At 42.2% G+C, this 71,219-nt stretch overlaps 2 protein-coding genes across 3 annotated transcripts in view; both read right to left on the bottom strand.

Moving 5' to 3' along the window:
• Positions 1-21,373: 21,373 nt before the first annotated feature.
• LOC132828753 (thioredoxin-like) lies at positions 21,374-46,866 on the bottom strand. Of its 2 annotated transcripts, XM_060845867.1 has the most exons (5): positions 46,800-46,866; positions 38,902-39,006; positions 35,907-35,966; positions 28,397-28,462; positions 21,374-21,468 (listed from the first exon to the last, which is right to left on the bottom strand). In XM_060845867.1, the coding sequence occupies exons 1-5, from the start codon at positions 46,821-46,823 to the stop codon at positions 21,376-21,378; spliced, it is 348 nt and encodes a 115-aa protein (XP_060701850.1). In that variant the 5' UTR covers positions 46,824-46,866; the 3' UTR covers positions 21,374-21,375. The 2 variants fall into 2 exon arrangements, with proteins under 2 accessions (XP_060701850.1, XP_060701851.1); XM_060845868.1 differs by lacking the exon at positions 35,907-35,966.
• A 6,478-nt stretch (positions 46,867-53,344) lies between these two features.
• Positions 53,345-71,219, bottom strand: part of svep1 (sushi, von Willebrand factor type A, EGF and pentraxin domain containing 1) — a 232,298-nt gene continuing 214,423 nt past the window's right edge. Inside the window, exons 46-48 of the mRNA XM_060841756.1 lie at positions 62,157-62,252; positions 60,594-60,687; positions 53,345-53,951 (exon numbers count right to left, since the gene is read on the bottom strand). Coding sequence (XP_060697739.1) covers positions 53,918-53,951; positions 60,594-60,687; positions 62,157-62,252 — 224 coding nt within the window. The 3' untranslated portion in view covers positions 53,345-53,917. The remainder of the gene's footprint in view (positions 53,952-60,593; positions 60,688-62,156; positions 62,253-71,219) is intronic.

Below are 71,219 nucleotides of genomic sequence, written 5' to 3'. Positions count from 1 at the left end.
TCAAACAGACTCACTAACATAGCCACATCTTTCCTCAGCACCTGCCTACGGAACCGACTGATCCCGCACGGACTCCGGACTATGTTCAGACCAACAAAATTTGGACCCAACTTTTTTCAACACACATCATCTATTGCATCCGCTGCACCCGATGTGGCCTCCTCTATATTGTGGAGATGGGCCGCCTACTTGCGGAACGCTTCAGGGAACACCTCTGGGACGCCCGGAGCAACCAACCCAACCACCCTGTGGCTCAACACTTTAACTCCCCCTCCCACTCCACCAAGGACATGCAGGTCCTTGGACTCCTCCATCGCCAGAACATAATAACACAATGGTTGGAGGAAGAGCACCTCATCTTCCGCCTAGGAACCCTCCAACCACAAGGGATGAACTCAGATTTCTCCAGTTTCCTCATTTCCCCTCCCCCCACCTTGTCTCAGTCGATTCCCTCGAACTCAGCACCGCCCTCTTAACCTGCAATCTTCTTCCTGACCTCTCCGTCCCCACCCCACTCCGGCCTCTCACCCTCACCTTGACCTCCTTCCACCTATCACATCTCCATCGCCCCTCCCCAAAGTTCCTCCTCCCTACCTTTTATCTTAGCCTGCTGGTCACACTTTCCTCATTCCTGATGAAGGGCTTATGCCCGAAACGTCGAATTTCCTGTTCCTTGGATGCTGCCTGACCTGCTGCGCTTTTCCAGCAACACATTTTCAGCTCTGATCTCCAGCATCTGCAGACCTCACTTTTTCCATCCTCAATCAGTATCCTGTTCCTGCCTTATCCCCATAACCCTTGATTCCACTATCCTTGAGAGCTCTACCAACTCTTTGTTGAAAGTATCCAGAGACTTGGCCTCCACAGTCTTCTGGGGCAGAGCATTCCATACATCCATCACTCTCTGGGTGAAGAAGTTTCTCCTCAACTCTGTTCTAAGTGGCCTACCCCTTATTTTTAAACAGTGTCCTCTGGTTCGGGACTCACCCATCAGCGGAATCATGCTTCCTGCCTCCAGAGTGTCCAATGGTTTCTTCCATTGTGTCTCCTCATTCATAAACCAGGAGATCTTGCACTAAACTTCACTAACTGTCTTGTTTTCTGCACTGATATTCCTCTGGGACAATGGAAATGCCAAACGGTATTGCAATCATCTTTAATTTTTGACTAGCATCCAGAATGTAGTTTGAGGGCTGATGCTTCCATCTAGCTTGACTTGCCAGTAACCATCCTTTGCATTTTAGGATGAAGACTTTTGCCTTTATAAGTTGTGGCAAAATTCCCTTGATAGCAGTAGTGAGATCTTTTCATGGTTTTATTTACATTTTTTTGGATCGACGAAGAGTCTCAATTTTTCTAGTTGATTAACAGCTACCATGTTGTTAATCCATCCTGGAAGCACTGTCACTTTCTTGATTACACTTTTTCTCTGGTTCTTTTATCTTTTCATTTCCAGATACTGAATTGGTTTTGAATTCCCATCTTCTTTGAGATGATACTCTCCTGGAAGATATTTTAACTTTAGGGTCTGTTTCCATGCTGTACATCTCTATGACTCTATAAGTATTTTCAAATAAGGTAGACATACAAAATATCTTTCCACTTTGGGAAATGCAACACGAGGTACAATTGAATATAAAGGAGCCACTAATCCAAGAAGAAATTCTAGAAGTATGTGTGAGAATTCGGAATTCTCTGCAATTGGGATTCACTAAAATGATTAGTATTTCAGGGTGATACTGAATAAGAATAAGAGCTTGGTCTTGCCAACATCAGCTTTGTGACTACAAATGTATTTCAGCACTCAGCTATTTTTCCACCAAAAGACAGACATCGTTTCTGGCTGTGCCATCTTTATCAAGTGCTGTGAGCCAGGGCAAGTGTTAGCAATCTGGCATTGGCCCCCACTCACAGCATCTAGGAAGAACTAGGACTATAGATGCTGGAGAGTCAGAGTCAAAATGTGTGGCACTGGAAAAATACAGAAAGTCAGACAGCATCCAGGAGCAAGAGAGTCAATGTTTTGGACATTGGGAATGTGATAAGCCCTGTTGAAGGGCTTACACCTGAAAAATCAACTCTCCTACTCCTCAGATGCTGCCTGACATGCTGTGCTTTTCCGGCACTACGCTTTTCAACCCCACTTGCAGTCACAAAGCCATGCTGTTCACAGCACGTGACTGATACTCCATTTCATTTATAACTCTATTCTCTCTCCCTGTTTAACTATCCGGCTATACAGTTTACTTGTCCATGGAGACATCCTGCTTAAACATCCTCCTTAACTCACCAGGGGCAACATGGTGGCTCAGTGGTTAGCACTGCTGCCTCAGAGCACCAGGGACCAGGGTCCGATTCCAGCCTCGGCTGACCATCTTATAGAGTTTGCACATTCTCCCCTTGTCTGGGTGGGTGTCCTCCGGGTGCTCCAGTTTCTTCCCACAGTCCAAAGATGAGCAGGTTAAGTGAATTGACCGTGCTAAACTGTCCATAATATTCAGGGATGTGTAGGTTAGAGGCATTAGTCAGGGGTAAATGTAGGGGTCTGGGTGGGTTACTCTTTGCAAGGTTGGTATGGACTTGTTAGGCCAAAGGGCCTGTTTCCACACTATCGAGATTCTATGATACTCTGTCCCCAGTGCCCATTTTAGCCCCGCAGCTTATCATTGTCCAATCGGGGAACATCACAAGGCAATACAAATATAAAAAACAGTTTCATTTGTAGCCATCGAAGGTGACCACAGATAAAATTAATAAAGGCTGCAGTTCACCAACACAAAGCAAATCAAATACCCTCACCATGACCAAAGATTAGTTCACAATTCTTGATTACCTGCTGCACCAGTTCACATCTGTTGGAACAGGGTATCAGTTAGGTCCAGAAGCGCTCAATGTAGTTGAGCTCTCCTATGCACAAGGGAAGTTTTTGCTTCCTCAATGTCCTTCAACAAAGAAGACTGTTCCCAGAGATTCAAGATGGCAGCAGTCTGAAAAGTCTGCAATGATGGGCTCTGCCATACCCCAGGCAAGGTAGGCTTCTACACACATACACACAAACACACACCACTCCATTAGCCACCCCTAAAATAAAGCAGGCAGAACACACAGAAACTTTTTCAATTTGGATTTGGAGGCTTTGAAGTCGAGATGAAGGAAAAAGGAAGGGAGAGGAGCATAGCAGGCAGGGCACGCCACTACTGTGTGAAAATGAGGACTCAGTAGTGAAGGGCTTTTGCCCAAAACATCGATTCTCCTGCTCCTCGGATGCTGCCTGACCTGCTTTGCTCTTCCAGTACCAGTCCCCGAATATGTCGGTTACGCCCGCAGCTGCTACCTCAACTCCCATGGTGGTGCCTCTGAGCTCGGTGGAGCAACAGCATCTACTCTTGGAGTTCGCGAAACTCCGTGAAAAAAGCGGAACAGCGCTGGAACCGATTCCTGCCAGGCTGAAAAAGCATGAGCAGGAGATTCAGTAGCTGGATCGACACGTGGATGCAGTTGAGCAAAGGACCACGGCATCGGAGACTGCAATGAAGAACTCTGAGGGGTGGATCTGAACCTTGGCCAGGTTCAGGCCTTACTGGAACAGGTTGACTACCTTGAAAGTCAAGATCGGAGAAAAAATTTGCATGTAGTGTGTCGTGCGTGAGGAAAACGAGAATCTGGCTGAATTCCTGGAGAAGTGGCTCCTGGAGTTGCTGGGGCTGGAGATCAAGTCGGGCTGGCTGAGCGTGGAGTGGGCCCACTGGATCGTGATTAGTAGATTAGACTTACAGTGGGGAAACAGGCCCTTCGGCCCAACAAGTCCACACCGACCCGCCGAAGCGCAACCCACCCATACCCCTACATTTACCCCTTACCTAACACTACGGGCAATTTAGCTTGGCCAATTCACCTGACCCGCACATCTTTGGACTGTGGGAGGAAACCGGAGCACCCGGAGGAAACCCACGCAGACACGGGGAGAACGTGCAAACTCCACACAGTCAGTCGCCTGAGTCGGGAATTGAACCCGGGTCTACAGGCGCTGTGAGGCAGCAGTGCTAACCACTGTGCCACCATGCCGCCCACAAATGATGTGCAGGTCTGGGTCGGATCAGCGCCCTGCCTGGTCGTAGTGTGACTCCAACACTATAAAGAAAAGCAGTTAATAATAGAAACAGCCAGAAGACTGAAAAGATTGAGTACGCACACACACAAACACAGAGACAGAAACACACGAATATGCACACACACATTGCGAGAGACACGTACACTAGCTTTTACAGATGGAATGTCTATGAGAAAGTGGAACAGTCGCGGGATGTCCCTCAGCTTGTTGTCAGGGAAGGGGAATCTGTTTAAAATCTCATGGCCATTTGTGCCATTAACAGACTCATACAACAGATCCATGTAATCACTGGATTTCTGTCTGTGAAATGGATTGATGATGATGGAGAGTAGAGGTAAAAACAATGACTGCAGATGCTGGAAACCAGATTCTGGATCAGTGGTGCTGGAAGAGCACAGCAGTTCGGGCAGCATCCAAAGTGCAGCGAAATCGACGTTTCGGGCAAAAGCCCTTCATCAGGAATAAAGGCAGTGAGCCTGAAGCGTGGAGAGATAAGCTCGAGGAGGGTGGGGTGGGGAGAAAGTAGCATAGAGTACAATGGTTGAGTGGGGGAGGGGATGAAGGTAATAGGTCAGGGAGGAGAGGGTGGAGTGGATAGGTGGAAAAGGAGCTAGGCAGGTTGGACAAGTCCGGACAAGTCGTGGGGACAGTGCTGAGAGGTCCAGGAAGGGGAGGGAAGTGTAAGAGATGGTCCAGGTAAATTTAAGGACAGGGTGGAATGTGTTGGTGAAGTTGATGAATTGCTCAACCTCCTTGCGGGAGCATGAGGTGGCGCAATGCAGTCATCAATGTAGCGGAGGAAGAGGTAGGGAGTGGTGCCGTGTAATTACGGAAGATCAACTGTTCTACGTAGCCAAGAGACAGGCATAGCTGGGGCCCATACGTGTGCCCATGGCTACACCTTTGGTCTGGAGGAAGTGGGAGGATTCAAAGGAGAAATTGTTAAGGGTGAGGACCAGTTCAGCCGAACGAATGAGCATGTCGGTGGAAGGGTACTGTTGGGGACATCTGGAGAGGAAAAAACGGAGGGCTTGGAGGCCCTGGTCATGGTGGATGGAGGTGTAGAGGGTTTGGATATCCATGGTGAAGATGAGGCGTTGGGGGCCGGGGAAACGGAAGTCTTGGAGAAAGTGGAGGGCGTGAGTGGTGTCTCGAACATATGTGGGGAATTCCTAGACTAGGGAGGATAGGACAGTGTTGAGGTAGGTAGAGATGAGTTCAGTGGGGCAGGAGCATGCTGAGACAATGGGTCGGCCAGGGTGGTCAGGCTTGTGGATCTTGGGAAGAAGGTAGAACCGGGCAGCGCGGGGTTCCCGGACTATGAGGTTGGAAGCTCTGGGTGGGAGATCTCCTGAGGTGATGAGGTTCTGTATGGTCTTGGAGATGATGGTTTGGTGATGTGGGGTGGGGTCATGGTTGAGGGGGCAGTAGGAAGAGGTGTCCTCGAGTTGGCGTTTGGCTTCAGCGGTGTAGAGGTCAGTGATGGAGAGTAGTTGTGTTCTCCATAATTAGGTAGAATGAACTTGCAGTGCAGCTTGATCAGCACCAGAGCCTCAAACATCAAAGTCTCCACCACTGATACTTGATAGCAGCAGTGTGTACCATAGACAAGATGCACTGTAGAAATTCCCCAACGATCCTTCAAGAGCAGCTTCCAGACCCACGGCACTATCATGTGGAACGCTGAGCACAGCAGATACACGGGAACACCACCAGTTGACAATTCCACAACAAGTCACTCACTACCCTGGCTTGGAAAAAAACATCTCCATTCCACAAGTGCCATTGTTTGGAAATCCTGGAACTCCCTCCCTTACATCATTGTGGATTTATCTGCACCAAATGAATGGCAGCAGTTCAAGATGGTAGCTCATTGTCACCTTCACCAGAGCAATTATATCTGAGTAATACGTGGTGACTCAGCCAGCGATGACCCAAACCTGTTAATGAATCATAAAATAAAGCTCACTATTGGGTAAGCGTGTGCTCCAATGCTGAGTATCTGAATAAATTGGGTCCATATTCCAGAAAATTGAAAGTCGATTTCATTGGATTGTAACAGATTCTGAAGAGGCTTGAGAGGGTAGATGCTGAGAAATTAATCCTGTGGGTTTGGGAATCTGAAACACAATAACAGTTTCAGGAGTTGCTGGAAAAGCTCAGCAGGTCAGGTAGTGTCTGTGAAGAGAAATCAGCGTTAATGTTACAGCATCCACAGTTCATTCGGTTTTGATTGACACACTGTCAGCGTAAGGGGCAGGTTATTTGGGACTGAGATGAGGAGACCGCTCCTCACTCTAAGGCCTCTGAGTCTTTAATATTCTCTCTCCCTGAGGATTGTGGATGCTTCCTCACTGAGAACATTTCAGATTGGAATAGACAGATTGCCGGTGTCTCAGGGAGTCACTGGATATGGGGAGTGGACAGGAAACCATGTTTGAAATCTAAAACCAGCTCTGGTTGGATTGACTGCCAGAACAGACTCAACATTTTAAACAGGCTGTGTAGTCTCCCCCTGCTCAAAATTCCTGAGATCTTAGATGTTTACTGAACCAATTCCCAATCCCTTTGGATTTGGTTCCATGAAACCATTTATCATTAAATATTTGCAGCCTCCACCTTATCATAGACCATTTCATTCTTTCTTCAGCGTTACCCCCATTCCAATTACTCAGAAATCATTACTTTTCTAACTTCCTTTCGCTTTGCTGAATCCCCCCAACCTCATAACACATGGGTTAACCTTTCTCTTCTCTCTATAGATGCTGCCTGACTTTATCAGATTTCTCAGCATGGCCTGTGATTATTTCAGAGGAAATGATATCTCCCTCTTCCTGTTTCTGTGAGAGGATACATTCCTCAATCCAACTCCTTGATATTCCATTTGTTCACAGAGAAAAAAGGTATCGCTCTGTCCAAATTCATAACATGCTCAGAAGGGCATCAATATATTGGGATGAGATTTTAAAAAAATTCTTAAACCAATTTTAATTCACGAGGAAATGGCATATTGCAATGGGATCTGTTCGGGGCAGGATTTCAATCCGCCCTCCCCCTGTTGTTATTGTGTATGATGCTCCTGACCCACCAATACACAGTTCCAACTGAATTCACAAACAACTACTCTCCGTCCACTTCATTCAGAATAAGGTCAATAACAGGATGGATTAAAACAAAATGCAAACTGTGATGAATGCTGCACGTAGGGAGCCATGTTACTGTAGAGTTTTTACAGCATTGAAATCAGGCTGTTTGGCCCATTATTCACACGCCAGTCTAAACGTCTGGACTTCCTCTCTAAACTTCTCCAATCATCCTGATCCATGTCTGATTGAGGTTTGCACATTCTCCCCGTGTCTGCGTGGGTTTCCTCCGGGTGCTCCGATTTCCTCCCACAGTCCAAAGATAATTCTATTCGTTTTAAAATAGTGAAGGAAAAGGATAGACAAGATCAAAAAGTTGAAGTTCTAGATTGGAGAAAGGCCATTTTTGACAGTATTAGGCAAGAACTTCCAAAAGCTAATTGGAGGCAGATGTTCGCAGGTAAAGGGAAGCCTTCAGAAATGAGATAACAAGAATCCAGAGAAAGTATATTCCTGTAAGGGTGAAAGGGAAGGCTGGTAGGTATAGGGAATGCTGGATGACTAAAGAAATTGAGGGTTTGGTTAAGAAAAAGAGGGAAGCATATGTCAGGCATAGACAGGATAGATCGAGTGAATCCTTAGAAGAGTATAAAGAAAGTAGGAGTATACTTAAGAGGGAAATCAGGAGGGCTAAACGGGGACATGAGATAGCATTGACAATTACAATTATGGAGAATCCAAAGGGTTTTTACAAATATATTAAGGACAAAAGGGTAACTAGGGAGAGAATAGGGCCCCTCAAAGATCAGCAAGGCAGCCTTTGTGTGGAGCCACAGAAAATGGAGGAAGATACAAAATGAGTATTTTGCATCAGTATTTACTGTGGAAAAGGATATGGAAGATATAGACTGTAGGGAAATAGATGGTGATATCTTGCAAAATGTCCAGATTACAGAGGAGGAAGTGCTGGGTGCCTTGACACGGTTAAAGGTGGATACATCCCCAGGACCTGATCAGGTGTACCTGAGAATTCTGTGGGAATCTAGAGAAGTGATTGCTGGGCCTTTTGTTGAGATATTTGTATCATCAATAGTCACAGGTAAGGCACCGGAAGACTGGAGGTTGGCTAACATGGTGCCACTGTTTAAGAAGGGTGGTAAAGACAAGCCAGGGAATATAGACCGGTGAACCTGATGTCGGTGGTGGACAAGTTGTTGGAGGGAATCCTGAGGGACAATATGTACATGTATTTGGAAAGGCAAAGACTGATTCTGGATAGTCAACATGGCTTTGTGCGTGGGAAATCATGTCTCACAAACTTGATTGAGTTTTTTGAAGAAGTAACAAAGGAGATTGATGAGGGCAGAGCAGTAGGTTTTATCTATATGGACTTCAGTAAGGCATTTGACAAGGTTCCCCATGGGAGACTGAATAGCAAGGTTAGATCTCATGGAATACAGGGAGAACTAGCCATTTGGATACAGAACTGGCTAAAATGTAGAAGACAGCGGGTGGTCGTGGAGGGTTGTTTTTCAGACTGGAGGCCTGTGACCAGTGGAGTGCCACAAGGATCGGTGCTGGGCCCTCTGCTTTTCGTCAATTACATAAATGATTTGGATGCGAGCATAAGAGGTACAGTTAGTAAGTTTGCAGATGACACCAAAATTGGAGGTGTAGTGGACAGCGAAGAGGGTTACCTCATATTACAACAGGATCTGGACCAGATGGGCCAATGGGCTGAGAAGTGGCAGGTGGAGTTTAATTCAGACAAATGCGAGGTGTTGCAGTTTGGGTAAGCAAATCTTAGCAGGACTTATACACTTAATGGTAAGGTCCTAGGGAGTGTTGCTGAACAAAGAGACATTGGAGTGCAGGTTCATAGCTCCTTGAAAGTGGAGTCGCAGGTAGATAGGATAGTGAAGAAGGCGTTTGGTATGCTTTCCTTTATTGATCAGAGTATTGAGTACAGGAGTTGGGAGGTCATGTTGCGGCTGTACAGGACATTGGCTAGGCAACTGTTGGAATATTGCGTGCAATTCTGGTCTCCTTCCTATCGGAAAGATGTTGTGAATCTTGAAAGGGTTCAGAAAAAATTTACAAGGATGTTGCCAGGGTTGGAGGATCTGAACTGCAGGGAGAGGCTGAACAGGCTGGGGCTGTTTTCCATGGAGCGTCAGAGGCTGAGGGGTGACCTTATAAAGGTTTACAAAATTATGAGAGGCATAGATAGGATAAATAGACAAAGTGTTTTCCCTGGGGTCAGGGAGTCCAGAACTAGAGGGCATAGGTTTAAGGTGAGAGAGGAAAGATATAAAAGAGACCTAAGGAGCAACATTTTCACGCAGAGGGTGGTACGTGTATGGAATGAGCTGCCAGAGGATGTGGTGGAGGCTGGTACAATTGCAACATTTAAGAGGCATTTGGATGGGTATATGAATAGGAAAGGATTGGAGGGATATGGGCCGGGTGCTGGCAGGTGGGACTAGATTGGGTTGGAATATCTGGCCAGCATGGACGGATTGGACCAAAGGGTCTATTTCCATGCCGTACATCTCTATGACTCTATGACTCTATTGCCCGTCGTGTTAGGTGCATTAGTCAGAGGGAAATTGGACTGAGTGGGTTACTCTTTGGATGGTCAGTGTGGACTTGTTGGGCCGAAGGGCCTGTTTCCACACTGCAGGGAATCTACTCTAATCAAACTTTCCTGGATGTATTTCCAGGAATATCCTCCCTCAGCACAGCTGTAACGCTATCCCTTATCAAAAACGCCACTCTCTGTCCTCTCTTGCCTCCCTTTCTATCCTTCCTGTAGCATTTGTATCCTGCCCATCCCTGATCCATGTTTCTGTAATTGTCATGATATCCCAGTCCCATGTTCCAAACCATGCCCGAGTTCATCTGCCTTCCCCGTTAGGCCCCTTGCAATGAAATAAATGCAGTTTAATTTATTAGTCCTACCTTGTCGCTGCCTGTCCTGACTGTTTGACTCGCTTTTGTTCTCAACTGTACCAGTTTCAGATTGATCTCTTTCCGTACTATCTCCCTGGGTCCCACCCCACTCCACCTTACTAGTTTAAATTCTCCCGAGCAGCTCTAGCAAATATCCCCTTCCATTCAGGTGCAATCCGTTCTTCTTGTATAGGTCACTTCTACTGCAAAAGAGATTCCAATGATTCAAAAATGCAAATCCTTCTCCCATACACCAGCTCCTCAGCCATGCATTCATCTGCTCTATCCTCCTATTCCTGCCCTCACTAGCTCGTAGCACCGGGAGTAATCCAGATATTATTGCTCTAGAGGATCTAATTTTTAAATTTCTGCCTAACTCTCTGTAATCTCCTTCAGAATATCAACCTTTTCCCTTCCTATGTCATTGGTTCCAATGTGGACAATGACCTCTTGCTGGCCCCTCTCCCCCGTGAGAACATTCTACAACCTCTTTGAGATATCCTTGATCCTGGCACCAGGGAAACAACACACCATTCTGATTTTTCACTGCCAACCACAGAAACGTCTTTATGTACCTCGGAATAGAGAATCGCCTAACACATTTGATCTCTTGGAACCCGATGTAGCCCTCACATTAGAGCCAGTCTCAATACCAGAAACTTGGCTGTTCGTGCTAGTTTCCCTGAGAATCCATCACCCCTACATTTTCCAAATCAGCATACTTGTTTGATTTGGGTATAGTCACAGAAGACTCCTGTACTAGCTACCTACCTTTCTTATCTTTCCTGGAGTTAACCCATCTATGTGACTGTATCTGAGACTTTCCCCCCTTCCTATAACTGCCATCCATCACATGAGCAAATTCCTCATTGCTTCTCACTGTCTCTCCAACTGATCCATTCAATCTGATAAGATTCACAACCAACAACATTTATTGCAGATATAATCCACAGTAACCCTTAAACACTCTTTAAACTCCCACATCTGACAAGAAGCACATATCACTGCAAAGGCCATTTTTGCTCCTTCACAATCTACAGACCCAGAAAATAACACCGTCTTAGTCCTCTCCAAAACACTGCCGCAGGTTAAATGAATAGTTATGGCTTATATTTTAAGTTTAATTAAGAGACATATCTCAAAAAACATATAATCAATACATCTACTCACTACTGCAGACTTTCTGTAGGCCACACTTAAAACAATTCACTAATCTCATTCTATGTTGTGAACTTCGCCCAAACAATTCCTCCAAGATCAGTTGTGAATTTCACTGTTTGTTCATTTTCCCAGACGCACTCTGATGTCCAGCGATACATGTATTCAAACAGTAAAGGCAGTAACTATGCAGCAACACTGTGGTGTCAGTTTCTCTCTCTCCCTCTCTCTCCTGCACTGACCTCACCATGTGCTTCCTTTGTCTGTTCTTCTCCTTTCTAAAACTGCTGTTGTTTTGACTTTTTTTCCCCAAAGCTCCAAAACAGTATAACAGCATATAAAACACTAATTGCTGCTGCTCCTGGAATTCGAGGAAATCACCTCTAGCACCTATGATACCTCAAAAAAGGAGCAGCTGTTACAGGCAGATTACCCGCTGGACCCCACCACCCTGTGGTCGAACACTTTAATTCCCTCTCCCACTCCCCCAAGGACATGCAGATCCAGGGCCACCTCCATTGCCAAACCCTTATCACCCCACTCCTGAAGGAAGAACACCTCATCTTCTGCCTTGGGACCCTCCAACCACATGGGATCAATGTGGATTTCACCAGTTTCCTCATCTCCTCCTCCCCACCTTATCCCAGATCCAACCTTCCAACTCGGCATTACCCTCTTGACCTCTCCTGTTTATTCATCTTCCTTCCCAATTATTGCTCTACCCTCCTCTCCAAACTATCATCTTCACCCTCACCTTCATCTATCTATCACACTGTCAGCTAGCTTTTCGTCAGCCCCACCCCCTCCCATTTATCTCTCAGCCCCTGGGCCCACAAGCTTCATTGTTGATGAAGGGCTTATACCCGAAACACTGATTCGCCTGCTCCTCGGATGCTGCCTGATTGGCTGTGCTTTTCCAGCATTACACTCTAGAACCTGATACCCATGACAAGCAACATAAGTAGCTGTTTGAACAAGCAGTAATTGAAGTAGTTACAGATGAAAAGGAGCTGAGGGGTTGCAGCTGGTGGCAAAACAAAGCTGATTGGTCTGTGGTTTCCTCTGACGAAATTGGTGAGGCCGCAGATATTTCCTTCCTTGTCCACCTCCCTCTCTCCCTCCCTCGCTCTCTTTCTCTTTCATTGGTTTAAAAAGAAATTCTGCCACCCCCCTCTCACTCTCCAGAAGCAGAGTACAATCTTCATTCACCCTCTTCACCTGATGAGGGTGGTTGATTTACTCTTGGCAAAGTCCTGGTGGAATGGTAAAAATATTCTTTACGAGGGCCAAAAAGACGCAATGTGGCAGCAGTGAGAGTCTGGATTAAAACCAAAGCATTTTACTAGTGTATTAGATTGATGTCAACATGAACTAATATTAGAGAGAGAGAAAAGCGTTCTGAAGATAAGTCACTGGACCTGAAACTTTTTAACTGTTTCCTGTCCACAGATGCTGCCAGACCTCCTGAGATTTTACAGCAATTTCTGTTCTTGCTGTCAGTTTATCCCAGCCACTATTCCACTATTATTTTGAAGTTTCAATTGGTTATTTTTGGAACAAGTTGTGGCCTTCCATGCTGCTTTGTCTGCGTTGAGTGCTATTTTGATTGTACAATCTAAACTGGGAATTTGGTGAATTGGTGTTTGTTGAAGTGAGGAGGAATGGCTCCTTGTTTTTTTTTAAAAATCATTTTCAGCCCCCTGTAGTTGTGTCATAAAGTTATACAGCACGGATCCTTCAGTTCAACTCATCCATGCCCACCAAGTTTCCCAAACTGAATTCGTCCCACTTGCCTGTGTTTGGCCCAATTCCATCTAAACCTTTCCTATTCATGTACTTATCCAAATGTCTTTTAAATGTTGTAACTGTACCTGCATCTACCAGTTTGGAGTATAACTTGCAGACAACCAATTCTGTCCTCTCGTGAGTCCTAGTGCTTTTATCATGACTTGCTGATTTGGGGTTAGCAATGATTATTAACACTACTGATTTTTCACTGATCTTTGCCAAGAGTGGCGGGATCAACCTTTGTCACCCTGCAGGCAATAATTAATTCATTAATTTGCCAAAATCAAACCTGTCTGTGCTACAGTCCTCAAGGATCTTACTTATTTGATAAGGGTAGTCATACTTCTGGTTTTTAATTACATATTTAATTGAATTGGTGTTGGCTTTGAGCAGTTATGTTGGATATCAGTGGATTTTCTGATGAACTTTGCAGGTTAAGTGAAGGGAACTGGAGAATGGCAGCTTGTATGATGATTCAGGACCAGTACAAATGAGTCAGTGGTTATTGGGAGGGGTACACGAAGTGGGGTCCAGTGCACAAAGATGTGAAAGGGAATGGCTGGTGTCAGGGTGTGATAGAGATGTGGGGATGTGTGACACTGTCAATCTAGGCATGTAAATGAGGAGCCTCAAGGATGGTCCTGTCCACATATGCATCCATCTCAGAGTGTTAGCTGACAGATATTCTAACACCGCTTTGGTTTCACTGACAAAATTTCAAATAATCCCCCTTCAGATCTCATTCACAATGATTTTGTACATTTTCCTTTACAATGACTCCCTTGTTGTACAAAGAATTTGTTGGAACTGGCTGTCTGGTCATTTGAACAAGGTATTGCTGACCTACTAGGGAAGCCCTTTCCTAGCAGGAGGGAAGGGGCAGAAATAAAAGAAGATTGGGTAGCACATCATTAAAACTAACAAATAAACTAAACATATACTCCATTTTACACAGTATACACATTACTTGAAACTACTTCCTGTACACTTAACTAAACATGGCATTGTGCAGTTATGACCAATAAAGTTAACAATTATCCTATATTCTCTGTCAATCCTAGCAATTCTACCTAGTACTTTTCCTAAAGGCATCTATAGAAACAATGAAAGAAATTAGAAGCAGCTCCAATATTATTCTCTTGATCCCTTCAGCCGAGGCTATATCTTCCTCCTTGAAAACACACAATTTTTTGGCTTCACCACTTTGTGGTAAAGGATTCCACAGGTTTAGTACTCTCTGGGTGAAGAAATGACTCCCATCTCCATCCTAAAATGTTTAACCATTATCCTTAAGCTATTGTGACATTGCTGCTCCTTTGACAAGGTTATGCTGTCCTTGGTATGTTTTTCAGGAGGTCGGAAAGACACAGACTCTGAAGTGTCTGGGGTTGATCTACTTGAGGAAGCTTTTAAATTTTAAAAAACACACTTGTACAATGAAAGGGGAGTGGCCAATTCTCCCAGCTCAGCTTTACTCTGGTTTGGTTTGATTTTAGCAGTCTGGCTGTTCACTGAAAGCAGTAAGTCAGTTTTGAAGTTGCTGGACCCATTGAAGCTGGTCCATGCTGAATCTCTCTCTGAGATCCCTCCTTTTAGACCCTGGTGTTCGAATTTACCTTTTTTGCCAAGGGTGTGGGGATTAGATTAGGTTAGATTCCCTACAGTGTGGAAAAAGGCCCTTTGGCCCAACAAGTCTACACCGACCCGCCGAACAGCAACCCACCCAGACCCATTCCCCTATATTTACCTCGACTAATGCACCTAACACTACGGGCAATTTAGAATGACCAATTCACCTAACCTGCACATCTTTGTGACTGTGGGAGGAAACTGGAGCACCCGGAGGAAACCCACGGAGACACAGGGAGAATGTGCAAACTCCACACAGACAGTTGCCCGAGGTGGGAATTGAACCCAGGTCCCTGGTGCTGTGAGGCAGCAGTGCTAACCACTGAGCCACCGTGCCAATTGTTGCAGGAATTTGGAATAACATCATTAAGTTGGGATAATTATGTTGGATTTTTGGATAGGTTGTTATTCTGTTCACTTTTGTTTGTGCTCCATTTGGTAATCTTGTAAAAATGTTATGTTTGTTTAGAACTAAGTGGTTGGGCCAGCTGCATCCCTCCTGGAATATTCACTCTACATCTGTTTCAAACAACTAGTAAAGTTTGGGTCCAGGATACTTTGTTGAAATGTTTTGAGGAGTTCTGGCATGGTCCATAACACTATCATTCCTGATTCTGGACACCAGAAATGTAACTCCTGTCCCTCAGAATCCCCTTCAACAACAAAGCCACCACTGATATAAGGCTCAGCAGTCTTTTGTAGCCTGGCTTTTCCTTTCCACATTTCTTAAGTAATGGCACCACATTAGCCAATCTCCAATCTTCCGACACCTCACCTGTGGCTATCGATGACACAAATATCAGCAAGAGGCTCAGCAATCATTTCCCTTCTTTCCTCAAAGTTCTGGGATACATGTGAACAGGTCCTAGGATTTATCCATCTTTTAAGATGCCCAGCACCACTTCCTCTGTAATATCGGCATTTTTCATGATGTCATTGTTTATTTCTCTGCACTGTCTAGCTTCCATATCCTTCTCCACAGTAAACACTGATACAAAATCCTTGTTTAGTATCTCACCCAACTCCTGCAGTTCCACACAGAAATGGCCTTGCTGATCTTAAGGGGCCCTGTTCTCTCCCTAGTTACTCTTTTGTCCTTAATGTATTTGTAGAATCTTTTTGGATTCTTCTTAACCCTATTTGCCAAACCTATCTCATGTCCCATTTTTGCCTCCTGTTTTCCCTCTTAATATACACCTATTGTCCTTATACTCTTTGAAGGATTCACTTGATCTCACCTGTATATACCTGCCATGTACCTCCTTTTTCTTGACTGGAATCTAAACTTCTCTAGTCATCCAACATAACTTACACCTACCTGCTGTTGAGGAAACTAACAGGATTAAAGGCAGAAACATCCCGAGGGCCTGATAATCTTTGTCTCTGAGTGTCTGAGAAATTTGCCCAATACGTTAGAGATCACAAAGCACAGTTCGAAGTGAAATTGACAAACAGTTTATTACCAGCAATATTGCTGGAAGAGAAACTGACTAGGCTGACACAGAACCGACAGTTTGTACAGTAGATCAGAATTTCTCTTCCCAGAGCTGAGGATGAGACTAGTTTTTATAAAAATGCTGTACGATAAGGCTGATTAAGAAAGGGGGGAAATACAATGTATCTGGAAATGGAGTAGTTACAAGGATGCTAATTGTAAAACAGTTATCGGATGAATGTCTTGTTTCTTCACACAATGCAACATCCTGACAGTATCAATGGTTTCATTCCTCTTCACAGGTAGGTGTTAATATCTCCCCTGAAGTGGTGAGGTGCTTCCATTGTCTTGTTCCGGGAGCAATGTCCATGCTGGTACCTCTCTGTCTGATCTTTTTGTGTGGCTTTGGTATCCCTGGGTTGTGAAACTGTTCTCGGGACTTTGGGATATCTGTGGTGCTCTGTCATTGTTAGTGAGCTTGAAGTGTATTATTGTCTGTGTGTGCTGTCTGGTTTGGCTTGACAGTCTGCTTGGGAATTCTGGGTGTATGTTTGGTACCGTTGACCAATTTTGCTTTTGTGGGCCTATCATGAGTTGGCAGGTGTCAGATCTTTTCCCACACTGAGTAATTAAGGAAGTTCCACTAACAATAGCAGAGATGCTCGTGGTCACCTTCCATAATTCTATGAACTCTGGAACAGTTCCTATGGTTTGGTGGATAGCTGATACAACTTCACTATTTAGGAAGGAAGGCAGAGACAAAGCAACAATTACAGACCGAATAACTTGACATTGGTACTAGGAAAAATGTTTGAGTTCATTATAAAAGATGTAACAGCAGAGCACTTGCAAGATATTGACAGTATCAGACAGTCTTAGCACAGATATACAAGCGGGGAGTTATGTTTGAGAAATCTGCTGGATGTTTTTGAGAACGTAACTAATGAACTGCATTTGGTGGAGCCAGTGGATGTGGTTTACTTGGACTTTCAAAAGACTTTTGACAAAGTTCACGTAAGAGATTAGCATGCAAAATTATACCACATGGGATTGGCAATTATGTATTGAAATGGTTTGGGACCGGTTTGGCAGATAGGAAACAAAGAGTAGGAATAAGTGGGTCTTTTTTCAGTGACAGGTAGTGATTATTAGGATATCTGTGCTCAGTGATTGGGGATCCAGATATTCACTAAATCGACGATTTAGATGAAGTACCTGCATGTCATATTTCCAAGTTTGCAGATGGGAGGGTATGTTGTGAGGAGGATACAGAGAATTCTCTGTGTGATTTGGAAAATCAAGTAAGTTGGCAAATGCATACTTCACCTGACGAAGGAACAGCTGTCCGAAAGCTTGTGGACTATAACCTGGTGTCACGTGACTCCTGACTATGTCCACCCCAGTCCAACACTGGCACCTCCACATCAGTGCAGTATAAAATAGATAACCATGATGTTATCCACTTTGGTAGCAGATTATTATCTAAATGTCAATTGATTGGGAAAGCAAGAATATCTGGGTGTGCTGGTACAGGACACAAGAAGGCAAATGGTGTGTTGGCCTTCAGTGAGAGAATGTCTTGTGAACTGTATGCAGGGCATTAGTGAGACCACATTTGGAATATTTTATTCAATTTTGATCTCCATACCTAAGGTGGATGTTCTGGCTATTGAGAAGGTGCTAAGAATGTTTCCCAGACTGATTCCTGCAATTGCAGGACTGAATTATGAGGAGAAACTAGATTGGTTGGGATTATATTCACTCGAGTTTAGAAAAATGAGGAAGGAACTCATAGAAGCCTATAAAATTCTAAGAAAATTAGACAGGATAGATACAGGAAGGGTGTTCTGGATGACCAAGGAATTCAGAACAAGGCACCACAGTCTAAGATACAGGGTACGCCTTTTAGGACAGAGATGAGAAGAGAATTCTTCAACAGGTAGTGAGCTTGTGTAATTCACTGCCACAGAAGGTGGTTGAGGCCAAAACATTGAATATTTTCAAGAAGGAGATAGATATATTTCTGAGGGTTAAAAGGATCAAATGATTTGTGTAGACAGCAAGAACAGAATATTGAGTTGGATGATCAGCCATGATCATACTGAATGGTGGAGCAGAGTTGAAGGGCCGAATAGCCTATTCCTATATTCTAGATTTCTTTCTCCACAGATACTGCCAGAACTGCTGAATTTCTTCTGCATTTTCTGTTTTTATTTCAGATTTCCAGCGGTTGCATTATGTTGCTTTTATTTGATAGGTTAAATATACTGTATCTATTGAGAAGTCCTTCAATCAGGAGCAGGAAAGTCTGGTACAAATGTACTCAATGTTTTAATAAAAAGCTAGATCTTTTGGAAATTGTGTATTAAATCACTATTGGTCCAATAATGAAACCAAGGATTCATCCCCAATACAAATTGCCAATAAAATGAAAAATAAAGTTTGAAATAGAAGTTCAAGAGACAGAAGAGAAGAAGGTGATCATCAGAATCAGAGAGGCTGTTGATTGTGGTAAATTGTGCAAGAAGCCCATGTGGTTGACTAAGAATTTGCCTGGATCTCAAATATCTTAATCATTAAACCACTGCTGTGTCACAACATTGGAAGTATTCATATCATCACTGGCACTGATGAGGAATTTCATCAAGCTTGATGCTAGAGATAGCTACTGAAACATGAAAGCTGATGAGGAATCTTTACTGTTGGCAATATTCATAGTACCTTTTGGGTGGTACAAATTCCTATATCTACCTTTTGGCCTTAAAGTGAGCCAGAATGTAAACAGGAAAGTAGACAATGCATACAGAGGATTAACAAGGATCAGTTGGGACAGGTAATTATATCTAGATTGGGATATGGTGAGGCTATGAAGAGAACCAGGAAAGCTGGGATCAAGTGAAAAAAAAATCATAAGATATAAGGGCAGAAATTAGGCCACTCAGTTCATTGAGTCTGCTCCCCCTTTCAATCATGGCTGATTCGTTTCTCACCCCATTTCCCACTTTCTCCCTGTAACCCTTAGGTTCTTGATTGTAAAGAGGACTACCTGTCTCCATCTTAAATATACTCAATGAACACAGGCATATGTACATTCAAAGTGACAGAATGCCAGTTGTTCAGACTGATGTGCAAGCTTGAAGGAGTTAAACCGAGTCCCAAGTAAACTACAGGCATCTCCAAAATGAAAGCTACCTTCCAAGAAAAAGTTGAGACATTTCCTTGGTTTGCAAATTCTTTTACGCATCACATGTGAGATCACACAGAAAATCTGTGAGAGTTAATAAAAAAAAGATGTTGAGTACTTGTAGTGAGTCAGATCAGAAGTGGGAAAAGGTCTCTTGCCCAAAGCTCTCTTTCTGTAACCTCTTCTCTCAGGCACTCCACCCTACTTTGGCTTCTGTGCCTCTTCATGGTACTTTGTTTACAAAAGGAAACAGGGATAATCCTGTATATTATAGGTTGGTTGGCCTTACATCTTTGGTAGAGCAATTATGGGAGAAGATTCTGAGGTTTACTTGCATGTGGAAAAGAATGGACTTTGTAGGGATAATCAGCATGGCGTTGTGCAGGGGAGGTTATGTCTCTCAAATTTAATTGAGTTTTTTGAGGATGTGACAAGGATGACTTGAAGATAGTGCATTAATTACAGAATGTTATTTACATGGACTTTACTAAAGAATTTGACAATGTCCCTCATTGGTCCAGAAGATTAAGTCACATGGGATCCACAGTGAGTTAATAAGTTGGATATAAAATTGGCTTGGTCAAAGAAGACAGGGTATATGGAGGGGTCTTTTTCTGACTGGAGGTCTGCCCAGTGGTCACAAGGACCTGTGCTGGGATATCTCTTGTGTGTAACATATAAATGATTTAAAAGAGAACATATGTGATCTGATCATAGGTTAGCAGTTGATTCCAAAATTGAAATCATGGACAGTGAAGGAATGTTGCCAAAGGATACAGCAGGATGTAAATCAGTTGGAATGTTGGGCAGAGAATGGCAGTTTAATCAAATGTATGATGATACATTTTCAGAGGTTGAACACAATAGGAATATATTACATTAAATAGCAGGACTCTTAGGAGCATTGATATGCAGAATGATCTTGGTCCATAGCAAATCCACAGCTCCCTGACAGTGGCAGCACAAGTGGATAAGGTGGTAAAGATTATACGATATGCTTGGCTTCATCACTTGGGGTATAGACTGTAAAGTTTGGCAAGTCATGTTGCAGCTGTTTAAACTTTTAGACATGCACATTTGAAGTTGTGTGCAGTCCTAGTTTCCACACTATAGGAAAGATATTGCAGCTTTGGAGAAGGTGCAAAAGAGGTTTACCAGGATTTTGCCTTGTTTGGAGAGTGTATTAGTTGTAAGGAGAAATTGATGAACTTGTTTTTGCTAGAATATGATGTCCAGAGGCGATCTGATAGAAGAATATAAAATTGAGAGGCATGAACAGGGTGGATAGCTAGAGACTTTTTTCCCAGAATAGAAATTTCAAATACCAAAGGATATAGAGGTCCTAGGGAGTGCTGCTGAACAAAGAGATCTTGGAGTGCAGGTTCGTAGCTCCTTGGTGTTGTGGTTAAATAGGATAGTGAAGAAGGCGTTTGGTATGCTTTCCTTTATTGGTCAGAATATTGGGTACAGGAGTTGCAGCTATACAGGTAATTGGTTAGGTCACTGTTGGAATATTGCATGCAATTCTGGTCTCCTTCCTATCAGAAAGATGTGAAACTTGAAAGGGTTTAGGAAAGTAATGAAAATCCTTTCGAGAAGGTACAGAAGAGATTTACCTGACTTCCTCCCTATGTAAATTCCTCCAGAAAACTGCGGACCTTTCAGAGATAAGAGTTTTTAATGCGGTTTATGTGTTAGCAGCAACACAAATTTTCTGGCAGTTTCCTACAGAATTAGATTTATATTTCTAAACTTGACTAAATATAATAAAGTAATATCTGGTCATATTTCAATTTACATAGTCATCTGCACAAATCTTGCTCCCCCCACACACGTGCATGCCTGCGCAAATACATACATCATTTTCTCAAGTAGGTATTCAGAAGCAGGTGATCAAAGCTGGAAGTGGCTACTTAACATTTTGGGTAATTATTTTACATTTCACATGAAAATAAATCTTTACCATTGTTTATTGTTTTATTGTACATAATTGAGAATTCCACACAACAGGATCAATTTTGTATTTTACTCCTATTTACTTGGTTTTAGAAACACACTGGACTTCGTAATGCACTTCAATATTTTTCTTCAGAATGTTTTTGACTTTGTTGTCGTCCTGTGTTGCTATCTGTAAAAATATTATAAAAAACTGGTTAAAACAAATGTTTTACGGATGAAATGTTACATACAGATCCATATGAATTGCCTCCTGCCTCTGTTCACTTTGCCCTAACACTATATCCTTCACTTCCTTTCCGACACATGTATTTACCTAACTTTAGTGATAACATTTAATGGGTGATTAATCATCTTATTATGGGCTTTAATACTGGTCTCATCCACAACTGGAAACATCTCCACTATGCAATCCTATCAAAATCTCTCTCAATCATTTGTTATCAGGACTCTTCTCAGTCTTCTCAATTCCAGTAAAAAAAAATCCAGTCAATTGCATTCCCCTGTTCTATCCCTGCAAGTTTAATTTTCTTCAATGACCCATCCAATTTTTATTTGAAATCATTTCCACCATCCTTTTGGCAGCAGGTTCAGTTCATTGCAGTTAGCTGCATTAAACTCTCTTCCTCACACCCTCCCTGCATGTCTTCCACAGAAGTGTAAATCTGAAAGCCCTGTAGTTCTTGTAGCATAAGCTAATGGAAGTGTTTATCCTTGTCTCTCTTATCCAAACCTGTCCAAGTTGTCCATACCTTTCAATAAATCCCACTTCAATCACCTTTGCTTCTAGTAGAATAATCTTAGTTTCTCCAACCTAGCTTGGAAGAATTCTGGTAAATCTCTTTTGCACCCTCTCAAAAGTGTTTTCACAATTTCCTAAAGTGTGGTGACCAGAAACTGGGCACAGTACACTTGTTGGGTCCTAATCAGAACATTATGAAATTTCAGCAATACTCCCATGCTTTTGTACCTGATACTTTGATTTATGAAGTTCAAGATCACACATGCTTTGCACTATAAATATATGTCTTGCCATCATCAAAACTTCCCCAGACATGGACATCTGTTTAATATCTTAGTCATTATGTCACTGGAGAAATAATCCAGATGCCCAAACGAATTCTGTAGAAACATAGATTCAAATCTCATACAAAACTGGTGGAATGTAAATTCAAATTAAATTTGAAAAATATGGATTGAAAGCTAGTTCTTTTGTCAATTGTCCTAAAATCCTGTCTGGTTCTCTAATGTCCTTCAGAAATGAAATCTACTAACTGCCTCACCTCTACTTGCCACTTGCCTGGATGCATGCAGCACCAATAACACTCAAGAGGCTTGACTGAAGCTAGAGCAAAACAGCCTGCTTGACTGACACCATATCTACAAACATCCATTCCCTCCACCACTGATGCATATTAGCAGCAGCAGCAGCAGCAGCAGCAATGTGTACTATCTCGAAGACAGACTGCAAAAATTCACCAGAGATCCTTAGACAGCACTTTCCACACCCATGAACACTCCCATCTAAAAGAATAAGGGCAGCAGATATATAGAAACATCACCTGCAAGTTATTCAAGCCACTCACCATCCTGACTTGGAAATATATTGCCATTCTTTCATTGTCACTACCTTAAAATCCTGGAATTCCCTCCCCAATAGCATTGTGGATCTACCTACAGCACACAGACCACAGTGGTTCAAGAAGGCAGCTCACTACGACATTCTCAAGCACAGCCAGGGACAGGCAATAAATGTTGGCCAGCCAGAAATGTTTATGTCCCTTCACCCATAAAACCTATATGTGACCCCAAACCAATAGCAGTGTGGTTAGCTCTTGATGGGCAACAAAAGCTGGCGTTGCGATACATCCATCATCACAGAAAAATAAATTAAACTTGAAATGCCAAGCATCTTTCTGTTTCTGCTCACTCTTTGGAACCAAACTTTTAAGTATGCATTTACCTCGCTCTTCGCACACATTTCTCAGCAATAAATTCCAACTGTTATTTGTCCTCCTATTCTGCTAGCCTGCTTCTGTCTTTTTGCAGACAATTAATTTCAGCACTTTTTTTTCCCATTTATTCAATCTTTCTTGGAAATTTAGAGCAGAGGGATAGAGGCTAGGGAAGTTGCATGCTTCTCTTGCAGGATGTGGGAAGTAAAGGTCACCACAAGTGTCCCTGCTGACTTCGCCTGTGAGAAGTGCACCCAACACCAGCTCCTCACAGACTGCGTTAGGAAACTGGAGCTGGAGCTGGATGAATTTCGGATCATCCGGGAAGCTGAGGGGGTGATGGGGAGGAGGTCACATCTAAGTTACAGGATAAAGGGAGCTGGATGGCTGTCAGGAGAGGGAAAGGGAATATGCAGACAGTGCAGGGATCCCCTGTTACTGTTACCCTCAATAAGTATACCTTTTTGAATGCTGTTGGGGGGGGTGGGGGGAAATGACCTACCAGGGCAAAGCCTCAGCAGCCAGGTTTCTGGCACTGAGCCTAGCTCTGTGCCTCACAATAAGAGGGGACAATAGGAAAGTGATAGGAGATTTAATCGTGAGAGGAACAGACCGGAGATTCTGTGATCGCCAGCAAGACTCCCAGATGGTATGTTGCCTCCTGGGAGCAAGGGTTAGGGATGTCTTCGGTTGAGGCTACAGGATACTTAAGGGGGAGGGAGAGCAGCCAGCAGTAGTAATATTCAGTGACGTAAGCAGTGAAAGCAAAGTGGACTTGAAAAGAGAATATAGGGAGTTAGGTTGGAGGCTAAAAGGCAGGACAAGCAGAGTAGTAATCTTAGGATTGCTACCGGTGCCACAGGGTAGTGAGGCTATGAATAGAGAGCGAGTGCAAGTGAGCTGATGTAGGAGGGTGGGCTTCAGATAGGTGGATCATTGGGATACCTTCTGGGGAAGGAGAGACCTGTACAAGAAGGACGGGTTGCACCTTAACTGAAACTATGAAGTTGTAGCCATTACGGAGACTTGGATATCACAGGGACAGGAATAGTTATTGGATGTTCCAGGGTTTCAATGTTTCAAAAGGAATCGGGAGTGGGATGGTAAAAGAGGTAGAGGTGTGGCATTGCTAATCAGGGGTCGTATCACAGCTGCAGAAAGGGAGATGATCGAGGAGGGTTTGTCTCCAGAGTCAGTATGGGTGGAAGTCAGAAACAGGAAAGGAGCAGTCACTTTACTGGGAGCTTTCTATAGCAGCAACCTCCCCCCCGCCCCGCAACAGAAATACGGAGGAGGAGATTGGGAGGCAGATTTTGGAAATGTGCAGAAGTAACAGGGTTGTTGTCATGGGACACTTCAACTTCCCTAATATCAATTGGAACCTACTTAGTTCAAATAGTTTGGATGGAGGAGTTATTGTGAAATGTGTCCATGAAGGGTTTCTGATGCAATATGTAGATACGTCAACTAGAAGGGAGGCACGTTGGATTTTGTGCTTGGCAATGATCCAGGTCAGGTGTCAGATCGGTCAGTGAGAGAGCATTTCGGTGATAGTGATTACAACTCCATGACCTTTACTGTACTCATGGAGAGGGATAGGAGCAGATGGTATGGGAAAGTATTTAATTGAGGGAGGGTGAATTAACAATGCTATTAGGCAGGAACTGGGGTGCTTCAACTGGGAACAGATTTTCTCATGAAAATGCACAACTGAAATATAGAGGCTGTTTAAGAAGTACCTGCTGATAGTGCTGGACAGGTTTGCCTCACTGAGGCAACGAAGGGATGGTAGGTTGAAACAACCTTGGGTGACAAGGGATCGGCTTTAGCCCGAAACGTCAAATCTCCTGCTCCTTGGATGCTGCCTGACCTGCTGCGCTTTAACCAGCAACACATTTTCAGCGCTGACAAGGGATGTGGAACATCTAGTCAAGAGGAAGAAGGAAGCTTACTTAAGGTTGAGGAGGCAAGGATCAGACAGGGTTTTAGAGGGTTACAAGATAGCCAGGAAGGAACTGAAGAATGGACTTGAGAGAGCTAGAAAGGGGCCTGGAAAAGCTTTAGTGGATAATATTAAGGAAAACTCTGAGGTGTTCTACACTTATGTGAGGAACAAGGGGATGGCCAGAGTGAGGGTAGGACTGGTCAGGGATAGTGAAGTGAACTTGTGCCTGGAGTCAGAAGCAGTAGGGGAAGTCCACAAAGAATACTTTGTTTCAGTATTCACTACTGAAAGGGATCTTGAAGGTTCTGAGGTCAAAGAGAAACATACTGATATGCTAGAACAGGTGGATGTTAGGAAGGAGGATATGCTGAAAAGTTTGAAAAACATAAGGATAGATAAATCCCTTGGGCTGGTTGAGATACACCCTAGGTTACTACAGGAAGTGAGGGAAGAGATTGCTGCGCATTGGCAATGATTTTTGCATCCTCACTGTCCACTGGAGTAGTATCAAATGATTGGAGGGTGGCAAATGTTACTCCCTTGTCCAAGAAAGGGAATAGGGATAATTCTGGAAATTACAGACCAGTCAGTCTTACGTCAGTGGTGGGCAAAATATTGGAGAGGATTCTAAGAGGCAGGATTTATGATTACTTGGAAAACCATAATTTGATTAGAGATAGTCAGCATGGCTTTGTGATGGGTAGGTCATGCCTCATAAACCTTATTGAATTCTTTGAGGACGTGACAAACCGCATTGATGAAGGTTGAGCAGTGGATGTTGTGTACATGTATTTTAGCAAGGTATTGATTAAGGTTCCACATGGTAGTCTACATTGAGGAAGTAAGAGGTGTAGGATATGGGGAAATATGGTTGTCTGAATACAGGATTGGTTGGCCATAGAAGACAGAAGGTGATAGTAGATGGGAAGTATTCAGCTTGGAGCTCGGTGACCAAGTTGTTCCACATAGATTAGTTCTGGGACCTCTACTCTGTGATTTTTATAAATGACTTGGATGGGGAAGTAGAAAGATGGGCTAGTAAGTAATGACTTGAAGGTTGATGGAGTTGTGGATAGGGTGGAGGGCTGTTAAAGGCAGAATTCTTGGCTGTGTGGAGGAACATAGGGATCTTGGGGTCCATGTCCATAGATCCCACAAAGTTGTCCCCTAAGCGGATAGGGTTGTTAAGAAGGCGTATGATGTGTTGGCTTTCATTAGCAAAGGGATTAAGTTTAAGAGCTGCGAAGTTATGCTGCAGCTCAAGAGAGCCCTGTTTAGACCAAATTTGGAATATTGTGTTCAGTTCTGGTTGCCTCATTATAGGAAAGATGTGGGAGCTTTAGAGACAGTGCAGTGCAGATTTACCAGGATGCTACCTGGACTGGAGGGCATGTGTTATGAAGAAAGGTTGAGGGAGCTAGGGCAAAGAAGGACAAGAAGTGACTAGGTAGACTTGTACAAGATTTTGAAAGGCATAGATAGATTGGAGAGCCAAGAGATGCTTTCCCATGTTGGAAATGTCTGTTACAAGGGGACATAATTTTAAGGTAATTGGAGGAAGGTTTTGGGGAGATGTCAGAGGTAGGTTCTTTACACAGAGTGGCAGGAATGTGGAATGCACTGTCAGCAGTTGTAGTACAGTCAGATACATTAGGGACATTTAATTGATTCTTGGATAGGCACATGGAAGGTAGTACAATAAAGGGTATGTAGTTTAGTCTGATCTTAGAGCAGGATAAAAGACCAGCTCAACATCAAGGGTTGAGAGGCCTTTATTGTGCTGTACTGTTCTATGTTCTACTGCTTGTCACCTCTAGTTTAGCATCATTGGCAAATAATGAAATCCATGGTCCCAGCGCTGAGCCTTCGGGAACGTTCACCGTTCTTCCATCATTCAGTCTGAACAAATACCATCTACCACAACTTGCTAGTTTTAGTTCTTAAGTCAATTTTAATAGAAAAGGATATTGATCCTCATACTCCATATGCCTTTTATGTGGAACCTTGTCAAACACCTTCTTTAAAATCTATACAGCCAGCATTCACAATATTTCTCTGCACCATCTAAAATTCTCAAAAAAATCAATTAGATTGGTAAAACACGATCTTCTGACACAACAATTCCCAGTTTTTGGCCCTAATTGTCTCCTTCAAACCATGGACATCCAATCACAAACCACTCTTTAAAAACACTTAAATTTTTAAATGTCTCTATTGAAACCCTTCTCAGACCTTTATCCCTAAGGAAACAGTGCTAACTGCTTTCATCTGTTTTCACAAACTGAGGTTCCTTATCCCTAGGACTATTCTTTTGATTCTATACTGCACTTTGTCCAATGCTGTCATATCCTTCCTAAAATGAGGCTACAGAACTGAGTATAAAAAACAGTCAAGGCTGAACCAGTGTTCTATGGAAGTTCAACATAACCTCTTGTTCTTGTACTCTGTGCCCCTATTATTAAAAGTATATATTGTGATATGTTTCATTGACTGCACAGTCATTTTATCTTGCCATCTTGGTTAGCAGAGTCACCATAGGAACCAGCTGTGACACAGTTGCTAGCATCCTGCCACTGGCATCAAAACGGTGCGGGTCAAGGAACTTGAGCATAAAACGTATGCTCGAGCCACTTCAGTGCTGAAGTGTAATGTATTTTAAATTGAAGCCTTCTCCGTCTACTGTGATCCTGAAGCTCAGCAATGGCTTCTGAAATGGCCTAGCCAGTTCATGAGCACTGAGAGATAGACAATAAATACTGGTTTTAAATGTGATGCCCCTGTTCCATGAAATGGTTTTGCTCTCCTCTTCACAATTAGGGTACTGTAAGGTTGTGATTAGCTTCCACATTTCTCCAGTGATATCCCAACCCCCACTTCCCAGTAAAAAAAGCCTCCATTTTGAGCAATGTCAAGTCTAATAGCACCAACCTATTCGACTGTAGTATTCTAAAACTTCCATGTATGATTAAAATAGTTTCAGACTCATTGGTTGTCTAAAATCAGGCTTCCTGCAATGAATCACTCTGGAAAGGTCTATGGATCAAAATATGGAGTAATAAGTATGTTCCCTTCAAGAATGGCATTTCCAGTTTGCAGTACAATTTTGGACAGAATCATGCATTTCCACGTGAAAGGAAAACAGTCAGTTAAGATTGAGAGGAAGCGTCATTAATGTACAAAACTAAAAAAACTTATTGTACTTGTTTCCCATCCTTGAACAGCAGAATGTGTGGTATCATGGTGATGTTAAATTTTTCAGGCAAACCCTGCAAAGAGAGGAAAAAAAGCAACAGAATCACTTTAGAAAGCTGGAACATCAAAATAGTATGTTGCAAGTTTAAGATCTGTCTTAGCACTGTTTTTCTACATATTAACATTAACACAACCATACTTTCTCTCCCTGTTATTTTAATATTAGATTAGATTCCCTCGTGTGGAAACAGGCCCTTTGGCCCAACAAGTCCACACAACCCTCTGAAGAGTAACCCACCCAGACCCATTCCCCTACATTTACCCCTAAATAATATACCTAACATTATGGGCAATTTAGCATGGTCAATTCACCTGAGTTGCACTTCTTTGGATTGTGGGAGAAAACTGGAGCACCCAGAGGAAACCCATGTCGACATGGGGAGAATGTGCAAACTCCACACAGCCAGTTGCCTGAAGCTGGAATTGAACCCAGATCTCTGGTGCTATGAGGCAGCAGTGCTAACCATTGAGCAACCGTGCCACCCTAAGGAATTGAATGCAACGTGAACAAATTGGATGTGAGAAAGGTCCCATGTCCTGGTATACTGACCCAATTTATCCCTCAACAGTGCCTTTAATGCTTTATCAGATTGTTCACCTCATTACTATTTGTGGAATCCTGCTGTACAAACATTGTCAACTACGTTTTCAAGCATAACAAAAATATATTTCAAAATGTAAACTATAAATAACTGAAATAAAAGCAAAATACTGTGGATGGTGGAACCCTACATAAAAACAAAATAAAGATGTAGAAACCCAACAAGTCAGACAAAGCATGTGGTGAGAGAAACAGAATTAACATTTGAAGTTCAGTACGAATTGTAGTCAGAACAAAAATAAAGTGTCATATTGAACTTGAAACATTAACTCTGTTTCTGGCTCCACAGATGCTGCTAGACATGCTGAGTTTTTCCAGCATGCTCTGTTTTTACTGCGGTAACTTTACTGCTGGAGGATGTACTAGGTTCAAGAATAAATTTATACAAGACCAACGTTTTTTAATGTCAACATTTCATGTGGAGAGTTTTAATTTTGCCTTTGTTCACATTTCACTTGTTTGCTGAATGAAAATAGAGAGTCTCAAGGTTTAGAAAGTTGTAACTAAGCTCTAGTTAACACGGACTTTAAAATGTTTATTTGTGACAAAAGTATGGCATCCAATATGTGCAACTGTATTTCAGATTTTTCAGTTGAATTTGAATGAAATCTAAACTCTCCATTTTTTTCTTGGTTCGTGGTGAACTGCTCTATTACCGAACTACTTCAGCACTACGAGATGGCCAGAACTAATTATTTGAAATTTCAGGAGATTACTTAAAAGCTACATATGGTCATGGTAATTTAAGGATGTAGAAATTCCCTTACAGATTATTTGCATTGTGATAAACACAGTAGGCTGGAAGAAGGAACCTTAATTGTTTCTCAGGTCTCACAAACGTGAGAGATTTTTTGCACTTGAGCTTCCACAAGGCAGAACAAAAAGAAAACATTAAAAAGTTCCCAGATATGTATGCCTACTACCCTGGCAGCTGTGATTTCCTGTAGCTTCTGAAGCACTTGTTTACCTGGTGCATTTGAGGCTCCAGGTGCCATGCAGGCAGGTTTGAGAGGAGATGAGGGCTATCCATTGAGACCTTGGTGCATTACACCAAAGCACAACCCCTCACTAATGCCTCATACAGGGCTACAAAGTAGCAGAAAGATGAAGATGCAGTTCCACTTTGTGGACTGGTCTGATGGGTAGCTCCCTGTGTACACTGGACAGATTGTCCTCCATCTTGGTGTGCTGTTCTTTGCACAATTGAAGCAGGTATGAGGTAATATACTGAATGTGGTGGAACTAGGAGAATGGGAATACAGTCTTTTTAAAAGAATATATATACATTTATTACTCTTTTACAAAAAAGAAAATAAAAAAGTTATAAAAGCACAAAGATACAGAAAAGTAGAAATAATACATTGTTATATTACTGTAATGTTAACAATAAACTACCTTATATTCTTTGGGATACAATTATCTCATACTTACTTAACCCAAGTTGAAATAAACTCAAAATTATGTGAAATAGTATTAAATTACAATCCAATAAAATTAAATTATATTACACTACTCTACTTGCAGCACCTCCACCGAAGCTCCTATCCAGGCAAGCAATAGGTATTATACCTGTATTTTTTAAGATTAGATTATTTACAATGTAGAAACAGGCCCTTCGGCCCAACAAGTCCACACTGACCCTCCGGAGAACAACCCACCCAGACCCATTCCCCTACATTTACCCCTTCATCTAACACTATAGGCAATTTAGCATGGCCAATTCACCTAACCTACAAACACTATGAAAACTACAAAAGCTAAGAAACTAACCAGTACTCCTAACTTGAACAAATAACACAAAAACCACAAATCTTCAGAGATCTCCCCCCCTTGCCCATAGGGGACATTCACTCCCAACCTTACAGTCGTGCTGGACCTTCACCCCCCCCCCCCCAAGTAACTTAGCCCCACACATCTTTTACACCAAAGTAGTAACCACCACTCACCCAGAAAAACAGAACAGTAAGGTAACAGGTGAAATGGATACAATATGAAACAAACCAGATTTTACACCAAAGCAATACTAAGCTTATGAGTCCTGAAACCACGAAAGGGAAAAGAACAAAGAAAGAGAAGATAATAAAAATATGCCATTGTCCGCACACATCTTTTCCTCTTTCCCCCTTGTCCAAGTCTGTTATTTCAGCGAGTTCACAAATTCTTTTGCTTTTCCTACTGAGTCAAAGTTATAGACGTATCCCCCATAATTAAAACTTAGTACTGTCGGGTAACTCAGAATATTCAATATTTAAGTCTCTTAATTTTTCAGTCAGCAAAAGCCATCCTCTTCTTAATTATAGCCCCAGAAAAGTCCTGAAGAAAACATTATTTTTGAACCTTTGTACACCAGACCCTGTGGATCTCTTCCCAGTCTTCTGGCTGTTTCTATTATTAACTGCTTTTCTTTATAGTGCTGGTGTCGCACTATGACCAGGCAGGGCGCTGATCCGATCCAGACCTGCACATTGCGATCCAGTGGGCCCACTCCACACTCAGCCAGCCTGACTTGATCTTCAGCCCCAGCAACTCCAGGAGCCACTTTTCCAGGAACTCAGCCAGATTCTCACTTTCCTCACGCAAGACTCACTACATGCAAGTTTTTTCTCTGACCTCGATTTTCGAGGTAGCCAATCTGTTCCAGCAAGGCCTGAACCTGGCCTTCCAAGGTTCGGATCTATCCCTCAGTTCTTCATTGCAGTCTCTGATGCCGGGGTCCTTTGCTCGACCGCATCCACGTGTCGGACAAATACATTAAAGACAAAAGGGTAACTAGAGAAGAGAATAGGGCCCCTCAAAGATCAACAAGGTGGCCTTTGTGTGGAGCCACAGAAAATGGGGGGACATACTAAAATGAATATTTTGCATCAGTATTTACTGTGGAAAAGGATATGGAAGATAAAGACTGTAGGGAAATAGATGGTGACATCTTGCAAAATGTTCAGATTACAGAAGAGGAAGTGCTGGATGTCTTGAAACGGGTGAAGGTGAATAAATCCCCAGGACCTATCAGGTGTACCCTAGAACTCTGTGGGAAGCTACAGAAGTGATTGCTGGGCCTCTTGCTGAGATACTTGTATCATCGATAATTACAGGTGAGGCACCGGAAGACTGGAGGTTGGCTAACGTGGTGCCACCGTTTAAGTAGGGTGGTAAGGACAAGCCAAGGAACTATAGACCAGTGAGCCTGACGTCAGTGGTGGGCAAGTTGTTGGAGGGAATCCTGAGGGACAATATGTACATGTATTTGGAAAGTCAAGGACTGATTAGGGATAGTCAACATGGCTTTGTGCGTGGGAAATCATGTCTCACAAACTTGATTGAGTTTTTTAAGGAAGTAACAAAGAGGATTGATGAGGGCAGAGTAGTAGATGTGATGTATATGGACTTCAGTAAGGCGTTTGACAAGGTTCCCCATGGGAGACGGATTAGCGAGGTTAGATCTCACAGAATACAGGGATAGCTAGCCATTTGGATACAGAACTGGCTGAAAAGGTAGAAGACAGAAGGTGGTGGTGGAGGGTTGTTTTTCAGACTGGAGGCCTGTGACCAGTGGAGTGCTACAAGGATCAGTGCTGAGTCCTCTGCTTTTTGTCATTTACATAAATGATTTGGATGCGGCCATAAGAGATACAGTTAGTAAGTTTGCAGATGACACCAAAATTGGAGGTGTAGTGGACAGCGAAGAGGGTTACCTCAGGTTATGACAGGATCTTGACCAGATGGGCCAATGGGCTGAGAAGTGGCAGATGGAGTTTAATTCAGATAAATGCAAGATGCTGCATTTTGGGTAAGCAAATCTTAGCAGAACTTATACACTTAATGGTAAGGTCCTAGGGAGTGCTGCTGAATAAAGAGACCTTGGATTGCAGTTTCCTAGCTCCTTGAAAGTGGAGTCGCAGGTAGATAGGATAGTGGAGAAGACATTTGGTAAGCTTTCCTTTATTGGTCAGAGTATTGAGTACAGGAGTTGGGCGGTCATGTTGTGGCTGTACAGGATATTGATTAGGCCGCTGTTGGAATATTGCGTGCAATTCTGGTCTCCTTCCTATCAGAAAGCTGTTGTGAAACTTTAAAGGGTTCAGAAAAGATTTACAAGGATGTTGCTAGGGTTGGAGGATTTGAGCTACAGGGAGAGGTTGAACAGGCTGGGGCTGTTTTCCCTGGAGCGTCGGAGGCTGAGGGGTGACGTTATAGAGGTTTACAAAAATAAGAGGGGCATAGATAAGGTAAATAGGCAAATTCTTTTCCCTGTGGTCAGGGAGTCCAGAACTAGAGGACATAGGGCGAGAGGGGAAAGATATAAAGGAGACCGATGGGGCAATGTTTTTACACAAAGGGTGGTACGTGTATGAAATGAGCTGCCAGAGGATATGGTGGAGGCTGGTACAATTTGAACATTTAAAGAAGCATTTGGATGGGTATATGAATAGGAAGGGTTTGGAGGGATATGGGCCAGGTGCTGGCAGGTGGGACTAAATTGAGTTGGGATATCTGATTGGCATGGACGGGTTGGACCGAAGAGTCTGTTTCCATGCTGTACATCTCTGACTCCTGCTCATGCTTTTTCAGTATGGCAGGAATCGGTTCCAGTGCTGTTCCGCTCTTTTCAGAGTTTTGCGAACTCCAAGAGTAGATGCTGTAACGCCACTGAGCTCAGAGACACCACCATGGGAGTTGAGGTAGCAGTTGCGGGTGTCACCAACATATTAGGGAACTGGTACTGGAAAAGCACAGCAGGTCATGCAGCATCCGAAGAGCAAGAAAATCGACGTTTCTGGCAAAAGCCCTTCATTACCAAGTGCTCACTTTCACATAGTAGAGGCGTGCCCTGCCTGCTATGCTCCTCTTGCTTCCCTTTTCCTTGTTTGGCTTCATCTCGACTCCAAAGCCTCCAAATCCATATTGGAAAAGGTTCTGTGTTCTGCCTGCTTTACACTGACAATTCTTCTGAGAGGTGGCTAATGCGGGGGGGATTTCTGGACCTGACTGATACCCTGTTCCAACAGATGGGAACTGGTGCAGCAGGTAAATCAAGAATTGTGAACTAGTCTTTGGTCATGGTGAGGGTATTTGATTTGCTTTGTGTTGGTGAACTGCAGCCTTTATTAGTTTTATCTGTGTTCACCTTCGATGGCTATAAATAAAACTGTTGTTTATATTTGTATTGCCTTGTGACGTTCCCCAATTTGACAATGATAAGCTATGGGGCTACAATGGGCACTGGAGATAGAGTATCATAGAATCCCTACAGTATGGGAACAGGCCCTTTGGCCCAACAAGTCCATACCAACCTTGCAAAGAGTAACCCACCCAGACCCCTACATTTACCCCTGACTATGCACCTAACCTACACATCCCTGAATATTATGGACAGTTTAGCACGGTCAATTCACTTAACCTGCTCCTCTTTGGACTGTGGGAGGAAACCGGAGCACCCGGAGGAAACCCACTCAGACAAGGGGAGAATGTGCAAACTCTACACAGACGGTCAGCTGAGGCTGAAATCAGACCCTGGTCCTTGGTGTTCTGAGGCAGCAGTGCTAACCACTGAGCCACCATGTCGCCCCAGGTGAGTTAAGGAGGATGTTTAAGCTGGATGTCTCTACGGACAAGTAAACTGTATAGCCTGGTAGTTAAACAGGGAGAGAGAATAGAGTTATAAATGAAATGGAGTATCAGTCATGTGCTGTGAGCAGCATAGCTTTGTGACTGCAAGTGGGGTTGAAAAACGCAGTGCTGGAAAAGCACAGCATGTCAGGCAGCATCTGAGGAGTAGGAAAATTGATTTTTCAGGTGCAAGCCCTTCAACAGGGCTTATCACATTCCCAATGTCCAAAACATCGACTCTCTTGCTCCTAGATGCTGTCTGACTTTCTGAACTTTTCCAGTGCCACACATTTTGACTCTGACTCTCCAGCATCTATAGTCCTACTTCTTCCTAGATGCTGCGAGTGGGTCCAATGCCAGATTGTTAACACTTGCCCTGGCTCACAGCACTTGATAAAGATGGCATAGCCAGAAACGATGTCTGTCTTTTGGTGGAAAAATAACTGAGTGCTCAAATACATTTGTAGTCACAAAGCTGATGTTGGCAAGACCAAGCTCTTATTCTTATCCAATATCACCCTGAAATACTAATCATTTTAGTGAATCCCAATTGCAGAGAATTCTGAATTCTCACACATACTTCTAGAATTTCTTCTTGGATTAGTGGCTCCTTTATATTCAATTGTACCTAGTATTACATTTCCCAAAGTGGAAAGATATTTTAAACGTCTACCTTATTTTAAAACACAAGAGCTTGATTAAGTCATCTCTCTGAAATAATTCTTTTAGAGGATGGCCTCCCATCTCCACAAATTTATTCACAAAAGCAATGCCTTTGATAATATTACTATATTTCACTAAGTTAGGCTTTCCAGGGCTCAATATTCCTGACATTCATCCTTTTATGTCAGCCAGGTCACCCTAATTGGGATTGTTAATCTGGTCCAATCAGGGACCTCCTATTCAGTGAGGTTGAGGTGGCTGACCTTGTCACAATCATTGCATCTTCGCGCTTCTCTTTTCTAACCAAAGAGTTGCTGCCGTCAGCTTCACCTGATAGCATCAGCCATTTCTAGTATCAGCCCTTTGCATCACTGCCTGCACTCTTTTTATAAAATGGAAAACCAGAACTGTGCACTGCTCAAAATAGATTTAAGTTTCAATACAAATTCAAAAGTGCATCTTTACATTTCAAGCTGATGCTGTTATGAAATGAACCGTAACACTTAATGGTCATGTTAAACTACATCGGTATTTTTAGATGGGTTAGCTAGACAAAATTCAATTCACATAGCAATGATCCAACTTACTTCAGCCTCATCTACATTTACTTTACAGAAGATCACATCAGGATATTGCTCTGGAAGATCCTAGGGGGAAAGAAAAGGTAAAAATTTTCTCTTCATGTAGGAGCCACTTAAATTTTTCCAAACTCCGATTGTATTATGAAATTTCCAGAAGTATGTCCAATCTAGATTGTCCATCTGTCTTTGTAAACCATTCTGAAGTGATGTGATTGGATGACAGTATTCCTCAACCTCATGATTACTTCTATGGTGAATGAAAAGTGTAGTAAGAGATAGCATTACAGCTGTACTTAGGGAGGATATTCCTGGGAATACATCCAGGGAGATTATTTGAGTGGAACTGAGAAATAAGAAAGGGATGATCCCTATATTGGGATTGTATTACAGATCCCCAATACTCAGCAGGAAATTGAGAAACAAATTTGTATGGAGGTCTCAGCTATCTGCAAGAATAATTTAACTTTCCAAACAGACTGGGACTGCCAGTGTTAACAGTTTAAATGGAGAGGAATTTGTTAAGTGTATAGAAGAACACTTCTGATTCAGTATGTGGATATACCTACTAGAGAAGGTGCAAAACTTGACCTAACTTTGAGAAATAAGGCAGGGCAAGTGACTGTGGTGTCAGTGGGGGAGCACTTTGGGGCCAGTACTCTATTAGTGACCATAACTCTTTTAGTTTTAAAATAGTGATGGAAAAGGATAGACCGGATCTAATAGTTGAAGTTCTAACTTGGAGGAAGGCCAATTCTGACTCGTATAAGGCAAGAACCAGCAAAAGTTGATTATCTGTGAAATTTTCACCTCCAAATGGGATGGCTGGAAAAATAGGAAGCCTTTAAAAATTAGATCACAAGAGTCCGGAGGCAGTATATTCCTGTTAGGGTGAAAGGGAAGGCTGGTCGGTGTTGGGAATGCTGGATGACGAGAGAAATTGAAGCTTTGGTCAAGAAAAAGATAGCATATGTCAGGTATAGGCAGCAGAGATTGAGTGAATCCTTAAAAGAATATATCTGATCTTGTTGAGCTGAATGGCCTGTTTCCACACTGTTGGGATTCTAAGATTCTATAAAGGCAGTAGGTGTATACTTAAGAGGGAAATCAGGAGGGCAAAAAGTGGACACAAGGTAGCTTTGGCAAATCTGGTTAAGGAGAATCCAAAGGGATTCTATAAATACATTAAGGACACAAGGGTAACTCGGGAGAGAATAGGGCCAAAAAAAAGAGAAAATCTCAGCAAGTCTGGCAGTATCTGTAAGGAGATAAAAGAGCTGATGTTTCGAGTCTAACTGACTCTTTGTCAACCCGAGAGAATAAGGTCCCCTCAAAGATCAGCAAGGCAGCCTATGTGTGGAACTGCAAAAGATGGGGTGTACTAAACAAGTATCTTGCATCAATGTTTGCTGTGGAAAAAGACATGGAAGATATAGAATGTGGAAAAATAAATGGTGACATCTTGAAAAATGCACATATTACAGATGTGGTGGTGCTGGATGTCATAAAACGCATAAACGTGGATAAATCCCCAGGACCTGATCAAGTGTACATCAGAATTCTGTGGGAAGCTAGGGAGCTATAGGGAGAGGCTGAACAGGCTGGGGCTGTTTTCCCTGGAGCGTTGGAGGCAAAGGAGTGACCTTATAGAGGTTTACAAAATTATGAAGGGCAATGGTAGGATAAATAGACAAAGTCTTTTCCCTGGGGTCAGGGAGTCCAGAACTAGAGGGCATAGGTTTAGGGGGAGTGGAAAGATATAAAAAAAGAGACCCGAGGGGCAACGTTTTCACGCAGAGGGTGGTATGTGTATGGAATGAGCTGATAGAGGAAGTGGAGGAGGCTGGTACAATTACAACATTTGAGAAGTGTTTGGAGGGATATGGGCCGGGTGCTGGCAGGTGGGACTAGATTGGGTTGGGATTTCTGGTCGACATGGATGGGTTGGACAGAAGGGTTAGTTTCCATGCTGTACATCTCTATGACTATGAATATAATGTGGGCAATGTGAACTTGTCCACATTGGTGAGAAAAATAGAAGAGAGTGTCATTGTTTAAATGGCGAACAATTCCTCTAGCTTCCAATGAAGATTGAGATGTGCAGTAATGCTCCCTATGAAGAACTAGTCATCAGTGGCTCTGAGCTGGAAGGTTCAGGAGTTCAAGACCAACTCCAGACCCTTTTGTTTGCTATGAAGAATCCAACACTGGTGCAGGTAAACCATCTGTAATGATGCCAAATTTCCACTTTGGATGAATGGTTAGGGTATCTGATTGTAAAAGCATCTAAAAGTCAGAAAACTGATGGTAGAGAAACAGGAGTCTACTGCCTCCTTCTTCTCTCTGACAGAATATAAAGTTACTGTGGTTCTACTGGACCACAGAGCTGCTCTGATTACAGAGACCACTGGCAGTTAGTTTAACCTTAGGGTCACCATGCCGCAGGTGAGGGCAAGGTTGAGAATGTGAAACCTTAAATGGTAACCTCAGCTGGTTTAATTGCCATTGCTCTGCATCACAAGCCAGCTGAATACAGAATGTAATCTGACTGTATCAAGGGCTTGATTAGGATATTTAATATTTCATTTACTTGTTTTAAACGCAGTTCTGATTTCTAATATGATCCTATACAATGTCCATGTGATCCCTCTGCCCAAGTAAATACTGAAGCAAAGTGTTTATTTAACATTTCTGTCATTAAACTGACGTTGCCTGTGAGATTATGCTGTTCATTAATTATGAAGCCTTATTCCTGTGATTTTAATTTGGACATGTTTTTCAAATATCTAGTATAAGATGATGTGTTTGTGAAAGTTATTTAAATAAAACATTGGCTACAATTCCCCTGCTTGATTGTGTTGAATAAATCCTGGACCCTGCACATTAATTACAATTGGGGAAATTGTCAGGATTATGGATTTGAAGCTGAGTTTGTCATTCAAGAATAATTAACTGTTCAACAGTTTGATCACATGGACCACTTGAAAATATAACAAATTCTTACCTGGTACCATTTTGAAACTGTTTGACAAGGGGTGCACCAATTTGCATAGAAGTCAATCACAACTAATTTATTCCCAGCCTCCTTTATTTTCTCAGCAAATGCGTTCTGAAAAAAATAAAAAAAAAGAAAATCAGGTCATTAATTTGATTTAAAAGAATACAAATTTTCATCGTAAGAAGAGAACTGGGTCAGGAGTCACTGCATGAAGCTAACATATGGGAGAGGAAAATGAGTATACTTCCTCTGTGCATGTATCAACCTTACCAAACTTGGAAATCTGGCCTCAGTGTTAAAAATAAAACAAATTTTTAAACCTTAGACGCACAGTATTCTTATAAAGATTTGTATAAAAATGTTAGACTGATTTCTGATGTGTAAAATGGCAGCAGCTTGAAACCTTTAACTCACCTCTCGTAACTGTTCACTGTAGAGATTGTTAAAATGCTTGTTAGTCACATGCTAACATAATGCAAATGAATATCCAAGGGAAATGGTTAGATTCTTTTGTGTTTGAGATTGAGATGGAGATTATTATTGTTACATGCCTCAGGATTGCAAGCAACATTCATGCCACACATCAACTCATGTTTGGATTCTATCCCAGTCTTGCTGCATATGGACTCCATAAATACCAGAGGATCCACAAGTGATGCTGATCATTGTACTGAGAATGCATCGGTAGTCTCTACCCCAGACCAGGAAACATGAATATAATAACATCCTGAGCAGGTTGATTGGAAAGTATCTATTCTGAAAATTTCCTGGGATAAAAATGGATGGGTTGCCCTACAACCACAACTATCTTCTTTGTAGGTATAACTCCAATTCCCATTCCTATTCAGTCTAATTTCCTAGGGCACCTTGATGCCACATTTGGTTTGGATACTGCCTTGTTATTAAGGGCAGTCACTCATTTTCCCTGTAATCTCCATTCGGTTGTCCACATTTGGACAAAGGCTGTGATATCCTCAGGGGCTGAGTGGTTTGCATGTAATCCAAACTGAGCAACACAGTGAGCAGGTTATTGTTAAACAAAAGCGGAAGCAATGGCATAGTGGTATTATCACTACTGAAAAAGTGTTGCTGGAAAAGCACAGCAGCTCAGGCAGCATCCAAGGAGCAGGAGAATTAACGTTTTGGGCATGAGCTTTTCCTTCTTCAGAGACTACTGATGCATTCTCAACAGCCCAGTTCCTCAAAGGAATGTCCTCAGTCCAACCATCTTCAGCTACTTTTCTCATCACGTTACAAGTGGAGATGCTTGCTGATGACTGTACATTAATCAGTATCACTTGTGGATCCTCAGGTATTTATGGAGTCCATATGCAGCAAGACTGGGATAGAATCCAGACATGAGTTGATGTGTGGCATGAATGTTGCTTGCAATCCTGAGGCATGTAACAATAACAATCTCCATCTCAATCACAAAAGAATCTAACCATTTCCCTTGGATATTCATTAGATATGTCTTGCCCCACTAGCAGGACAGAGGTACACAGTTGGGATGGATTTGTCTTGGGAGTCCTTAACATTTATTCCGGATCACATGAAGTCTCATGGCTTCAGGCTAAGCGTGGGGGAGGAAACACCTATTAATTACAGCGTTTCATGTTGAAAAATATTTGGAGGAAGCATAGAGAGTGGCAAGGGTACAAAATGTACTCTGGATTTCAATGTCCACCACCAAGGGTGGTTTGACAGCAGCACTATTGCGAGCTGATTGGGTCCTAAAAAGGAGATAGCTGCTAGACTGGGTCCGCGGCAGGTAGTTTTAGGACCAACAAGATAGAAAAACATACAGGCTCCCCCCGCTATCTGAAAGTAGAGTGTTCCTATGAAACCTTTTGTAAGCAGAAATGGCATAAAACAAACAAGCATTAATTTATATGGGAAAAAATTCACTTTTTCCTCCTAAAAGTGAAAATCCTGTTTGGATTTCTTTTGGTTAGCGAGAACAGGTACAAGTGTAGGTCTTTTATAAAAGTGAAGTGGCGTAAAGTGAACTTTTGAAAAGCGGGGATTACCTGTATTTGATCTCATCCTTATCAGTCTGCTAGCTGCAGATACATCTGTCCATAACAGTATCAATAAAACGTGACCATCACATAGCCTTTGTGGACACATTGAGAATACCTTCCGTTGCGTTGTGTGGCATGGCATTATCACCAGGCGGTGCGGTGACTCAGTGGTTAGCACTGCTGCCTCACAGCACCAGGGTCCTAGGTTTGATTCCAACCTCGGGTGACTGTGCAAACTCCACACACATTCTCCTGGTGTCTGTGTGAGTTTCCTCCAGGTGCTTTTTTCTTCCCCCCCCCCCACACAAAAGATGTGCAAGTTAGGTGAATTGGCCATAGTGAATTGCCTATACTGTTAGGTGTATGAGTCAGAGGGAAAATGGGTTTGGGTGGGTTACTCTTTGGACGGTCAGTGTGGAATTGTTGGGCCGAAGTGCCTGTTTCCACACTGTAGGGAATCTAATCTAAATGGTAGCCATGATGTGGAGGTGCTGGTGTTTAACTGGGATGCACTAATTTAAAAATCAGAGTCGAAAAGTGTGGTGCTAGAAAAGCACAGGAGCAGAAGAGTCGACGTTTCAGGCATAAGCCCTACCTGACCAAGAAATAGTGTATTGAAAGCTTGTACGTTCAAATAAACCTATTGAACTATAACCTGGTGTTGTGGTTTTTAACTTCATACTAAATGGGGCAAACTTTTAAACAGATCTAGCATCTCAAGATTGAACATTCATATGGGCCATCAACACCAACACAACAAAATTGTACTCCAGCTCAATCTGCAACCACAGACTGGCATATCCCCCACAGGGGATCACAGGTGATCAACTCTGGTTGAAATGGAGAGTGCAGGAGAGCATGCCAGGAGCAGCACCAGGCACACCTAAAAATGCAGTACCAGTTTGAGGTTACCAAACTAGATTACTTGTGCCGAACTGTGTAAGCACCAAGTGATACAGAGCTGAGCTATCCCCAAAGCATTGGACCAGATCACCATGGAGCGGCATGGGTTAGCAATACTGCCTCACAGCGCCAGGGGCCTGGGTTAGAGTCCAGCCTCAGGTGACTGTCTGTGTGGACATTCTCCCAGTGTTTGTGTGGGTTTCCTCTGGGTGCTCCAGTTTCCTCCCACAATCCAAAAATGTGCAGATTAGGTGAATTGGCCACGCTAAATTGACCATAGTGTAGGTCATTAGTCAGGGGTAAATATAGGGTTATTCTTCTGAGGGTCGGTGTGGACTTGTTGGGTCAAAAGGGCCTGTTTCCACATTATAGTGATTCTAATTCTAATCTAAGCTCTGCAGTCCAGCCACATTTAGTTGTGAATGGTAGTGGACAATTAAATTAACTGGAGGATGCAGCTCTACAAACATCCCCATCCTCAATGATGGAAAAGCCTATGCAGTGCAAAAGTACAGGCTGAAGCATTTACAACAACCTTCAGTGACAAGTGCCGAGCCAATGATCCATCTTGGCCTCCTCCAGTGCTTCCCAGAATTGCAGATGCCAGTGTTCAGCCAATTTGATTCACTCCACACAGTATCAAGAAATGGTTGGAGACATTGAATACTGCAAAGGCTCTGGGCCTAATAAAATTCTATTAATAGTACTGAAGACTTGGACTCCAGAAGTTGCTGTTCCCCTAGCCAAGCTGTTCCAATGTAGTTACATCACTGGCATTTACCTGACAATGTGGAAATTTGCCTGGATATGTCCTGTACACAAAAAGCAGGAGAAATCCAACATGGCCATTTACTGCCCCAGTCTACACTCAAATGGTAGAAGAGGTCATCAATAGTGCTATTAAGCTGCACCTGCTCAGCAATAATCTGTTCACTGATACCTAGTTTGGGTTCCACCAAGGCCACTCAGATCCTGACCTCATTCGTTTTTATTTCAAAAATATACTTTATTCATAAAATTATTTGGATCTCTATACAATTGGTCATGCCATTCTTGTGCACATATTACATTGCTTTACATACTAACATTGAAATTTATTTTTCATATAAACAAGTCTATACATTTACTATCCATCTCTTCTGCTGAGGTGTCAGTGGAGCCCAAATGACTGGGTGGGTCCCCTGTTCTTCTTAGGTAGGCAGATGTTACACGGCTGCAGGATGAATATCTCTGTGAGGAGATTTGCTACTGTCACTCAGAAAGATTTAAAACTAATGGGGTGGGGGGTGGGAACTAAAACAAAAAAAAGGTGAGAAAAGAGAAAAGGCTGGAGGTTGCTATGGTAGCTAAAGCGAGCAAGTCAAATAGTCAAGGCACACGAGAGCTTGCAGAGAATGAAGTAAGACTGATAAATTAAACTGCATTTAATGCAAGAGGACTGACAGGTAAGGCATGAATGTAGTGCATGGTTGGGAACACGGAACTGGGATAACATAGCTATTACAGAAACATTGCTCAGAAGTGAACTGCATTGGCAGCTTAATGTTAGAGCATATAAATACTATATGAAGGATAGAAAGGGAGGCAAGAGAGGAGGGGGAGGTAGAGTTTTTGATTAGGGAGACCATCATGGCTGCAGAAGATGGTGCAACTCATTTGGTACTTATTCCCCCAAATGTGCAGGACTGACAATTAATGAGCTGTAATGAAAAGCCAGTTTTCGCTCTTAGTATCTTACTAACACAGATTCCTGACAGAGTGCACCTTCCAAACTACTCCTGAATTTAGAACTTTCTTTCCAATTTCTTCACTGTCACTGAGCCAAATTCTAGGGAAATCATCTCCATTCTTGGGAGATTATATAGTGATTAACAGGTGTGGAACTGAGAAACAAGAAAAGGGATTTTTTGGGGGGGTTTATATTATAGGCCCCCTAATAGTCAGCAGGATATTGAGAAACAAATTTGAGAGGAGATCTCATATCTGTGAGAAAAACAGGGTTGTAATGGTAAGGGATTTAACTTTCCAAACAAGTCTATGTTAAAAGCTTGGAGGGGGAGGGATTTGTTGAGTGAATAAGAGAGTTTTCTTGAGCACAATGTGTGGATGTACCTATGAGAAAAAAGGAGCAATACTTGACATTCTATTGAGAATTAAGACAAGATTGAGGTATCAGTGATGGAACACTGTGGCAACTGATTAACTGTGTTTTAAAACACAGTTATGGAAAACTTATGATCAAAAAGTTAAAACTCTGAATTGGAATACGGCCAACTTTTACAATATTAGACAGGAATATTCAAAGGTTGATTGGGGGAGGCTATTTGCAGATAAAGGGAAGTGGGTGGCCTTTAAGAATGATATAACAGAATCCAGAGACACTATGTTCCTGTTAGTGTGAAGGGCAAGGCTGGTGGGGAAAGCTGAATGACTAGCAAAATTGAAGCTCTGGTCAAGAAGAAAAAAAAGAGGCATATATCAAGCGAGGATTGAAGGAATCCCAGGAGTATAAGGGCAGTAGGAGTATACTTAAGAGGGAAATCATGAGGGCAAAAAAGGGGACATGAGATAGCTTTGGCAAATAGAGTCAAGGAGAATCCAAAAGAGATTCTATATGTACACAAAGGACAAAAGAATAACTAGGGAGAGAATAGAGTCCCTTAAATATCAACATGGCCATCTTTCTGTGGAACCACAGGAGATGGGTGAGATACTAAATAAATACTTTGTCAGTATTTACTGTGAAGGACATGGAAACGAAGACACTTGGGGAAATAGTGATATCTTGAAAAGAATTCATATTACAGAAGAGGAGGTGTGGAGATCTTAAATATTTAAAGGTAAATAAATCCCTGGGAAATATTTTCCAGAACTTTTGTGGGAAGCTAGGAAAGAGCTTGCTGGGTCCCTTGCTGAGATATTTGTAACATCGTTAGCCAAGGGTAAGGTGCCAGAAGACCAGAGGTTGGCTAATGTGGTGTAATTATTTAAGAAAAGCTGTAAACTGTGAGCCTTATATTAAGGAAGTCCAAATCTAGAGGGCGAAGGTTTAAAGGAGAGAGGAGAAAAGATTTTGAAAAAAAAAGGACTGAGGTAATTTTTTCCACACAGAGGGTGATGCATGTAGGGAACCACTACCAGAGGAAGTGAAAGAGGTGGATACAATTAGAATATTTGAAAGGCACCTGAATGGATATACAAATAGAGGGATGTGGGCCGAAAACTGACGAATGGGATGAGGTCAGATTGGGATGTCTGATTGATGCCAGACAAGTGGGACCGAAGCTTCTATGTGCCATATGACTCTAGAGTGAACTGAGTGAATAGATTGAGGGACGACTATAAATAAGTAGTAAGGGGGTAAAAAACAATGACTGCAGATGCTGGAAACCAGATTCTGGATTAGTGGTGCTGGAAGAGCACAGCAGTTCAGGCAGCATCCAAGGAGCAGCGAAATCGACGTTTCGGGCAAAAGCCCTTCATCAGGAATAAAGGCAGAGAGTTTGAAGTGTGGAGAGATAAGCTAGAGGAGAGTGGGGGTGGGGAGAAAGTAGCATAGAGTACAATGGGTGAGTGGGGGAGGGGATGAAGGTGATAGGTCAGGGAGGAGAGGGTGGAGTGGATAGGTGGAAAAGGAGATAGGCAGATAGGACAAGTCCGGACAAGTCATGGGGACAGTGCTGAGCTGGAAGTTTGAAACTAGGATGAGGTGGGGGAAGGGGAAATGAGGAAGCTGTTGAAGTCCACATTGATGCCCTGGGGTTGAAGTGTTCCGAGGCGGAAGATGAGGCGTTCTTCCTCCGGGCGTCTGGTGGTGAGGGAGCGGCAGTGAAGAAGGCCCAGGATCTCCATGTCCTCGGCAGAATGGGAGGGGGGAGTTGAAATATTGGGCCACAGGGCGGTGTGGTTGATTGGTGCGGGTGTCCCAGAGATGTTCCCTAAAGCGCTCTGCTAGGAGGCGCCCAGTCTCGCCAATGTAGAGGAGACTGCATCGGGAGCAATGGATACAATAAATGATATTAGTAGATGTGCAGGTAAAACTTTGATGGATGTGGAAAGCTCCTTTAGGGACTTGGATAGAGGTGAGGGAGGAGGTGTGGGCACAGGTTTTACAGTTCCTGCAGGTGGCATTTAAGGAGGTAATTTACAACTCAGCAAAAAAAATGTATCCGGAAAAAAAATTCTAAGGGAGTAGCTAACCAAGGAAGTTGAAGAAAGCATTTAGTTTTTAAAAAGTAAAAGACTAATGTCAATGATAGTCCTGAAGTTAGGGTTAAATTCAGAATCCAGCAAAGGCCGACTGAGAAGAAAACAAAGACAGAAAATAAACGACTGAGACAAACTAGCCAGGAATATTTAAAAAAAACAAACTGACAGTTTCTTTAAATATAAAAACTTAGCTAGTAGCCAGGTTATGGGGTGCACTGACTGGAAATATAGTGCAGGCAGGTTCAATTAAATGTTCAGGAGAGCGTTAGATGATTATAGTCCTGCATACAATTCTATTCAAATAAAAGACAAGAAATCGGCACTCGGCACTGCCATGAACAGCATTTGCAGTCGCAATGGCTCGAATGGCCTGGTTCTGACTGTAACAATTCTACGTTTGTGACACAGTCTCGCAAAGAAACCTTTTGATGGTTGGTGAAGGAAACGTTTGCTGAAAGCAACAAGAGATTAGTCGCAACTCTGACTTCCTGACCAATGGAATAACTATCTGCCGGGCGGTGGCTCATTTTAACTTCGATCCTATTGGCGAGTGCAAGTTACTGAAGTAGGTATACACCGTTCCCAATGCCATAATACTCCAGTTACATTTTAAAAAGAGTCTCATGGAAACAGTGGCAGACTTCGGAGATCGTACACTCAACACTTGGCTTTATCTGCGTGACTCACAATCCCGGAAATCGTACATTAAACTCACGAGGTGAAACTTTATACATATAAGAACACGTTGAAAATAAACATCACAGTTACTTGATCTTTAAGAATGTAGATCATTGTGTCCGGTGCTTAGTCTGTATACTATAACCTAATGAAGGGCTATTGCCCGTAACGTCGATTTTCCTGCTCCTCGGATATTGCCTAGCCTGCTGTACTTTTCCAGCACCACACCCTCGACACTATCACCAACAGACCAGAACCCTGCAATTTATTTAGTGAAAGAGGAGGAACTGGTTGGACCAGTTGAATAGTGAACAAGCAAGTTATTGTGTCATTCCTGTTTTCCTGCTAGCAAGCTGGTGCAACTCAGATCTTTTGCCCGAAACAACGATTTCGCTGCTCCTTGAATGCTGCCTGAACTGCTGTGCTCTTCCAGCACCACTAATCTAGCAACTCAGATAGTACAGTCTGCAGGATTGTCCAATTAATAAGCTGTGACGAAAAGCCAGTGTTAGCTCTTATTAACACAGACTCCTGACAAAGAGTGTGCCCTCCAAGCAACTCCTGAATTTCGAACTTTCTTTCCAATTTCTTAACTGCCAAGGACTCAAATTCCAAGGAACTCCCTCCCTAACTTCACAGTGTGTGTATCCACACCAAACAACCTGCAGTGATACAAGAAGGTGACTCAGGACTACCTGTGATTTGATTTATTGTTATCCCATGTACCTGAGTGGCAGGTGGGCGGCACGGTGGCACAGTGGTTAGCACTGCTGTCTCACAGCGCCTGAGACCCGGGTTCAATTCCCGACTCAGGCGACTGACTGTGTGGAGTTTGCACGTTCTCCCCGTGTCTGCGTGGGTTTCCTCCGGGTGCTCCGGTTTCCTCCCACAGTCCAAAGATGTGCGGGTCAGGTGAATTGGCCGTGCTAAATTGCCCATAGTGTTAGGTAAGGGGTCTGGGTGGGTTGCGCTTCGGCGGGTCGGTGTGGACTTGTTGGGCCGAAGGGCCTGTTTCCACACTGTAAGTAATCTAATCTACATTGAAAACATCTGTTTTGCCACCAGTACAGGCAGATCATAACAAACAAGGATGTACAGATCATAGGGTGTTTAGACAGAGTGAGGCATTTACAGCTGCACATGAAGTACACAAAAGCACGATCGACATTAGGTTTGAAATTAGTTCCATTCAACCGTCTAATAACAGCAGGGAAGAAGCAGTTCTTGAACCTGTTGTTAAGTGTGTTCAAGTTTCTGTATCTCCTGTCTGACTGAAGAGGTCAGAGGAGCATATTACCTTTTAAGGGTAAATAGGAATGTGCAATAAATCCCTGTCCAGTCAGCAATGCTCGCATTTTGTGAATACATTTCAAAATTTATGCTTAGTCATGCAGCTTCAAGAAATGTTTATACACTGAGCTTATTGTATGGAAATGATTAGCTTACCTACAGTGTGGAAACAGGCCCTTCAGCCCAACAAGTCCACACCAACCCTCCAAAGAGCATCCCACCTAGACCCATTCCCCTACATTTACCCCTTCACCTAACACTATGGGCAATGCAGCATGGCCAATTCACCTAACCTGCATCTTTGGACTGTGGGAGGAAACCAGAACACCCCTACACAGACACGGGGAGAGTGTGCAAACTCCACACAGACAGTTGCCTGAGGCAGGAATTGAACCCAGGTCTCTGGCACTGTAAGGCAGCAGTGCTAAGCACTGTGCCACCATGCTGCCCACACATGAAAACTGAATTAAAAAAAAAATTCACAAGATGAGGGATCGCTGGCTTGGCCTGCATTTATTGCCTAGAGGGTGGTTGAATATCACATGTGACATTGTTGTGGGTCTGGAATCACATGGAGGCCAAACCGAGCAAGGATTGCAGTTTCCTTCCCTAGGGTTTTTCTGACAGTTGACAATGGTTTTATGGCCATAATTAGGTTCTTAATTCCACCTTATTTTTATTGAAATCAAATTTCCCATCTGCAAAATGTCCAGAGATAATACCACGAGGGTAATGCCATCATGATGCGAACCATTAAAGTGCGAATCTTAAGACCAGTAATAGAGTTATAGAGATGTACAGCATGGAAACAGACCCTTCGGTCCAACCCGTCCATGCCGACCAGATATCCCAACCTAATCTAGTCCCACCTGCCAGCACCCAGCCCATATCCCTCCAAACCCTTCCTATTCATATACCCATCCAAATGCCTCTTAAATGATGCAATTGTACCAGCCTCCATCACTTCCTCTGGCAGCTCATTCCATATACGTACCACCCTCTGTGTGAAAAGGTTGCCCCATAGGTCTCTTTTATATCTTTGCCCTCTCACCCTAAACCTATGCCCTCTAGTTCTAGACTCCCTGACCCCAGGGAAAAGACTTTGCCTATTTACCCTATCTGTGCCCCTCATAATTTTGTAAACCTCTATAAGGTCACCCCTCAGCCTCTGACGCTCCAGGGAAAACAACCCCTACCTGTTCAGCCTCTCCCTATAGCTCAAATCGTCTAACCCTGGCAACATGCTGGTAAATTTTTTCTGAACCCTTTCAAGTTTCACAACACCTTTCGGTAGGAAGGAGACCAGAATTGCCCGCAATATTCCAACAATGGCCTAACCAATGCTCTGTACAGCTGCAAATGACCTCCCACTTCCTGTACTCAGTACTCTGACCAATAAAGGAAAGCATACCAAATGTCTTCTTCACTATCCTATCTACCTGCGACTCCACTTTCAAGGAGCTATGAACCTGCACTCCAAGGTCTCTTTGTTCAGCAACACTCCCTAGGACCTTACCATTAAGTGTATAAGTCCTGCTAAGATTTGCTTTCCCAAAATGCAGCACCTCACATTTATCTGAATTAAACTCCATCTGTCGCTTCTCAGCTCATTGGTCCATCTGGTCCAGATCCAGTTGTAATCTGAGGTAACCCTCTTCGCTGTCCACTACACCTTCAATTTTGGTGTTATCTGCAAACTTACTAACTGTACCTCTTATGCTCGCATCCAAATCATTTATGTAAATGACAAAAAGCATAGGACCCAGCACCAATCCTTGTGGCACTCCTCCAGTTTGAAAAACAACCCCCCAATACCCCCCTCTGTATTCTATCTTTGAATCAGGTCTGTATCCAAATGGCTAGTTCTCCCTGTATTCCGTGAGATCTAACCTTGCTAATCAGTCTCTCATGGGAAACCTTGTCGAATGCCTTACTGAAGCCCATATAGATCACATCTAGTGGTCTGCCCTCATCAATCCTCTTTGTTACTTCCTCAAAAAACTCAGTTAAATTTGTGAGACATAATTTCCCATGCACAAAGCCATGTTGACTATCATTAATCGTCCTTGCCTTTCCAAATACATGTACATCCTGTCCCTCAGGATTCCCTCCAACGACTGAGGGCAGGCTCACTGGTCTATAGTTCCCTGGCTTGTCCTTACCACACTTCTTAAAGAGTGGCACCACGTTAGCCAACCTCCAGTCTTTTGGCACCTCAATTTAGAGTTTCAACTTTCCATCATTATTTTAAATCTAATAGAATTATGGTCGCTGGTCCCAAAGTGCTACCCCACTGACACCTCAGTCACCTGCCCTGCCTTATTTCCCAAGAGTAGATCATGTTTTAACCTTCTCTAGTAGGTACATCCACATACTGAATCAGAAAATTGTCTTGTACACACTTAACAAATTCATCTCCATCTAAACGCATAACACCATGGCAGTCCCAGTCTATATTTGGAAAGTTAAAATCTCTCCCATAACCACCCTATTATTCTTACAGATAGCTGAGATCTCCTTACAAGTTTGTTCCTCAATTTCCCTCTGACTATTAGGGGATCTATAATACAATCCCAATAAGGTGATCATTCCTTTCATATTTCTCAGTTCACCCAAATAATGTATCTGGATGTATTTCTGGGAATACCCTCCCTCAGCACAACTGTAATGCTATCCCTGATCAAAAATGTCACTCCCCTCCTCTCTTGCCTCACTTTCTATCCTTCCTGTAGCATTTGTATCCTGGAACATTAAGCTGCCAGTCCTGCCCATCCCTGAGCCATGTTTCTGTAATTGCTATGATATCCCAGTCCCATGTTCTTAACCATGCCCTGAGTTCATCTGCCTTCCCTGTTAGGCCCCTTGCATTGAAATAAATGCAGTTTAATTTATTAGTCTTATCTTGTCCCTGCCTGTCCTGACTGTTTGACTCTCTTCTGTTCTCAACTGTACCAGTCTCAGATTGATCTCTTTCCTCACTATCTCCCTGGGTCCCCCCCCCACCCTACTCATTTAAATCCTCCCCAGCAACTCTAGCAAATCTCCCTGCCAGTATATTAGTCACCATCCAATTTAACTGCATCTGAGCTGTGGACCATAAGGCATAAGAGCAGAAGTAGGCCATTCAGCCCATTGAGTCTACTCTACCATTTAATGAGATCATAACTGATCTGACAATCCTCAACTCCACTCTCCTGCCTTATCCCCAAAGCCCATAATTCCCTTATTGATTGAAAATCTGAATTCCTCAGCCTTGAATATACTTAATGCCCCAGCCTTGACAGCCCTCTTTGGTAAAGAATTGCATTATATTCTATTGTTGTAAGTGTAACACTTGGGATTTTGGAGAATTTAGTTTGAATTATTAATTAGCTTACAGTGGGTTGTTTTTTCTCATCAGTAGGAGGAACTTTATCTTGCCAACAGGAAGCACATATCATTGGTTAACAAAGAGTCTTGTTAGTTTTCCAAGTGGCAAGTTATTTATATGTGCGCCGTCTGACTTTTTAAAGGTGCATTTAAGGATGATTTGTATGGCAGGTTTCAGATTGCTGCATGTGTTTTCTAGGGAGTAAGATTGGCAGAAAGGTGGAGCACAGTGAATGGATGTGGTGAGATGTGGATTACATATTTTCCAGTCAACCTGTTCAGAGATGTTATTACACAACCCTGGAGCAGGTGAGGTTTGAACCCAGGCCTCCTGACTCAGAGATAGGATCATTATCACTAGACGACAAGAACCCTCTCACATATGCGATATGCTGAGGTGGTATTCAAGGAGGTGGAACACCATGAGGTAAAATCTTCAGGAATCACTCCTTGCTAGGCCAGCTAAGGAGTTTGAGTACAATGGCTGGGCAAGTGGAGGAGTTCTCCTTCCAGCCAGCTTGACGGCAGTCTATGACATACTCTGGCAAAGTGTAGCCTCTGGATCAAACTGCTAGTGGAATCCTTCCTATCAGGGTACATTTTCATCTGGTTTGCTACCTTAGTGGGAACATGGAGCTTGTGAGTGAGCTCTGGGGTTCAAACCTTGGCAATGGGAGGCATCCACCATTGGTTGTTTGGTGGTGAAATAGGCTTTGAAGGAAACTCCCACCAATAGAAGATGAGATATCAGGGTGATAAGAAGTCCAAATTATCCTGAGAGAGTGAGCTTTTTTTAATAGTATTCAGTAACATTTTGTGAGAATCTTAGATGGTTATTTCTTACACTTCAGAACCCAAAGGCCACAGGACCTTAACTGTGACAAAGCGTACGTGGAAGGCAGGAACAGCTATAACGTTTCAGACTTTATTACATCTTTATCAATCCTCCACTGCATCCTGCCTGCTGTTGGGTGGACTAGACTATCTTAGTGTGTTGCACCTGGAAACCTCTGAACTACATGCATCTTGGGAATAAAGCTTTGTTGAGGTCACCAAAGGAACACTTTTGGGAGTTGGCAAGCTATCATTAAAGAAAAGTACTTTGAGCTGATCACCTTGGTGAGAAATAACTAAGTATAATATTGCTTACCATGGAGTATCCATACCAGTTATTATACATTAGTTCACTGTGTGCTTTACAGTGCGGTTGCACTCTCATTTTCAGTTTCTCAGTAAAGATTGCTTATCTCCATCCCAGGTCCAGCTTACCCACTGCTGAAACCATCACTTATATTTGGTTAATTCCAGACTCAATTATGCTAATACTTTCCTGGCTGCCTTATTGACATTCATGAAATCTTGAATGCACTCAAAACTCTTTGTTGCTCCTGTTCTAAGTCACAACGTGTCCCTTTTTCTTATCACCCATGTTCTCTAGCTAACACTGACTCCTAAACCAGCTGCTCTACAAATTAGAAATTCCATGTTCTTTGGCTAACACTGGCTTCAAAATCAGCTACTGTACAAATTAGAAGTTCTCAACCTTAATTCCAAGTTTACCCATGGTCTTGCCACTCTTTATCTCTGCAATTTACTCCTAAGCCAGAACCCAGGAAGTATATGCTCCTCCAATTCTTGGCCCTTGCACACTCCTGATTTCAATTTCTCTATCATTGTTTTGGATCTTTTCTGTTGCCCAGGCCCCAGAATCTGGAATTTCCTTCCTAAAATCTCTCCACTTGTCTCTCCTTCTTAGATGTTCCTTAAACCATATCTATTTGTCCAAGCTTTTGGTCTTAATACCTCTTTATGACGCTCAGTCGTAAATTTCAGTATGAAAATGTACAGTGAAGAGCCTTGAGGATCATTTCTGTTTTTATAAAGATGTTTTATGTAAAGATGTTTTACCAGGTGAAAGAATCCTTTAAAAAAAATCAAAACCACATAATTTTCCTTTTCATGATTTTATTTGTATTATCATGTGATGAATGAAAGAAGGTATTCTTGCAGGATCTCTTTCACTTAATCAATATATACACATTTAGTTAAAATCAAAATTGGCTACTTGCAAAGTTCTCACTGTGGATTGGAGTTCATTCGTATCATTTCAAACTGATGCAGACAGAAGTATTATTGTGGTGTGTTTTAAATGATCATGGTTCATATGTCGTTCATGTGGAAACTTTATTGACAATACATGTCAGCAAGGTCAAAAGAATTAAAATCTGCCTTCTTTAAAAAAATTGCATGTCATGAACTAAAATTTTACAACTTTACTTCCTCAAGGTTAATCCACATGACACGTAGCCCAAAGAATGTATTAAAATGCGAAATTAAGAGGCACTCTAACCATCATCACACAGCATTATTTGAAAAACAACTTTGTATATGAATAGATACAGCTTTGCTTTACAGAATTGTATCAAAATATATCAGGATTTTAAACATACAATGAAGTACAGGTGAAGTTAAATGCCACTGTAGTGTCACCTTTCCCAGGAGTTTGGTTAATGCAGATATTTGACAGGCTTTGCAAGTTGTGATATTATTTATGAGAGGGAGAAATAGCTAGACTTTCTCCTCCTGAAAGAAAAACAGCGAAGAGTGAGTTTAAGCATTTGGTACAGTGCATTCTGATGGTCAGTTGTCCCTCAATGTTTTAGTGTTCTTGTTCTCCAAATCAGAAAGATCTGGGTTCAAGCCTGATTTTGGAGACTTAAGCAGCGAACCTAGGTCCCAATGTAGTACTGAGGGAATGCCACACTTTTCAAGATTCCATCTTTTGAATGAGACGTTAAACCAATTTATTGCCACATTTGTCAGGTGGGTGCAAAATATCCCATTTTCACTATTTCCAAGCAGAGTTGGGCAGATCTCCATGGTTTCTCAGCCAATATAAATAAAAGATTATCCAATTATTATCACATTGCTGTTTGGGACTTTCTTGTGTAAAATGGATTCTACATTTCCTAAATTGTAACACCTCAAAAATAGTTTACTGAATGTGAACCAACTGATGAGTGTGCCTCATATTCAAATAGTCTAGTTTGAATTATTTTGCATATTGTTTCAGAGCTGGATAACCTTTTTTTTAATCAAGTCATGGATTGTGGGTGTCACTGGCAAGGCCAGTATTTACTATCCCTCCTAATTCCCTCAAGAAGACAGTGCTAAACCACCTTCTTGAACCCCTATAGTGCATCTTGCTGGTTGCTGTGCTGTTTGAAAGGAAGGCCAGGATTTTGACGCAGTGATGCTGAAGGAACAGCAATATATTTGCCAGTCAGGATGCAGAAATGTAGTAGGATGGAAAATTACAGGTCACAATATCCCCATACTTCAGCTCAAATCGTCCTTTGTAAAGGACACAGGTTAGAGGACGCTGTCGAAGGAGTTTTCATGAAATACTGCAGTGCATCTTGTAGATGGTACACACTGCTGTCACTGTACTCCAGCGAGGGAGGGATTGAATGTTGAAGGTGGTGGGTGAGGTGTTGATCAAATAGGCTGCTTTGTCTTGGAAGGCATGGGACCTTGTGTGTGTTGAAACTGCACTCAGGCAGGCAAGTAAAGAATGCTGCATCACCTTCTTCATTTTAGCCTTAATGTAGATGCTTTGAAGAGTCAGGATGTGAGTTACTCATTACATAATTCACAGGTTTTGACTTTTTCTTGTAGCTATCTATTGGTTCAGTTAGGATTATGGTCAACTAAACTTTGAGTATGCTGCTAATCTTCTCAGAATTCAACATAGCACTGTCAGGACGACTTTTGCAATAGTTTTCACAATTTCACCATATTGGGTGGGATAGTGCGGAGCAGACGAACATTCCATAGCTGTAAGTGTCATTGTTGTGTTTCACATTTTCTCCATGGTATCTACTGCTTAACAAAACATATGATCTGCACCACCCCCACCACCTTGAAACTGGAGAATTTTGTTATAATAGAAATAGTTATCAGCTTTAAAAAAACACACGCAATGATTAAGTAATTGTATGGAAGTGCGGTCTATTTAAAATATTCCTTATTATCTATTCAATGCAAACTAATAAGAACAGCATTCAGGCGGGTCCAGTTTAAACAAAAAATACCTTTCTTTTGAGATAGCAAGTTGGGATGCTGCAAACAGTAATTTTTTTTGAGGTGGTGGAGTGCCAAAGAAAGAACACGTCACCACAACATCTAGAATAAAGCAGAAAAAGCAGTGGTTGCAAAGCAGGATGTTCACCGCTGAACAGAACGGAAGAGAAACAAAAGACTCAGAGTGTTTATTCAAGCATGAGGTATTCACATTACGTGGCAACAATAGTGACACTTTCAAGGGCTATAAGGTTACTGCACTCAGAAGCCTTAAAGGGGCCATATTCCTTTAATTGTTGCAATTAAGCAATTGGCAACGTTTGTCAACAAACGATGGTCAATATTGATAAGCAACATGCATCCATGACGCGGACTTAAGCATTTTAGGCTAGTAAAGCCTAATTAGGCTCAGTTGATGTTTATAGTTTCTGCCCCAACTTCTGGGAAGATCTTTGGGCTTTTCTGGGCAGGAGGGGAAAATGTGGGATGACCCTGACAGCTAGAGATAAGACCATAGTTATTGAAAGTTCTAGAGCCAGGACAGCAGGACAGAGCTGGATGAAAAATGAGGCTTTTCTGCGTGTGGAGCTTCATTTTGGACTTCGAGGAGGAGAATTTTCTTCATTTGTAGAGTCGTGAATCTTTAGCATTGTCTACCCCAGAGACATATGTACGTATGGGCATTGAGTATTTTCAAAGCTCATATTAAGAGACAATTGAATAGTAATAGAATCAGGGAATTTTGGGATGGGGAAGGAGAGTGGCATTAAGATAGGAGATGAGCCATGAGACCTGAATGAAGGAGCAGACACAAAGTTAATTCATGATGTTCTTACATTCCCTTGGAGAGAAGAGAAGGTCACAAGTAGAACTGTCTGATGAAAGGCATTGGGAGCAAGAAATGACTAGCATTTCCATTGCACCTTTCACAACTTCAGCATGTTGAAAACACTTCATAGTCAAGAGAGTAAGTGTCTGAAATGTATTTGTTGTAAGATAGGAAATAGAATAACCAACATATGCACAGCAAATGGCTACAAATAGCAATGTGAAAACGTATGTCTTGTGATTTTAATTGAAAGATAAGTATTAGCTAGGACACTGGGGAGAACATTCCAATGAGAAAAATTCAGAAATTGAAAATTTGGTTGTAATATTGGCGTAAGAGGGTGGGCATCAAGTCTCTGAGGAATTGGGACTGAAGTCCAGGTTCTGGGGCAAGTGGGACCTTTATAAGACAGACCATAGAATCTTGGCAGGACAGGGACTAATAGCCCCACAAGGAGATTTGTTAATGCTGTGAAGCTGAGATTGGCAGGATGATAGGAATTGAAGAGTGAACTCAGACTTAAGGGAGTTGAAGAGTGTGACACTGGAAGAGCACAGCTAGTCAGGCAGCATCCGAGGAGCAGGAGAATCAACATTTCAGGCATTCCTGATGAAAAGTTTATGCCTTGGATGCTGCCTAACAGGCTGTGCTTTTCTGGGGCCACACTCTTTGACTCTGATCTCCAGCATCACTTTCTCCTCGGACTTAAGGGAGGAAAGGCAAGTAAAAGAAAGTAAAATCATAGTATGTAGGAGTAGAAGATAGCCAAAGCAAGCAAGCATCAAATGAGATCAAAATAGAGAACAATGGTAATAAGGCTGAAAGAAATCATATAGTACTCACAAAGAGATGTTTTTGTTGGCTTGAATGAACAAATGGGGGCAAATAGATTATTTAATTGCCATTACAGAGACATAGCTACAGGGTGACTAAGATTGGAACTAAAATACATTTAGGTTGGATAGACAAAAAGAAAACAGAGATGGGGTTGCACTGCTAATAAAGGATGATATCAGTAAATAAGTAAGAAAGGATCAAAGGATCAGGATGTAGAATCAGTTTGTATTAATAAACAGCAAAGGGAAGCAATATTAGTGGGAATTCTTTATACAATATCAAACTGTAGTATTAATGTTGGAAATGCTATTATTAAAGAAATTAGGGTATTTTAGCAATAATGGGCAAATTCAATTTACATATAGAGTGGGTTAGCCACTTTAGCACTAATGTTATGAAGAATAAACCTCAAGAATATATATAAGATACGCTTCTGGAAAAGTATATTCAAGACCCAACTAAAGATCAGACCTTCTTGAATTGGTGTTATGTAATGAAAAAGGCTCATTAAAAAATCACTCTGTACAAGAGCCTTTGGGAAATTGTGACCATGCTATGATAAAATTCTGCACAAAATTTGATGTGACATAATTAATTTTTGAAATTAAATCTGAACAGAGGAAATTATGAGAGAATGAGGAACATGTTCGATTGGATAGATTAGGCAAATGAACCAAAACGTTTGATAGTATACAGGCAATGTTTAGTATTTGAAGAAATATGAAAATGTCTACAACAGAGATACATTTTTCTAAGGCCAACTGATATCCAGAGGGAAAGATGAATGAGCAATAGTTAATGAAATAAATTAAAGAGGTGGGATGCTCTTCAGAAGGTTGGTGTGGATTTGATGAGCTGAATGGTCTGCTTCCACACTGTAGGGATACTATGATTCTAATCTATGATTCTATTTCATTAGATCAAAGTAATTGGCTTATTAGAGTGCCAGAAAACAGTGGTAATTCTAATGATTAGAAGCAAATTTAAAGGAATTTGAGTACAAACGTGAAGATATTTTGCTGCAGTTGTATAGTCTTGAGATCTCACTTCTGATATTGTGTACAGTTTGATCTCCTTAGCTAAGGAAGCGTATTCTTGCCATAGAGGGAATGCAATGGAAGTTCACCACATTAATCCCTCTATTCTATTACTAACCAGAAAACTATCAATTGCCCCCATAAACATACTCAAAGACTGAGCTCTCTGGTAGAGAATTTCAAAGTTCACAACCCTCTGAACCAAAAAAACTAACCTCAGAGTTAAGTGGCAATTCCCCCCAATTTCTAAATTACACTTTCTAATCGTGGAAATACTATCTATCCTTTTACATATTCAGTTTCAATGAGATCACCGCTCCTTTTTCAACATTCTAGAGAATGCAGAATCAGCTTGCCTCTCTTCATAGGACATCCCCAGGAACAATCTGGTAAACTTTCATTGTACTTCTCTATGCACTAACATCTTTCCTGAGGTAAGGGGAGAAAACGGCACACACTACTTCAGATGCATTCTATCCAAGTTCCTGTACAATTGATGCAAGATTTCACTACTCCTGTACTCAAATCCTCTTGCAATAAAGCCTAACAGTTCAGTAACCTTCCTAATATCCTACAGCAACTGTATATTAGCCTTCAATGATACCGGTGATAATAGCATATGGAGATAGTGCATGAAAATTGAAGAGATGAATAGCCATGATCTAGGATTGATGAGGGCAGAGTGGTGGACATGATCTATATGGACTTTAGTAAGGCGCTCAACAAGGTTCCCCGTAGGAGATTGGTTAGCAAGGTTAGATCTCGTGGAATACAGAGGGAACTAGCTATTTGGATACAGAACTGGCTGAAAGGTAGAAGACAGAGGGTAGTGGTAGAGGGTTGCTTTTCAGACTGGAGGCCTGTGACCTGTGTGATGCCACAGGGATTGTGTTGGGTCCATTACTTTTCATCATTTATATAAATGATTTGGATGTGAATGTAGAAGGTATAGTTAGTAAGTTTGCAAATGACACCAAAATTGGAGGTGTAGTGGACAGCAAAGAAGGTTACCTCAGAGTACAATGGGATCTTGATCAGAAGGGCCAATGGGCTGAGGAGTGGCAGATCGAGTTTAATTTAGATAAATGTGAGGTGCTCCATTTTGGAAAGGCAAATCAGGGTAGATTAGATTCCCTATAGTGTGGAAACAGGCTGTTCAGCCCAACCACTCCACACCGACCCTCCAAAGAGTAACCTCCCAGACCCATTTCCCTCTGACGAATGCACCTAACACTACGGGCAATTTAGCATGGCCAATTCACCTGACCCACACATCTTTGGACTGTGGGAGGAAAATGGAGTACACAGAGGAAGCCCACGCAGACACAGGGAGAATGCGCAAACTCCACACAGACAGTCACCTGAGGCTGGAATTGAACATGGGACCCTGGTGCTGTGAGGCAGCAGTGCTAACTACTGAGCCACTGTGCCACCTTATATGCTTAATGGTAAGGTCCTAGGGAGTGTTGTGAACAAAGAGACCTTGGAGTACAGGTTCATAGTTCCTTAAAAGTAGAGTCATAGGTAGATAGGATAATAAAGACGACGTTTGGTCAGAGTATTTGAATATGAGAAATGAGAGCTCATGTTATGGCTGTACAGGACGTAGGTTAGGCCAATTTTGGAATATCACATGCAATTCTGGTCTCCTTTTTATCAGAAGGATGTTGTGAAACTTGAAAGGATTCAGAAAAGACTTGCAAGAATGTTGCCAAGAGTTGGAAGATTTGAACTATAGGGTGAGGCTGAATAGACTGGGGCTGTTTTCCCTTAAATGCCAGAGACTGAGGGGTGACCTGACAGAAGTTTATAAAATCATAAGAGGCATGGATAGGGAGAATGAATCTTTTCCCTGGGGTGTGGGAAGCCAAGAACTAGAGGACATGGATTTGAAGTGAGGGGGAAAGATATAAAAGGGACCTAAGGGGCAACGTTTTTCACACAGACAGTGGTTTGTGTATGGAATGAACTGCCAGAGGAACTGGTGGAAGCTGGTACAATTGCATTTAAAAGGTATCTGGATGGGTATATGAATAGGAAGGGTTTAGAGGGATATGGGCCAAGTGCTAGCAAATGGGACTAAATTAGATTAAAATATCTGGTTAGCACGGATGAGTTAGACTGAAGAGTCTGTGTCTGTGCTGTATATCTCTCTGACTCTAATATCAGAGTGGACTTGATGAGCTGAATGGCCTCCTCATTTTCTTATATTTCAAATTGGAAGACAACCTATCTGGCACCTCACTCTTGATAGATATGGGACACAGGTAGATACGTAAGGAATAGCCAACTGTAAGAGTTGAAAAGAAAAAAAGATAATTTGACTTATTTGTAGGAGTTTAACATGATACAGTTATAATCTCATTCTTGAGCGAAATTTCAAAGCTCATCTTTTTTAAATAAGAACCTGAATGGTTATGAAGAAGGTAATGGACTCACCTGGAGCAGTCGTTGCCACTCCAACTAGGTAGGCAGTGACATCGATTAGGTCGAATGCATTTACCACCATTTAAACATGGAGACTGGCATACAGCTAATTAAGAGACAGAAATGATACCTGTTAACCTAGACCAACAAATCACTGGACAGTTCACATGCTAGATCTGTTTAAGGTCCATGATACAATCCTATTAAGACATCCCACATAAACAAGAAATTTATATTGCCTAGATGTTGTATAATCAATCTGTTCACAGTTGTTATTACTGGATCTGGAGCAGGTGGACTTGAACCTGGGTATTCTGGCTCAATTTATGCTGGTTAATCTGGGATATCTTACTGGCAGTATATGTGAATGAATAGCTCTTCTGACTTGACCAGAATTAATCTTCATCAAATAGAGTCCATAAGTTAAACTCATGGTTTTCTAAAAACTACCTGGCCCAAAAATAAAGCAACTAAAGACTATCAAGGAGACTTTGAATAAGTGGTGGGTTTCAGTATGGATAAAGATGGTAGAGGACACAGCTTTCTTGCCACCACTTGGTTGACCTGGAGTGGGATTTGAACCTGGAGCTTCTAGTTAAAGATGCAAATACACTATCCATTGCACCAGGAAACATCCCAATTTTAAGGGAGGGCTTCAAAACTACAGATAGTTATCCTATAATGCCGTAGTTGCATTCCAGTGAAACTTTGCTTTACAGAAAATTGCTTACTATAAATAATAGGGCCTAAAGGAAAAGTATGGCTAAGGGCAGACTAGCAAACAATATCACTCACAATTGCTTAAAAATCACCCAGATGTCTAGAGCAAAGCATAGCACAGCCTGAATGAAGGTTGAAATCATATTTATTAACAAAACAAAAGTTAATTTAACACAGTTGCTGGTCTCTGTACAGTACCTGTAACAGAAAGCTGCTCTGTCGACTGCTGACATCGGTGCATGCCCACTACAGCACAAAGATTGGTGTTGACACTACACATACGCAGAATGGCACACACACTTGGGGGCACAGATCTTGGCACATGTGCAGCATGGCACAGACATCGGCGCATGCATAGAATGTTGCTTAGATTTTGGCGCAAGCCCCACTGGAATCATGCTATCTCGAAAACACCGTTCCCTAATTCCTCAGCAATGTTATAGTCAAATTACACTGCTGAAAATATGTGTTATATGTGTACAAAAGGATCAGAAGGTCCACCAGAGAAATTATTTTCATTGGCAGAAAGGCCAGACTTACAGTCATTGGCAAAAAAGCCAAAGGGAAGATTAAGAGAAATAGTGTTGTGGTGTCCTGAATTGACTGTCCTGGTTTGGTTGTGAATCAGAATCAGAAGTAACGTTCAAACAGCAATTGGATAACTACTTAAAAAGGAACAAATGTATAGGGCTACAGGGAAAGAACTGGAATTGGAGGTGGGAATGAAATGAATAAGTTTATTGAAGGACTAACATGGGCCAATAGATCAAATAGCCTGCTTTTGAACTGTGACATTCATGTCTGACTCCAATGTCATGCAACACATTCAATAGAACCAGATGGAAGCTGCCTTACCACGCTGACATCGTGAGCCTGTCCACCCTGTTGGGCAATCACATTTATATGGTGCTAAACAGAGGCCCCCATTCAAACAGGGTAGAATGCAGATTGCTGGAATAATGAGAATAAAGATACATGTTATATTTAAAAAAACACAAAACATCACCACAATACAATGAATATTTTGTCATGAAATTTGTGAGTTTCATTATTTCAGGCTTTTGCTGCCAAACCAGCAGTGAGTGGATCAAGATGTCATGGTTAGTGCAAATGGAATATTTTCAGATTTACAGTACTGCTTTCTGAACTCAATGCCAAACAAAGTCTACATGAATACTGCCTTCCTCAGGAATGTAAGTTTAGCTTGGATATAAAAGTAATTTGACATTGAGGTATGAATCTTTGATGCTGTTTTCTGTACTTTGCTTGGAGTGAACAGAATTCACTGACTTAAAAAAGAACCATGAAAATACAAAGTTACAAAATTGATCCAACTGATTGGCTCCTCAGGCCTGTTCCACACCCCCATGCCTGCACCTTTTCTGTCTCTAACATTTGTTACTCATAACTATTTGGCTTGCTAGGCCAGTCAAGAGTCAACTACATTCCTGTGGAAATGGAGTCATGTACAGATCAGAATTGGTAACGACTGGAATTTCATTGTCAGATTATTTTAAAAAACACAAATCAATAATAATTGTCGTTGTGGTCATCATTATTGAAATTCCATATTTCAGATTAATTAATTGAATTTAAATTCCACCACGTACATTTGAATTTAACCTATGCCCCAAAAGCACTAGTTGCGGCTACCAAATTACTAACCTTTGTTATTGTCGTTATAATACATTTACACAGCTTTTGCTCTCTTTCATTTCAACAAGTTATTAAAAATGGATTACCCACCATATGGTAAAGTTCTTCCAACATTTTAATACAACAGATTAGATAATAATGAATCACAGTGACAATAATTTGGTAATTTTGCTTAAAGGGCTAACAAAAGAAACCTTTTGCAAAGTTATAGCACTTCAACTATGACTTTGGCTTCATTAGCGTCAGCTATTACGGCTTGCTTTGAGGATAAGTAATTATGGGTTTTTGACAGCAAAAATTGTTCCTTGTTTTCAAGGTATCATTTGCTTTGACAACAGTAGTGTCCCAGCCCTGGGGATAAAACAAGGATGGGTTGGCAATGTACTGAATTCAGATTTCAGTTACTTTTTAAAATGCATTCTCATCCCACCCAATTATCTGTAATTGTCTCTATTCCTACAAACCAGGATATGAGTCAAGTTCTGGCAAATGGGACTGTATTAGTATAGGACATCTGGTTGGCATGAACGAGTTGACTGAAGGGTCTGTTTCCATGCTGTCCATCTCTATGACCCCAAGCCTCAGAGATCTCTGCACTTCCTTAATTCTGGATTCCTGCATACACCCTTTGGTGGCTGCATGATATGCATTCCATTGCCTTAATCAGAATTTCCCCTTAAACCTTGCTGTTGAAGTAAAGTTCTTGGATGCTGTTTTCTGTAGCTTGCTAGGAATGGACAGGCTGCTTACTTAAGAAAGAACCATGCGGGTATTAAGTTAGAAAATTGATAGGTTAGATGAAACCGACTGTCTCCTCAGGTCTGTCCAATACATTCATAACAATTAGAGTGATCATGGCTGAATATCTACACCTCTGCTGTCCCTAATGTTTGTTACTCATAACTAATTATTGTTGAACTGAATGGCTTGCTAGGCCAGTCAAGAGTCTTTAAGATGCGCCCTAAAATTATTTCTTTGACCAAGATATTGGCTACCTGCCCTAATATATGTTTTAGTCTCAGAATATTCAGGTAAAGATAAGTAGACTAGATGGGTTTTCAAGCCAATTAATAGTGATTACATGGTCACCATTCGTTTAGCTTTTAATTCCAGATTTTTTGAAAATTTAATTCAAATTTTACCATTTGTCATGGTGAGATTTGAACCCTTACCCCCAGAACAATAACCTGGCATTCTGGATTAGTGGTCCAGTGACATTACCAGTACACTAGCTTGTGCAAATTGACTATCACATAGGGCAGTTTCTAGACTGCAAAAGTGATTGTGAAGTGCTTTGGGACATCTTCCGATTGTGATGGGTGCTACATAATGTAAGCTCTTTCTCTTCTTTTCAAGGGGCAGTGGAAGCTGACTGCTGAAATAGGAATTTAGCCATCTGGCAAGCGATGCATCTTGCGCTTCCTTCTTTACCGTGAATGATGGGATGCCAGTATTTACTGCTAAAATAACTCCATGAAGGCTGGTATCCTGTTACCAAGTCACCATGTATTTACATGTGCATGTTACTTGGCACTGGTTCAGCTTCCTCAGAGCCATCTCTCAAAGTGAACAGAACGCATGACACTTCTGTTTATCTCTATCAGCTACTGCTCTTTAATTGGACCAGATTAGCAGCCCCAACTGGGAACTCATGTTTTATAAGGTCCTCCTGACCAACCCTTGTTCCAATCACTACATAAACCCCTCCCCATTCCTCGGACATTCTTTTTCCTGTAGACTCCCTCAGCTTTTCCTGCACCGGGTCCTGTTTCTCCGATTCTACCTCAGATATTGGCGACATGTACCAGACTGTCGCCTATCTCTTTTGAACGAAATATCTTGGAAGAAATTCATCTTCTTCAGACAGTAACAGCATAATGACTGTGACACTGCTGGGTCCATCTTATCCTCAGAGGTTTCTTTGATGCTAGGTAGTGGAGGAGAACCTAGATGTTCTGAGGGGCCGTATATGTTTTGCTGTTTGCCTTTTTTATGAGTTTGCAGCTTTCAGTGCAGTCCATGTGCTTGTTCAGGACCAAATCTCGCACTCAAACTTTGTATGTCACGGGACCTGACCTTGCATTGACTATGCCAGATCCCATGCAGGCTATTCCTGTGGTTCCTACACCAAGCACCTTCCCCGGAAGTAAACTGCGTCTGTCACTTAGAGGAGTCTTGTGTCTGACATTGGTATTCCTGATGTAGTTTCAACCCCAACCACCAACCGCCACCACCTCCCCACCCCCCCCCCCCCCGCCCCCGCCCCCGCCCCTCCCCCCCAACTACAACCAGAGGTCCGGGAGGATCAGGTCTAACATCGTGCAGAGTCTTCTCACCATTAAAACTCTGTTGGCGCTCACCCTATAATGGTGTGAGGTGTGATCCTGTAACCAAACAGGAACTGGGACTGTTGGTTATCAAGTGAAGCTGCGGATTATTTCTTTAAGCCTCCCTTAAAAGTTTGGACTGCTCTTTCCACCTGATCATTGGACAATGGATGGTATCGAGCTGTCCTTATGTGCTAATGCCAGTTGACTTTGGGAAATATTTGAATTCCCTGAAATATTCAAATTTATTGTCTGTTGCCATCACCCCCAGGCGTCTGTGTACTGCAAAAGATGCTCCCAGCTCTTCAGTCATCTTCCCTATGTCTGACAAATGTACTCTCTGCATGTCCAACCACTTTAAATGGTTATCCACAATGACTAAGAACACAGAGTCCATGAAAGGACCAGCATAGTCAACATTTAACTGAGTGTAGGGTTTATCTGGCCATTCCCACAAATGTAGGGGAGCTGCTTGCAGTACTTTCTGACTTGTTCACACTCTGGACATTGTGTCTCCAACATATTAATGTCAGCATCCAATCCTAGCCACCAGATGTAACTTCTTGTCAACATCTTCATTTTGGAAACCCTGAGAAGACTCTGGTGGAGTTCAACCTGTATCTGATGGTGATCTTTGTTTGGACAATCATTCTTGTTCCTCATGAAAGTATGCCATCTTCTACAGTGATTTGGTCTCACTGAGTCCAGAAAGGTTTCAGTTCTGTCGGCCCTTTTGCTTCCCCCATCACCACCAGCTGTTTTAGTTTTGCGACGATGGGATTTTTTCGTATCCATAGTCTGACATTGTTACTGGTGACCAGAAGGGTGTCCAGAAGGTTTAAAACCAGAATGAACCTTTCTAATGGTAAGCTCCTTTCCATTTGTAATTGTATGCGCTGAGAATAAGAGGTCAGTGCAGAATTTGACCTGGTGCTATGGGTGGCACTTCCCTGTACTCTTTAAGTAGCCTGATCTGGGTTTGCAGCCTGTTATTATTAGACATTACATCCGTAAAGGTATTGATGGAACTTTCTCACACCAACGATCATAGCCAAACCTTTCTTCTCTATCTAGGTGTATTTTCGTTTGGCATTAGTCAGAGTCCAGGAAGCAGACACTATCGGTTGTTCTTCTCTGCTGGGTCACCAGTGAGCCAACACTACTCCAATATCATATGGGGAGGCATATGTTAGTCCTGCAACTTGTTTGGGGGGATTGTAGTGTGCCAACGCCTTAGATAATGATAGCTACGTCTTCAGTTCCCTAAAAGCTATGTCTTTTCTACAAGATTATTTCCAAGGTGAAACCTTTTTCATAGCAGATGTATGGGTACCTGGCTGGCAGCCAGGTTATGGATAATTTTTTTGTAATGATTCACCAACCCATGGATAGACCTAAGCTCAAACATGGGAGCTGGGGCACCTTTGATCGCTCTCACCTTATCTTCCAGCAGGTGTATCCCACTGTAGTCCCCATTGAAGGAACTCCATGAAGACTGGTATCCCATCACCAAGTCATCCTTTATTTGCATGTGCATAGTACATGACAGTGACCCAGCTAGCTCAGGGCTGGCTCTTTGAATGAGCAGCACCCTTCTTTCTTGTATATATTCCTGATGAAGGGCTTATGCCCGAAATGTCGAATTTCCTGTTCCTTGGATGCTGCCTGACCTACTGCGCTTTAACCAGCAACACATTTTCAGTATATCTATCAGCCAGGACTCTCTGATTGGGGCTGTTAACCTGGTCCAATCAGGGAACTCCTTTTTTATGAGATCCACTGGCTGACCTTGTTCCAATTGCCACAGCTACCTATCTCAATTTTTCCTTGAATGAACTGGCATATTAGAGCATTTCATATGGCAGTTAAGTGTCAATCACAGTGGATTTCACAGTCATTAATACTGAGACTCGCTAATTCCAGCCTTATTGCTTGAACCAATGTGAGTTGAAAATGTGTTGTTGGAAAAGCGCAGCAGGTCAGGCAGCATCCAAGGAGCAGGAGATTCGACGTTTCGGGCATAAGCCCTTCTTCAGGAACCAATGTGAACCTAATTTGATTTAATCTCATGTCCTCAGAGTGTTCACGTGGGCCTCTGAATTACTTAACCATTGACATTACACTGTACCACTGCCACTATTCCAGATAACTAGACTGCTCCTTTCACATGGACTTGAAAAAATAAAGGAGCAATAGAAAAGGGGAATTTACCTTGGTGTCCCAGTTCAACAATTATCACTCAAATCAATAGCTGCTAAAAAATCATGTTCCTGTTGTGGAATGTTGCTGTGCAGACACTGGTTGCCATGCTCCCTACATTCCAAATGTAAATTCCTCTTTTTGAATGTTGTGAAGAAGCTGTTATCATATTAGGGAGGCTTCCTCTTCCCAAAAGACATTATTTTAGGCAACTCCTGCAGGCACCACCATCAGAAGCAGTATTTGTCTTAATGTTTAATCACATGTTCCCAATCAGCCTAACTGGTCAAAACAAAATAATACATCAACTACAAAGTATTGCATTCTGAAAGAAAATTGAAAGTATTGAAAGTACTGATTGCAAAAAGCAAAAAAGGCCAGTTCTTCGCAATGGCATTAGTGATATTATTGTTCAGACTTTTAATCCAGAAACTCAGCTAATAAGTCCTGTCAAGGCAGGTGATGGAATTTGAATTTAATAAATATCGGGAATTAAGAATCTAATGATGACCATTGTTGATTGTCAGGAAAAACACAGCTGGTTCACCAATAGAAGGGAAGACACCTCACTATCCTCACCTGGTCTGGACTAGATGTGACTGCAAACCCACAGCAATGTGGTTGACTCTCATCTGCACTTTCAAATGGCCCAGCAAGCCACTGAGTTGTATCAATCTCTATGAAGTTTCAACAAAGAAAGGAAACCAAATGGACCACCTGGCATTATCCTAGGCACTGGAAATAACAATGGTACAAGTAGCCTTATTGATCCTGTAAAATCCTCCTTACTACCATCTGGGAATTGTCTAACAGACTAGTCAAGCATGAGCCTGACATAGTCATTCTCATCCCCTCCGCCTTATCCTAGATCCAACCTTCCAACTCGGTCCTGCCCTCATGACCTCCTACTTCTCCATCTTCCTTCCCACCTATCAGCTCCCTCCTCTCCGACCTATCATCATTACTCCCACCTCCATTTACCTATCGTACTCTCAGCTACTTCCCTCCCAGCTTCACCCTCCATCCATTTATCTCGCCACCCTCGAGGCTCCCAGCCACATTCCTGATGAAGGGCTTTTGCCTGAAATGTCGATTCTTCTGCTCTTTGGATGCTGCCTGACTTGCTGTGCTTTTCCAGCACTACACTCTTGACTTTAATCTCCAGCATCTGCAGTGCTCACTTTTGCATAGTCATTCTCATACCTGACAGACCAACTCCAATGGGAGACAATCTAAATGCTATCCTTTGACATTCAATGGTATTACCATCACTAAATGCCTTACCATCAACATCCTTGGGGTTACCATTGACTAGAAACTCAACTGGACTCACAACATGCATACAGTGGCCACAAGACCCGGTTAGGTGCTAGAAATACTATAGCAAGCATTATCTCCTGACTCCTCTAAGCACAGATTAGGAGTGTGATGGTAAACTCCCCATTTGCCTGGACAGGTGCAGTTCCAACAACACTCAAAAAGCTTGACACCATCCAGAACAATGCAGCCTGCCTGGTTGGCACTGTTTCCTCAGACAAGTTACTTCCACCAAGGATCAGCAGCAATACATGCATTATCTACAAGATGTGCTGCAGAAATTCTCCAAAGGATCCTCAGACTCCCAAACCCACAGCCACTTCCATCTAGATGGACAAGAACAGCAGATATATGGGAACCCCTTCACCTTCAACTTCCCCTCCAAGCCACTCACCATCCTGATTTGGAAATGTATCTCCGTTCGTTCACTTTTGCTGGATCAACATCCTGGAATTCCTTCCCTAACAATGTTGTGGGGCACCATGCAGTATGTGCACTATAACAGTTCCAGGAGGCAGCTTGACACCACCAGGGCAACTAGGGATGGGCAGTAAGTGCTGGCCATCCAGTGATGCCCATGAGTGGGTTAAAAAAAAGGCAAATGATTTACCAAAATTTGGAACAGTAATCTGTCTTTACGGTTTGCACCAAAGAACCTGTTGTATACTTTCTGCATTTTCTCTTTTACATTCTACATAAGTGGGGTTGTCCAGTTGTTGACTCATTGTTCATATGATGATCCACTTACACTTGTGATTACATATGCCAAAGGTTTTCTGGCCACTGCACAATGAATTAACCATCTGACCAGCTGTCATAAACAAGGTGAACGTGGGCCAATGAGTGCTGTTCATTTTAGTGAACCATAGATTGGACCTAGGGAAAGATGTGCGGGGACAGATGAAGGTTCAGTAGGTGATGTTGAAATTCATTTTTGAGTGGGTTGCATATTGTGAGAATCAAGAGCTTTTCATGTAATAAAGGTAAGCAGAACTGAACCTCTATGCCTGGAACCCGAAGGAATTGTATTTTAATGTACAAAACGAGGAAGAGGAACTATATATCTGACTCTTGAGCATGCCTCTGAGAATATTTGGTTTATTTTGCAACAAGGGAGTTTTGTACAGATCATGTGGCTGGCTGCCAGCTCTGGCTGGGTGTATTCATAGGAATCATCTTACATGCCTCTAACTACCTCACCCAGTTTACACCCGTCTCTGTTCTTTGCTATCAAATGTTTTTATAATCAAAACAATACAGCATTAAAATAAATTGTGATTTTTTTTTAAATGGCCTCTTATGATTCCTATCCCACATGTATTGCTCTCAGCAAGTGTCCAGGAATTCCATAATCCTCACAAACTCCAGGACAAAACTGAAATGAGTCTGCTGGAGCTTGGCATCTGTTGTAATGCTGTGTATCAGCTTACAGATTCCAGAAAATGTAAACTTCAACTGAATTAAAGATACATTGCTCATTGTGACTCACATTTCTGAGGTCTCTCAAACTGTGTGAAAGCTTCCTCAAATCAGAATTAACTACTTCACTGCTGGGGTCAGTTTGTGTTGAGTGAAAATTGGCAAATGATCAACATGTGTCCTCCCATTTGCTTTCTTAGCTATGCATCATGTCTTATGTTGGATTTTTCCACATTAATTAGCACATGCTAAATATTAAATTTAATCCAGTGTTATATTACTAATACTAAATAATGTGAAAATAAGAGCTTGTTTAAAATCTAAATTTACAGCCCACGTTTTGCATACTTGCTTTTAACTTGAATAAAATTGGAATTAAGATAAGCAAGAATATTACTAAATGGGAATTCTTTGTTGTTTTGTTGCTGGTAGTAGGATTGAGCATATTCGGGTCAGATGGACACCTGGTGCAAATAGATCAAAGTAGAAACACTTAAGGATGAATCACCAAGTAAGAACTGAATTGAAACACCTTCAATATAGAGTTCAGAACAATGGAATGAAGAGAGAAAATGCTTTCCAATTCAGGTCCATTGGAGATTATTGACTCTGTGCCCAATTTATCAGCCCCAAATGAGACTTATTAATGTCTAATATGGCAAGTGGCAGACACCTTGTGAATCTGCACCTTGAGATGAGTTCAGTTTAATAGTTACCCAGGAGTTACAGTAGTTTTTAAAAAAATTCTGTAATGTTTCTTGGTAAATATTACATTTATGTGATTTGGAACCCTCCAGATTCTCTAATGTGAATGGATTCTTTCACAGGGTTCCAGGTGTAGGGGGAATTGCCCATTGAAAATTTCAATATCTAGGGCAATTCCCATGCAGCCAGCTGCTTTAGGGATTCCATAGAGACCTCATGTGCCAATTCAATCAATGCTGTTCTAGTAACACCCTTACCATGTTTCTCTTGCCACAGAACGTTAGCATTTTAAAAT

This window comes from Hemiscyllium ocellatum, chromosome 2 (genome assembly GCF_020745735.1).
Source record: "Hemiscyllium ocellatum isolate sHemOce1 chromosome 2, sHemOce1.pat.X.cur, whole genome shotgun sequence".
Lineage (NCBI taxonomy): Eukaryota > Metazoa > Chordata > Chondrichthyes > Orectolobiformes > Hemiscylliidae > Hemiscyllium > Hemiscyllium ocellatum.
Note: the sequence above shows the minus strand (reverse complement) of the source record. Positions and strands in the feature narration are given on the sequence as shown.

What these genes read in the sequence shown, in the direction of transcription:
- LOC132828753 (XM_060845867.1), bottom strand. Translation starts at nt 46,823, where the DNA reads ATGATCTACATTCTTAAAGATCAA. An exon ending in TAAATGTAGATGAGGCTGAA is followed by an intron (nt 28,463 to 35,906) that starts GTAAGTTGGATC and finishes CTCTCTTTGCAG; the next exon opens with GGTTTGCCTGAAAAATTTAA. An exon ending in TGTTCAAGGATGGGAAACAA is followed by an intron (nt 21,469 to 28,396) that starts GTACAATAAGTT and finishes ATATTTTTACAG; the next exon opens with ATAGCAACACAGGACGACAA.